The 54007-nt window shown below is 41.8% G+C and overlaps 2 protein-coding genes across 2 annotated transcripts; one reads left to right on the top strand and one right to left on the bottom strand.

Annotated features, from left to right (window-relative positions):
* Nucleotides 1–2505: 2505 nt before the first annotated feature.
* sestd1 (SEC14 and spectrin domains 1) lies at nucleotides 2506–25288 on the top strand. Its single transcript, XM_080498406.1, has 19 exons — nucleotides 2506–2715; nucleotides 4874–4991; nucleotides 5078–5186; nucleotides 8322–8412; nucleotides 8516–8629; nucleotides 10512–10625; nucleotides 10830–10924; nucleotides 11169–11224; nucleotides 14940–15017; nucleotides 15656–15813; nucleotides 18509–18631; nucleotides 19629–19823; nucleotides 20321–20435; nucleotides 20533–20695; nucleotides 21331–21412; nucleotides 21489–21611; nucleotides 21919–22110; nucleotides 22527–22630; nucleotides 22868–25288. The coding sequence occupies exons 2-19, from the start codon at nucleotides 4922–4924 to the stop codon at nucleotides 23193–23195; spliced, it is 2310 nt and encodes a 769-aa protein (XP_080354532.1). The 5' UTR covers nucleotides 2506–2715; nucleotides 4874–4921; the 3' UTR covers nucleotides 23196–25288.
* Nucleotides 25289–25809: 521 nt separating this feature from the next.
* On the bottom strand, nucleotides 25810–28899 carry dnajc15 (DnaJ (Hsp40) homolog, subfamily C, member 15). The gene is made up of 6 exons (XM_080497692.1): nucleotides 28779–28899; nucleotides 28395–28446; nucleotides 28037–28110; nucleotides 27765–27841; nucleotides 27615–27685; nucleotides 25810–27402 (listed from the first exon to the last, which is right to left on the bottom strand). The coding sequence occupies exons 1-6, from the start codon at nucleotides 28884–28886 to the stop codon at nucleotides 27332–27334; spliced, it is 453 nt and encodes a 150-aa protein (XP_080353818.1). The 5' UTR covers nucleotides 28887–28899; the 3' UTR covers nucleotides 25810–27331.
* Nucleotides 28900–54007: the final 25108 nt, after the last annotated feature.

Below are 54007 nucleotides of genomic sequence, written 5' to 3'. Positions count from 1 at the left end.
AAAGTTCTAACCCTCTCGCAGACTAACCAACCGTACATGATGAACAAGAGTCTGAATGCATCTGGTGATGGTGTAGTTATCTTATAACTTCCTGTTTTCACCTGATAGTAGAGTGTAGCTGCACTGCTGCCGCTCATTACCATCTTATCTATTGGAATCTATAGATAAGATAGAAGTGATATCACATGTCACTAACATTTGCTTCTCTCTCTCCTGTAGTCTGTCTCTCAACCTCCCTGCTGGATGTCTTACAATGGAGCTGAAGGATGTTTGAAGCCTCCTGTCCTGATCAGTCTTCACAGAGTGGATCTCTCTCTTATCTATCTGTTTGTCTGTCCTCTCTTCTGTCCTCTCACCCCAACCGCTCAGCAGAAAAGACGCCACTTCTAACTCTGGTTTCTGCAAAGGTTTCTTCCTGTTAGAGGGACTTTTTTCTTTCCAGTTTTCTCTATCAAAGTCACCTGTGCTTGTGTATAAAATAAAGGATAATGACATAATTCATGGATGGTTTGATTATTTTAAAGTTGTCAGAGGTACTTTTTGAAGGTTTGTCATGGACGTTTACTCCTTTCCTGCTGAAGTAACTGCAGTTTCTCTCCATTCTTGGAGTTTGTTTTGCTTAATGTACCACACATTGTCACTGCATGAATGAAGTAGGCAGATCAGTTTAGTAGCAGAACTCTACAGATGTGGTTCCAGCTGCAGTGTCTTGCTGAAATAGGTTCAGAGAGAGTTGGACAACTTGGTCAATCATGTACACAGCAAGTGTATACAGAATAAACATTTGCTACGTGGCTCAGCAACAATCTGGGATATAAAATAACAGGTACAGTGATGTGAAATGCAAATGTAACACAGTATATAGAATAGAGAAGAGTGGGGTTAGATGAGACACTATGTTGTCCTGAAGGTAAGGAACCATGACAAATAGAATGAAAGCTTATTCAGGATGTTTGAAATAATTCTGCCTCATTTCATTGTCAATAATCACCAGTAAGACATTATTGTCTCAAATAGCAACGTTTAATTTCTTTTCAGAAATGTTTGTAGTTATTCCATCTGAGCCTGGAGATCAGAGGCTGTTTTTATGATGATACATTGAAATGAATTGTTCAAAATTTGGTTAAATTTGTAACGTTTTCTTTATTTACGAGTATCAGATCATTTATCTAATTGAACAGTGATTCAGCATTAAGAATATGCATAGAGGTTGATAAAGAAACTCAAAACCTCCTTCATTATACTTTTTGTTCAAATCATTCTTCCCCATTCATCATGACTGATTTTCTTTCTAGGCTGTGTTTGTATAAATTGAATATGGAATACTTCTCACTCTTTGCTGAACGACCTTGCCGAGACACAATTCTGGGTGGTGCAGGGAAATGTCTGGAGCATGCAAGTTTATAAGAGTATTATGTTATTGTTGTTCATGATTGTTTGTTAGGTGACGTATGAAAGGAACATATTTTGGAAAAACAGAAACCTATGAAGAAAAGAGGGACAATGTTTCTTTTCCAGTGCTCTTAAGTCTCCATCCATCCATCCATCCATCCATCCATTCATCCATCCATCCATCCATCCATCCATATGCCTTCCATAATGGTTTGTCCAACTTAGGCCCTGTTTAAGCTTTTCTTGCATTTTGAGTGTCTGTTTAAATAACAACAGTGCTCTGAGCCACGGAATAAGGAAACATTTTGACTGTTTAGATAATGCCCAGACTTTTTGAAAATCCTCCGGCTCCATGTCGACAATGGAAATGCAGCTACAGCACATGTTCAGCATCAGCGTAGTTAATAGTTCTTGTGTGAGTAGATGGACAATAACAACAATGGTGGTCTCCAGGGTGCCATGACTCCCCTGACATCCTCCTGTGACTTGATAGTTTTATAGTTGAGTGTCGCCCATAATCACAACACAACTTGATTTGTCTGCGCATATAAATGTCTGTGTAGTCGCCATTGTTAATGTTTCTAACAAGAGGCGAATGGTTATTAGGGTGGGGCGTTACCTTGGCATTCAGTGGTGTCACGAGACCTGAAATAAAATCTTTCCCCTCCAAATATCTACTTATAGAAACAACACTGTTTATAGCATATGGTTCTCTGCAGGGTTTCACTACAAAGACAACCAACAGCCCCAACTCGTGGCCCTACATGAAAACTACATTGTTGTCAGTGTTTCTGCGAGACTTTATCAGAATACAAAATTTTAGTATGAATAAAAAAGTTAATGTTCCAAAATAGAAAAAAAAGCTGTTAAAAAAAAATCACGCTGTCAAGTATTTTAATATTCTGAAGTAGTGTATTTATTCCCATGACTTGACAAGAAGCAGCCGCTCCAGTGAGATGAAACGCTGGATGTTTCCTTTACTCTGAAGGTGACCGGAAGTGGAGCAGTTGGCTTTCAGAGCGTGCGCAGAGCAGTCCGCTTGCACCGGGAGAGAGCAGCTCCGCCTGCTCCCTGTGAGAGAGAGCGAGGGAGAGAGAGAGAAGGAGAGAGAGAACTCCTACTGTTGTTCTCCAGAGAACCGACAGCAAACTCGTTTCTTCACTGAATGGGAGTGAAGCTCCACATCTGGACCGGGAGCTCGAGAGTCTGGGAGGCGGACAGGGAGCGAGGGAGGAGGCGAGCAGGAGAAGAAGAATAAAGGAGGAGGACTGAGAAGGAGAGGAGAAAAAAAAGGGGAAAAAATGCTGCAGATTTGACTGAAAGGTAAGGAAAAAAGCCCCGGATCGATACTTCTTGCCCGCCGATGACTGAGTGGGTTGATGCTGCGGTTGCGGGGCCGCCGCCGCTTCAATGTAGGTCATTGTGTCTGTGGGCCGAGCCGAACCAAGCCGAAACTAGCCGAGCCGAGCCGAGCCGTCCTGCAGCCGCAGCAGCAGCCAGGCCGCAGGCTGAGGAAGAGGAGGAGGAAGGTGAAGCCATGCAGCGGGACAAACTAACTGCTGCTGCAGGAACCACATCATTAATCACCTCGCCAGTGAGGTTGCAGAGAAATAACCACGTGTGCAATGGACGGGTATTGTTTTAAAAAGCAAAGTTTGGCCTCAGGGGTGTGACGGTGAAGTGTTAAATTAAGGCCGCGACGTGACTTAAAAAAAACCCAAAACAACAACACTGATTAAGACAATAAAGACACTTTCCAGAGGAGAGAAAGCTGAGCTCCATCAGGACAGTGGGTGTGGTCTGGTCAAACCTCCAGCATGGACTGACAACATCACAAGTCCCACCACAGTTTACACACAACGATCAACACAAATCAGTGAGCAACTTCTCCCTCGTGACCATGAAAATGTTTTATGTTATTGTTCAGTTTTTTTTGTTCAGAGTCTGATGACAGGCTCACTGGGATGTTTTAGGGGTTTTCGTGCCTCTTGCCAAAAAAAAAAAACCAACCCCAAAACATGTGGCATCACTTAGGAATGATTTGACCACAGCACAATACAAAACTGCTCACTCCCAGGCAGATTAGAGCTCCCAGGACATTATATTTTTTCTTGATCTGCTCAGTGGATGTGATACAAAGTGGTGGGTAGATTTATGGTTCCTTGTGGCAAAGCATTTTATGTACCTTTTTGGAATAGCTGATTATGTTCCTTTTTTAGCGGTGCCACGTTTGTAAGGGAAATTACACTTGTGGGATGAACGGCAGAGTTGAGTGTGTGGGGCGCGGCCTTAAAAAACGTTTTCCAAATCTTCTCTGCCAGTGCCAAATGGCTTTTCATTGCTTTAGGGTTGCATTGATGGCCAAGAAGCATTGTTATGGCAAAGAAATAATCTACCAATCAACCCGTCCTTTACTTTTTGTGTGTTTAGTTCATACTACATTTGAAATAGTTGTATTAAAATAGTACTAAATCAAAACTTACATGGATAAGGGGGGGGGGGGTGCTTATGTGATAAACAAACCTCAGAAGATACCATGTAAAAGCAAAATAAAGGTCATTGTAGTAGCATGACTGTAACTGTGAGGCTGCCAGACGAAAGTCAGAACCTCCCGGGAAAGACTTGAGTTTACCTAAAGAGCAGGTTTATCAGGGGATGTTTATAAAACGGCGTCCAGCAATGATCAACACACGGAGTGACGGTGGAAACGACACAGATGTTCAACCAGGCCAGAGGGCTGAGAGAAACACAAACGGACCCGCATCCCTGGCTTGACGGCTTTCGACTGCAGTAACGGGCCGACGAGGCCGACGGTAAATCAAGCGGCTGAGCCAAAGAGCCTGAATCTGCTGGGAGGAATGCCAGCTGAGAGCAAATCCTGATGGAAAGTCTCTGCTGTCTCTGTCACACGGCCCCGTGGCGTTTGAGACGAGGTTTACAGGGTGGCTCTGCTGCTGTCGTCTCTACCCCCCCTGCGAGTGTGAATTTTACATTCCTGCATTGACACTTAGTCCGTTTGTCCTCTGAGCGGGGGGGGGGGGGGGGGGTTTGCGCTCTGTCCTGACGCCTGTCGACCTCTGTTGTCTTGTGTCTTCGTTTTGATTGGGGCCAATAGATCAGAGTCAAAGTTGCGAATCGGTGCCTCGGTCTTTCTAACCAGTTTCGTTATTGTAAGTCATCTCTGAGTCAGGGGGGCTGTTATCTAAGACCGTGGCCCAGTTTATGTGACGGTGGACTAGATTGTGACCCTGGGACAATGTCTTAGCTGAGGGACGAGTTCCTATTTGCTCGATTTGTGGAACACTCAGTGTATATTATGTTGACGAGTCGACCAAGCGAGGCCAGGATGTGCACTTTGTTCGCCTTCTTCGCCAACGAAGTCAGAATGGAGAAAAATAATGGATTATGACGCGTGAAACTCTGATGTGGCTTTAAAAGCACCTGTTTAAAAATCCCTTCTTCTTGCTTCTCGTCCTTGCAGGTGTGTGTGTGTGTGTGTGTGTGTGTGTGTGTGTGTGTTTGGTCACAGATGTCCAACGTAGCCATGGATGCGACCGCCATCCTCCCCGTGCTCAAAAAGAAACTGGCCTTTCTTTCAGGTAAAAACGCATGCATGCGCATTGGTTATTCTCGCAGATAATGTACGGGGTCGAGTAATCGGATTACTTCCTTCTGATGTTTCCAGGCGGCAAAGACCGGCGCAGTGGCCTGATCCTGACCATCCCTCTCAGCTCGGATCAGACCAGCATGGAGGAGCTCAGCGCCACGCTGGACTACCTGCTTAGCATCCCAAGGTACACACACACACACACACACACACACACACACACACACACACACACACACACACACACACACACACACACACACACACACACACACACACACACACACACACACACACACACACACACACACACACACACACACACACACACACACACACACACACACACACACACACACACACACACACACACACACACTCAGCTTTAACTTGTGGGTGAGGCGCTGCAGGATTGGATGCTTGTATTTTGGCTCCAGCGAGTTCAGAGAGTCCAGCAGAGCTTAAAGGATGAGTCCTCTGCATTGCAGCGGGGGGGTTTTACCGTACTGACCGTAACACGAGACCCCCCCCCCGCCCAGACCCTCCTCATTAAAGAGCATGAACGCATTACCGCTGTACAGCTCATCGTGGCATTCGCCAACTTGGCAGATGATTTGGCCTCTACGCCGTATTTGTATTAAATATGTTGGCGGGTGTTTTCCTACTGGCTATCGCTTTGGGGTATTTTGTTCATATTCCACAATAAATACTTGACGCAGCAGTGTTCTGGAAAAAACCAAAAACATTCCTCATTATTGTGTTTGTTTATTTCTGTTCTGAGAGAACTCTATTGACTCACGGCAATGGAAGAATACAGGATGAAACTGTTGAAGAGAGTAGATCCCAGCACTCTGTATTAATGTCAGTATATCTTTAATGATAATAAAGGAGTAAAACCATAGAGAATTAAAACTGACCAACAATGTTAATTAAAATTTCAGGTTAAATAATCAAGCTTGTGTTGAAGCAGCAACACAATTAAACCTGCAGTTAATGAGTTCAACTGATTGGCCATAAATAGTCATTGAATATAATAGTATACATTTTTAAGTGACAGTTTTGAATGAAAATGGACTGTACACCAAATACAGCAGTTTAGAAGTGTTTAGGCTTTATTTTGTCGCCCTTCCCGTCTCTACATCCTGTTCTGCTGTAATATTTGTGATTAAAGCCACCAAAGAAATGTGCTTTTTGTGAGCTCCAGCTTGAGAACTGCCCATGAATAAGTAGGTAAAATCATAAATGAGCTGTCGCCATGCAGCGGAGCTTCGTTCACTTTGCTTCCGTTTCAATTTCTATTGTTCCAATCAGATCATGGAACAAAGCTGCACTACTTACTCCAATCCTGATCTCTCTCCCGACAAGGATAATCTCATCAAATAGAACGTGTTGCTCTATGTGAGACCAGCACACGAGGAAGGATAGGTAACGGTAGAAAGAAGAAATTCCTTTTTCTTTTTTTTTTTGTTTTCGGGGAAGAAACTCCCATCTGCTGGGGCCTGCAGGGATTGGGGCTCTACTTGCTATGAGTGAGGAACCAAAATGGGTCGTGGACCAATTTCCTTTGGGTTGGCATATGGTTTTATTTTCTATTGATCCATCTTCTGTACCCCCGTTTTCCAGTTCAGGGTTAGGACAGGTTGCCAGCCCATCGCAGGGAAAACCCTTTATTCCCCTACGTTCAGGAATACCGAGCGCCCGTCTCACAATGATTTTTTTTCCCTCCCTCTCACTTTCTCACTCTCGCTCCTGTTGGAAATAAAAAAAACAAGAGGCCTCAGTGGGTAGTATTTGGCGGAGTGCTTGAGCGGCGAGAGTTTAAAACTAATGGCGGGGTTCAGCGGTTAATGGCAGTTTTGTTTTTCAGCTGCGGGTTTATATTGATTGTTAAAATGTCTCGTACGTCCCACACACCAAACCTGACTCATGGAATAAAGAGACTCATCTAAAATCCATGGTTTGTTTGTGTTTTCTAAGCTGGGAGTCGATGGAATACAGCGACGTTTGTTTTTGGCTCTCGGGAGTCCTCGCGTTACATTTTTTTGTGTTCAGCCTTGAGCTGAAAAAGTTTCAGAACTGCCGAGTGGTGAAAAGAGCTGGAGAGAGAGAACGAGCTGATGGGAAGGATGGGAACCACAGATCACAAGCTGTTAGTTCTACCAGCAGTGAAATCTACGAGGCGCTTATCCTGGCTCCGATGTTCTTGAGCCATTCATAACTTGTTAAGATGTCCAAAAAATATAGAACCCCACACACACATACATTTTTAAGTGTAACTTATTTAAGCTGGGCTTTAAAGAATGTGTAAGCCAGGGGTGTCACACATGAGGCCCGGGGACCAGAACCGGCCCGCCAGAGGATCTAGTCCGGCCCACCATGGGATTTTTTTTTTCTTTTTTAAGTATAAATATGAAAACTGACAGAGGCTGATCTAAAAACACTAGGTTGGCAAAAATGACATTCAAAACCACCCTTGGTCAGAATTTGACCCCCGACATTAATGCATCTGTGGAGGTCACATGACACAACACCTTTCACGATAAAACATTGAGTCCAATTTATGTGAATTGAAACTCAAAAAATTTTCCAGATGATGGCAAATTGTTTTAATCCTGAATAAAAAATACGATATCCAGATACAGGTGACTGAGGGTTGTTTTTTTTTGCAAATATAATAATATCTGATTAACTTTAATATGTATATTTCAGAATAGACTGGCAAATTCTTGCAGTTAGAAAAGGATCAAAAGAAGGAAAGACTTTGCATTTGTCCATATCTGCAGTTTAACATGTTACGTTTGACTTGTTCGGCCCCCCAGAGGTCAGATTAGGTTGGATGTGGCCCCTCAACTAAAATGAGTTTGACACCCCTGGTGTAAGCGATAGTGTATTCTCAGTGGGGAAAAGGGCAAGCTGTGTGCCCTCCCTGGGGTGAAGCTACTGAATTGGGGGAAACATTTTCATAACGGTATTATGTATCAGCATCGGCTGGTAGAAAATATTTTCCCATCGTGGAAATAATCACTTCAAGGAGACGTGTGTGTGTGTGTGTGTGTGTGTGTGTGTGTGTGTGTGTGTGTGTGTGTGTGTGTGTGTGTGTGTGTGTGTGTGTGTGTGTGTGTGTGTGTGTGTGTGTGTGTGTGTGTGTGTGTGTGTGTGTGTGTGTGTGTGTGTGTGTGTGTGCGCGTGCGCGTGCGTGCGTGCGTGCGTGCGTGTGTGCGTGCACTCTCGCTAAATGTTACTGCAGTTAGTCAGCCACGCTATAATCAACACTGTGTGTGTAACTGAGTTATACTAACTGCTCTCTCTCTCTCTCTCTTAGTGAGAAGTGTAAGGCCCGTGGTTTCACCGTTATCGTGGACGGGCGGAAGTCTCAGTGGAACATTGTGAAGACTGTGGTGCTCATGTTGCAGGTACACACACATTAACCCCCCCCCCCCCTCCCAAGGCCTCTAATGGCATTAGTCTGTCTGGCTCCCTAAAAGCCGAGCACTGATGGCGACGACGCTGTTTCAGAACGTGATCCCAGCTGAGGTGTCGCTGGTCTGCGTGGTGAAGCCAGATGAATTCTGGGACAAGAAGGTCACACACTTCTGCTTCTGGAAGGAAAAAGACCGTCTGGGATTTGAGGTGAGCGTCTGGGCTGCTGGGAAAGAGGTGGCGGAAATGTGGAAGGCAGACGTCTCTTTAGATTCCAGCTGTTCAGACACATGTTAAGTTACGTTTTTGTGACACACACACACACACACACACACACACACACACACACACACACACACACACACACACACACACACACACACACACACACACACACACACACACACACACACACACACACACACACACACACACACACACACACACACACACACACACACACACACACACACACCACACACGATTTGTCTTGTTACTTGATATCAAACAGAGAATGAGCCCGTCATTAACTCTACTGAGTGCTGCTGGAAACCTGATGCAGAATCAATGAGGTGTGTGTGTGTGTGTGCGTGTGTGTGTGTGTGTTCGGCCAGCCTCCTCCTCTATTACAACAGATGGTTTTACTGACAGATCAGTTGACGCTCTGACCCAGATTTCTGCAGCCATTGTTGGCTCTAATGCAGTTACCGTGGCAACGGGGGGAAAGTTGGATAAATTTGTAAGTCGCTGCAAAAAGCTAGTAAACCACGGTCCGTGTTAAGTTGACGTTATGTCGGTGGGTAAAAGGGGAGTTGCGGCTTTGTTTGCTCAGACCGTTCTAAAGACGCCCTGACGGTGCGTTCAAGGACACGCCGACATTTCACCAGTCGGGTTGCGAACTGCAACGGTTTAAATTTGACGAGTGACTTGAGTTGTTGTTTTTTTTTAAACTAATATGCTTATCTGATTACACACACACACACACACACACACACACACACACACACACACACACACACACACACACACACACACACACACACACACACACACACACACACACACACACACACACACACACACACACACACACACACACACACACACACACACACACACACACACACACACACACACACACACACACACACACACAGCTGTCGAAGGGAAGCTTCCAGTGACGGTGCCAAAATGTGACTCATCTCAACTATGGAGTGCGTTTGTGGATGACACAGCGGGGTGTGTGTCGTACAGCTGCTCCAAAGTCTGACCTGACATTTAAATAAACACAAACTCACACTGAGTTTCTGGGGCAGCATCTGCTGCAGCGACAACTGGAAGACACACACCCCACCAGCTGTTGCCCCCCCCCCCCCCCCCCCCCCACCGTGTTTATCTGTCGAGCCACTTTCCATATGAAAGCAGTTTAAAGGTCTTCATGGTGGGTTACTTCACGAATTATGAGACATTTACACAATAAGTTGCCTTTTTGTTAAAAACTCCCATCAGCTCGTGACCTGTTGGAACACAGAGCACATTCTCTCCATATTTAGAAGCCGAAGTTATGTGTGTGTGAAGCATTTTTCTAAACTTGTTTCTTCGCTCCCTGCTTGAAATAGTGGGGTGGGAAATAAACTTTCCCGAACATTTATTTCCCTTATATCAGGCCTGTCCGAGGATGTACATAATAGGAATGTTCAAGTACATCTCCAAACACTGGAATATCATCAACTTTGTTGGTTATTTCTCCTCTTATCATAAACTAAAAGGTTTCAGTCATTTTAAAACTTCAAAAGAATAATCGTGGCATCTGGTTAAAGCTATAGATTGATTATTGAAATGATTTGTATGCAAAATTATGAAGGAAAACACAATAAAAGGCTCAAATTTGTGTAGTTTTTCCCCATTAATCCCATTTTGGGAGTAATTGACTTAAACCAACTCACAGTTTCTATGCGAGTGTCGCTTCTATTACTGAAATGCCAAAACCACAATGGAACATTTTGAAGTGTAAAAGCTGTAACTGGTGTGACGCGAGAGACTAAATCTCTTAACTGTACTGGTGTGTTTCACTGTGACTCCTGCTTCTCAGGTGATCCTGGTCTCAGCCAATAAGCTCACCCGCTACATCGAACCCTGTCAGCTGACCGACGACTTTGGAGGAAGTCTGGACTACGATCACAGCGACTGGCTTAACAAGAGACTGGTAGCTTGTTTGTGATAAAGAAATGGATCGTTGTCAATGTTTTCACGATGGACACAAAACTGACAAGTGGCTGTTTTTCTTTCTTTCGTGTGTGTGTGTGTGTGTGTGTGTGTGTGTGTGTGTGTGTGTGTGTGTGTGTGTGTGTGTGTGTGTGTGTGTGTGTGTGTGTGTGTGTGTGTGTGTGCGTGTGCGTGTGTGTTGCAGGTTTTTGAGAAGTTCACAAAGGAGTCAACGTCGCTGCTGGATGAGCTGTCGATTATCAATGACGGGGACAAGAGCAACTCCATGGACAAGGAAAAGTAAGCACACACACACACACACACACACACACACACACACACACACACACACACACACACACACACACACACACACACACACACACACACACACACACACACACACACACACACACACACACACACACACACACACACACACACACACACACACACACACACGTAAACATGCGCACACACACAGCTGCAGCGTTAAAATGTATTGCCGGCCGACAGCTGAGCTGTTTGTTTCTGTCTCCTGCAGGTCAGCAGACTGTGCCCTCTTACCGTCCTTTGACCCGGAGACTGTCCTCCAGACAGGTAATTCAAGTTTTCTCACATTTGAACTCTTGCGGTCCCACAAGTCGTAGACTTGTTTTATTTTGGGTCTTTTCACTCCTTCACTCCAAATACTGTTTGAACAAAATGGCGTTATAAACACATTTGTGCTATTTCTTTTGCCATATTGGTGCAAAAATATAACAAATTAGATTTCATAGTGGGGAGAAACTGTTTTTATTAATTAAATATAAACATTTATTTGTGTTTTGTTTTGTTTTGGATTATTATGGAAACTTGTGGCGCCTTTCTTAAGAGACAGACGCATCTCATTACTGACAACTATTGCATCTGTTTGACATCATTACTCTAAGATTTGTAGTTTCACCCGAGATATAAATGTGGCAGTAAAAAGCTGGTTGAACCATTCTCGATTATTTATATTTTTTAGTTTTGATAATAGTCACAATGCTTTGAGGAAAAGTTGTGTTGACACGGAGAGCGGTGCTTTTGGAAAACATTCTTCTGGAGGCGGTTTTTAGTGTCACTGCCTTGTTGCCGGCACAGAGTACATTTTTACTGAAGTCAGATGTTTTCTGGTTACAAACAGTTTTATATAAAGTGTCAATTCTCACTGACCTCGGTCTGTTTCTTGCGCTGATCCCACATACACATAGTTTTAAACGAAAGCTTTCAGAGAAAGTACAGAGGATTAAAAAAACGGACCGCTGGACAAGCAGATTTTAAAAGGCGCAATCTGAGACACTAGTGAATAGATTTTAATTTAAATGTCGTGGGCAGGCTGGTGTGATGAGGCATTCAGGTTTTTAAAATCCTGTTTAAATGCTCCAGTGTTTATTGTGCACAGCGGTGGAAAACTCCTGCTGACCTGAGGAGTGATTTGCAATTAAGCATTGAACATATTTCAAATTTAATTAAAGATGTAAGATTGAAAGGATTATTTTGGGCAACGTTTCTGAGTGACATTTGCTATTTTCTATTCATATTGAGGACTAATTTATTTCATTTGTATATTTAAAAAAAAAGGGGGGGGGGGGGGGGGGGGGTGGTGGTTTATCTTCCTTGCAACGAATCGCAGCAATAAACTGCGATGAGTTTTTGGGTCGAGCGAGCAGCAAGATAAAGGACATCTCCATAATGAAGCCCAGACAGGATGGTTGACTGAACAATTGTTTCCTCGTCCTCAAGACAGAAACATTCTGATGCAAGGGAAATTAATAGAGCATGTGTAAAACCATCGAACGTTGACTCCAGCACGCAGGATAAGCACAAATCACAAGTGCGATAGTGGAGATCAGTTACTGCCGGAGGAAGGAGAGAAAATAGGACACTTTCTCCATTCCTTAAATATCCCTGGTGAGGGTTTCATGGGCGAGAACCGATCAATACGGACACAGAACAGAGCGACTCACACCTCCAGACTCCAGTTATTTGCAACAATTGTGGAATGACGCCACCCCCCCCCCAAACATCCATCTTCAATATCAATATGTCTAATGTTTCCAGGTCGCGGTGGCTGGAGCCATTCCCGGCCCACTATGGACACACACACATGTAAACTCCACACAGAGGAAGTCAACCAAACATGGCTCGGTGTCTTTCTTACCACTAATCCACTGTGCCTCCAATAAAATGACCAATTAGTCCAGAGGTGTCAAACATGCGGCCCGGGGGCCAGAAGCGGCCCCGCCATGTGATTTATTTATAAAAAATTTTTAAATATAAATATGAAAACGGACAGAGGCTGATCCAAAAACACTAGATTGGCAAAAATGACATTCAAAACCACCCCTTGGTCAGAATTAATTAATGCATCTGTGGAGGTCACACAACGCAACACCTTTCACAATAAAGGTGTCCAATTTATGTGAAATGATACTTTAGACACATAAACTAAGAAAAATGTCCAGATGATGACAAATTGTTTTAATCCTGAATAAAAATACGATATCCAGATACAGGTGACTGAGGGTTGTTTTTTTTTTGCAAATATAATAATATCTGATTAACTTTAATATGTATATTTCAGAATAGACTGGCAAATGCTTGCAGTTACAAAAGGATCAAAAGAAGGAAAGACTTTGACATTTGTCCATATCTGCAGTTTAATGCTACGTTTGACTTGTTGGGCCCTCCAGAGGTCAGATTAGGTGGGTGTGGCCCCTCAACTAAAATGAGTTTGACACCCCTGAATTAGTCAATCATTGATTCGATTCTTCAATGTGCAAGATAAAGGCAGAGCTTCTGTGAACCCTCCAAAAAAAGAAAGTTTTATGCCTTTCATTCCTAAATCAATCACGGTGAGTTTCAGTCTGACAGCTGAACAAAAGTCTGTTTCTCACACGGCCCCAGTAAATTTCCGTACGTTCTAGTTAAAGTCTTTGGCCTCGAGCACGGAGCCAAACCACAGACCTGCTGATCTTCAGTACAACTCATCCTTCTGTCTCATGTTGCCTGGATAAGTTGCACATGCATGGAAAATCTGTGTTCCTTCACTCTTTAAGCTATTCTGTGATCTTTTCTCGGCCTGTTGCCGTTTTCCCAGTGTAATGCGGAGTTACACCTCCTTAATTCACATGTTCGTCGGAGCAGCATGAATCTTATTGTCCGCCAGACATTTGATAGTTTGCTGATATTTGTGTTTCACTTGAACAATCATCGATCCAACGACCTAACTTGGTTTTCCTGTTTGTCTCCTTGTGAGCGGAAAGGGCTGGATAGTGGTTATTACTTTATATCATCTGTACAAATACATTCCCGGCCAATCAATGGTCTACATTAATTATTCATTGTGCGTATTATGTGTGAGGGCGTGTGTGTTTTCATGCAGAGATGGAGACAAACGTTCTCATCTAGTTTCCTCAATTAAATACATTTGCACGTTTTGTTTTTTTTGTTTTTTTTACATTTGGAGGAAGACTGAGTTCTGGCTTCAGGCCTAAAGCACGTCTTGATTGTTTAAAATCAATTGTATGTTAGATATTTACAGGCTTGAATGTATATTTGGACGCTTTGTGTGCACACCCATACCTATGCGACACTCAAAGGTTTTAGTTGAGAGTGTCGTGAAAGACGAACTCTCAGAAATGGATATGTGAAAAGTCAATTTTCATACCCTGCAATGCAAAGTGTATCATTACAAGAGACGTCTGTGTTTAAGTGTGACCACCCGCTGCAGAATCAATTCTTCTTGGGATCAACCTGAACGTGGGTTTTTGTCTAAAACAGCTTTTCACACCATGATGCTGACATCAGGAATATGTCAGGACCTTATCGTTACTTCCAGCGCTCCTAATTCATCTTCACACTTTAGGACTCTACTCAATGTTACTGACTGCAGGATTTCTGCAGAGTTTCCGTGTTCGTGTCACATGAAGGCCTCAAGCTTTACGCCTGCACATACGTCGTAGAAAATGTACGTTTGTCAGTAGCTGATGCATTTTTCCGTCTGCGCTGCGTTGAAAGGTGACGCATCAAATGTATATCTGTTGGATGTGAATAGACCGCAGTGGTTGACGTTTGATGGGTGGTTGGACGCGTCGACCGCACTGAGCAGCCTGTTGTCAGCGTGCTGGGCGGAGGTGAAAGGCGCCTTTGTCTGGCGGTGCCACCCTCCTCTCTCCTCCAGCTCTCTTCATACTGCTGCGAACGTGTACACAAACAGCGACGCGTTGTTATTCTTCTCTTCTGGAAGCCTTTCTCCACTCAAACTGCCCCTCTCTGTCTGCGTCCGCAGGTCATGAGCTGCTGTCGGAGCTGCAGCAGCGTCGCTTCAACGGCTCGGAGGGCGGAGGAGGGGGAGGAGGGCCGGGAGGTGAGGAAGCAGCTCCGGCACCAACGAATGATGATTTTTTTTTATACACTGTTTTCTGCGTCGTTTTTGATCTTAACGCTCGTTTCTTGGAGTTGGGATAGTTGAATGCGTCATTTTAGCCTTTCCAGAGGATAGTGGAGACAGACGAAGTATGTAGATGAGAAAGAAATAAAATATATCAATGCAACTATGAGCCTCACAGACGATTTAATAAGTAAAGGCACTGAAGCAGCCCTGCATAAGTTGTGATCAATAAATGGAAGTGAGATAAAATACACAAAAAACTAATAAATGTTTATCAAGAAAAGGTTCAAAGTCAAATAGAAGAAGAAAATATCAAATGAATGGTAGAACTTGATATAAACTAATAAAACATCCACCTACACTTTTTTTTTTTTTTTTTGAATACGTGTTTTTGTAGTTTCGTGGTGAAACAGAAAATGCGTTCGAATGAAGACAAATGTCTCGAAGCCCAAACTCCAACAGGAAATATTCTCGCCGGGAGAGTACTCTCCTCATTAAAAATAGACATTCAGGGACAAGATGCAGTCTCTGTTCTTGCAATAATAAAAGAATGTGTTGTCGTACATGCAAGCGGCACTGTAGCCTTCCTCTGCACTGACCTTTCTGCCCCACAGGTCCCGCCTGGTGCCCCATGGAGGAGGAGCTGCTGGCTCAGCCTCAGGTGATGAAGCTGCTGGACTCCCTCAGAGAGCAATACACCAAATACCAGGAGCTGTGCAGGCAGAGAAACAAACGCTCCCAACTGGATGAAATCCACACCAAGGTCATGCAGGTAGTAGCATTGTTGTGAATTGATTTCCCACGGCCTTATTTAAATCCCAACCATCACGACTGCGTCCCTCGTTTTATCTTCAAGTCTCTCCGTCACCACAGCCTGAAGAAATTGTGTCGTCTAAATATTTATGGACTTAAGTGTATGTGCATTATACACAAGGTGGTGTACTGTGAGTCCTACTGTCTGTATTGATGGCAAAGTCTTTGGTATCTGGTGATATCAGATTTAACATCTAATCAATCCTGAATGAAATTACCTTTTTTTTTTTTTCCTAAACGTTTGATGTTTGGCCACATGAACGAGTCAAACTGTCTGCATATAATAACTCAATTTACAACAAGGAAGTCTCGTCTTTGTCTGAGAATAGGTGGTAACAAATATTTCCAAATGTCAGTCGGTGTCAGAAAAGCAACTCTGATGTGGCCAATAAAAAATGCAAAGTGTCATCCCAATTTGCAGTTCCTACACTTCTCAAATATGATATTTTTTTTCCTGACCGTATCTCGGGACTGTTCAGATGTTTTTCATTTCACTATAAATGAATAGAGTCATATTGTTGCTGGTGTCTCTGGCTACAGATTGTCTGTTCACCTCCTTTCTGCTATTCTCAGCGAAAGTGCTTCAGGGAGAGTTCACTCTTCTTTGAAGGAATCTTCACATCTCTCCAGACCGTCGATCCTGCTCCTGAAGGCAGCACAGACATATAAACACATCCTTCACACACTCACAGTTCACTGCGTCTCGGCATCGGCCCTCTTTAGCCTATTCAGCATCTTTGACCTTTTGACCCCCAGACAGCGATTCAGGGAGCTCCAGTGAACAAGCCCGCCTCGCTTGGTTATTAGAGTTCACACAGCCGCAGGGGCTGATGGGTAACACACCACCGTCTTGGAGATGAGCCGGGGGGTTGCCATGGTAACCGGACCATGTCAGTCGCTAGCCTGGAGGATTTAAGGTGGGGGGGGGGGTGGCCTAGATCTGGATCGAACTGTGAGTGTGTGTGTTTGTGATCTTTAAGGCATCAGTGACCTGATAAATACAATGAGGCCATGATACACACACACACACACACACACACACACACACACACACACACACACACACACACACACACACACACACACACACACACACACACAGCTTCAGAGAATGCCTAACCCTCTGTGTACATAATCACAAAATAAAAACAAGATTCTTCTGCGTGATTTAATTGTTAAACATCTGCTAAACATCGAGTCACGGCTCGGGTATTTAAATGAGCTGTAACTGACGTTAAAATGTTTATTAGATGAATCTATGAATCTATTATTGCTTCGTCAAATTTGGAGCTGCAGACTTTTCCTGCTAAAACTGCACAAAACACACAGCAATTGAATTAAGTTCAATTACACTCTGAAGTAAAATCGTAAAATTGCCATAAAATGTTGTCCTTCTCCCTTTGTGACGTTTCTGAGGGTCATCTTGGATTACACTTGAGACTCCTCTTCGGGAACAGGCAGCCTTTGTTACTGAATAGGGATGTGGAGTTTGAAAGCTGTGGGCTTCACCACACAGAGATCGATTGTGGAGGGACATGCAGAATTGCATCATGGGAAATGGAGTGCTCACTGTTCTTGGCATTTCAGCCAACTCATATACGCCCTTCTTTTCTTTGATTGCTACACTCATTTTTATTTTTAAATCTCGTTTCTTTCTGCGTCGTCAGGAAACTTGTACTATAAGTAAAAAAAAAAAAGTATGGAAATAAATGCTGTACTTTATTGCTACTCTACTTCACTTCTTGTAAATCTATGTCCCTTTTGCTTCCTGTTCATGTTAATTTTCCAACTTAAGCATTTATTAGCCAAAGGTGAGGCCTTTGTTGGATTTTAGAGAATTATTCTTTCAATGAGAGAATGTAGAGCATGAGAGCCTCCTGCTGGTCTCTCTGCTCCACCGCAGGCTGGAGAGAAATATTAATCTTGTGAAATTGCTCCTGATTTTCAGATTAACATGTAACAAGAGGAAAACGGGAGTATTTGATATTAAACAGTGACTTACGAATGAACTGGAAAGAGGTCTCGGATGTTGAGGGTGCTTTAGCTCAAAGTAGGCAGGAATTGTCTCCATCTCTGATTTTTAGCTGGCGTAAGTTGTGTTAAACATTCATTTATGTTTTCCAACAAAATGCAGGTCTTCTTGTTGTCGTATCCATTCGTCAACTCTGGGTTTGCATCAGCAAATACAACTTGTGCTCAGTCAAACTTGGTCGCCTGTGGAAGGAGATCACCGTCACTATGTGTACCAATTTTTTTATTTTTCACAATTATGCAAGTCCTGTTTTGCAGTCCATCTACATCTGAAAGTTAATCTTCTCCCTCCACAAAAAGGCCACTGAAGAAGTTGTCACTGATAAACTAAGACTGACCAAATGTTTTTATTTTTTGTTTTTTTTTCTTTCACTTTTTAACTTTTTTGGCATTTTCAACTTTGGGCAAAAAGCTGTGAGCAAATATCCTGCTGGACAATGATTGTTAACTTAAATTGTCAAATCACCAGTTTGGTACATAAATGATGACGTTCCGCAAACGTTCAGCCCCTCTGAAACCCCGACTCCTCATTTGTTCGTTTTTATGTCATCAGTTGACGAGGCGTGGACACAAATTAAATCTGTTATTTCTCTCCCTTTTCCCTCCTTTTTCCTTTTCCCCAGGTCGTCACCTGGCTGCAGGGTCCAGGTTCAGAGCTACTAAAAACCCATCAAGCAATCGGAGACTCGATGCGAGCGGCGCAGGCCTTGCAGCAGAAACACGAGGAGATCGAGAGTCAGCACAGTGTAATGAAACACACACACACACACACACACACACCTCGTGACTCACCGGCAAATCAGATTTGGAGTTAAAAGCACATTTGAGTGAAGTCTGACCTTTGGCGCGTCCACTCTGCTGTCTGCTGAACTGTGAAGAGGCTGCAGGAACAAATTCAGCCGTGACGCTGTTTCACATGAGGCTTTGAGTCGTGATGAGTCTGTCAGGGCCGTCACACGAAACTCTGCGTCCACGACAAGCAGCATCACAAGTACATGGTGATTACGGGGGGAAAATAAACTTGAGAGGCTTGTGTCACAGCCAGAACAAGAAAATGATTGGTCGACTTGTCTGGCTCTCAGGATTGAATGGATTGAAGGTTTGTGTCGTCCTGATCAGGCTGTACTGCAGGCAATAGTTGAATCAGGTTATCAAGTTATGTCATGAATCACTCAGATGATTGAGCGCGTCGTCTTCGATGTTGTTGTTTCTATGGATGGCTGCAGAATATGTACAATACTGATCTCACAAAACAAGTGAGAAGCACAAAAATGAAGGAAGAATAATTGCTTCACTCATGTGATGGAAGAAAAAACAAATTCAGACAAAGCCTAGTCACTGCTATTTGAGTAAACGAAACAGAACAATATTATCATATTGACAAATGTTGCTATATATTGCAAATTACTTTATCACATACTTAACAATATTACCGTGTGTCACACGTTTAAGTGATATTGTGCAGTAGTAGTTTTATTCCCCTTTTCATCCCGTATATGTGTCAAAACACTAAACCTCAAATGATGTATTTGCGGTGGCGGTTTCAGTCCCACGTCTTGGAAGCCTTTCTATGTGCAGCACGGGTGGATCAGCTCAAGTTTTATAAATTAGTGATGGTTTCCATGAAACACGTGTTTCCTATTGCATTTCTCTGTCCATCCATCTCATATATCAAGTTAAAGTTTGTCTGGGTATTTGGGCCAATCGAGTGTAAACGTGAGTTTCCCCTCTGTGCACGCGCAGGAGTGGTTCGCAGTCTACGTGGAGCTGAACCAGCAGATCGCCGCCTTGCTCAGCGCCGGGGAGGAGGAGGAAGTGGTGGAGCTGAAGGCGCTGCAGCAGCAGCTGAGCGACGTCTGCTACAGACAGGCGGCTCAGCTGGAGGGACGCCAGAATGTCCTGCAGGTGGCGCAGGGCTTCCACAGCACAACGCAGGAGGTAGAGCACACACGCTATTTCACAGATAGGAATTGTTTTGCTTTTGATGATTCACTACCATTGCACAAGATTTTATTTTGTTTTATATTCGTAAAAATGTTTAAATACAGGAAATGATCACACGGTTCTTTCAGACTACATCTTCACCATCGTTGGAGATATTGGAGATATGCATGGTTTTCCTTTGTTTCCTTAAACAGAGGGAAATCTATGTATGGGAAAACTGCCTGTTAAACTGCATTCTTTTGGTACTTCCCAAATTAAATTAGATTTCTAAGATAAATCATAGAAAAATGAGACGCACAAGGGCATGAATTGCATTAAAAAGGCCATACCATGTGATTAAAAGAATAAAGATGTTTATTGCTCAGTGCAGGCAAGGCAATATTAAATCATCAAAAAAGGGGAATAAACACGATAAACTCATAAAAACATCTTCACTCAGGCACACATCCCTGCTGTTTGCGGTTTTCATTACGCCATCTTTGTGTCTGCAGTTGTCTCAGCAGCTGGACGGATTACTGGGCATGCTCTGTGCCGACGTGGCTCCAGCCGATGGAGCGTCCATTCAGCAAAATCTCAAACTGCTGGAGGAGAAGCTGCAGGCCGTCGGTACGTGCGCACGCCGATTAAAACCGTTTCCGTACAGTAACGGCGAGTTGAGTGGGAATCCACCGGTGACACTAACCGGCCCGGCGGCGCTTTACAGAAGCCGGACTCGGCTCCTTGCGTCAGAAGGGGACGCTGCTGCTGGAGCAGATGTGCAGCCAGCCGTGGACTCCGGAGGAAACGGAGAGTTTACCCGGTGATCAGCAGGACAATGTTCAGCAGATTCAGTCTGTGATGGAGGAGATGCAGCTGCGCAAGCAGAGGTACCTTCATGTTTGTTTCTCTGCAGGTCAAACTGAGGTCAAGCAGGGTTTTTTTGTTTTTTTTTTGGTGCTAAAAATGATGGTTGCAGTGAAATTGTTGCATTGCGACACACTAAATCCCAGCAACAGAAGAGTTACTTAGCTTTTATCCACAGCTAAAGATAACAGGAGATTATTTATTTTCCTCTTATCTCACAATGACATGATTGTTTAGATCAATGTAATCAAAACTGGTATTCTTTAATAGAAGTTACTGATGTTGATTCACTGGGCATTACAGTATTTTATTCAAATTAGCAGTTGCAGTCAGTGAGCCCATTGGCCTGAATGTGATAACTGGGAGTAATCGCATAATATTCTGGTTATAATAATTGGACCTGACACTTTTGAAATGTGATGACTGACCCTGGTTCACGCGTTTCTTTTAGAGTAAATACCTACGTCGTCACAAGACTTTCAATTTCCCCATCATCTGTAAATGTTATTGCACTGCTAAATTAAATGGTCCTGTTCACTCTGGATATAAATCGAGTTCCACGTGGCCTCATATGAATTTTCTCTGCTGTGATGAGAAATGCAGTATAAAAACAATCAGCTGTGAGAATCAACCCTTTAACTGTGTTTGCGTGCTGCAGGTGTGAAGACATGGTGGACGTCAGGAGGCTGAAGATGCTGCAAATGGTCCAACTGTTCAAATGTGAAGAAGATGCTTTACAGGTCAGACAAACACACACACACGCACACACATGCAGACACATCATGTCCACACTGTACTGACAGTCTGTGTGTTCAGTCGGTGGAGTGGCTCGGCGAGCTGCTGGATGCCCTGCTGAAGACTCACGTCAGACTGGGTGACGACTCTCAGGAGACCAGGACCATGTTGGACAAGCACAGGAAGTTTGTCGACGTGGCTCAGGTGAGACCCTTTAATTTCTTGTTGATTATTACATGGAAAAAAACAAAACAAGTACGGCTGGATTTGATTGTGGAAGGAATCCAGTAGGTCAATGAATTAAAAAACAAAACAAAACAGGCATTTTCCTTTGAAAAGTGTAACATGTTGGAATTCAGTCAGCTTCATCATCTATCTGACACACGCCTGCGTTTTCCAAGAGAGACTTGACATATCAATGCGAAACTGCTATTATAGTATTAAAGTGGCCAACATCTGCATCCCCGGCGTCAACACTGACCTGGAAATAAGTGTGTGTCCTTCCCCACAGAGCACGTACGATTATGGCCGCCAGCTGCTGCAGGCCACCGTGGTGCTCTGCCAGTCTCTGCGCTGCACGACCCGCTCGTCTGGAGACACCCTGCCGAGACTCAACCGAGTGTGGAAGCAGTTCAGCGTCAGCGCCGAGGAGCGGCAGCAGAGGCTGGAGCTCGCCCTGAACTTCCACAGCTGCGCCGAGAGGGTGAGGCGGGCCGGGGGAGAGACGAGCCGCTCCGCTCTCTGTTCGCTCGCGGCGGCAGAGTGCGGAATGCTGGTCGGAAACCGAAAGTAGCTTTTGTCCAACAAGAAGAATGACCGGTCATTAGACGTCACAGTCGTGGCCTCTGAGATCGTACCGCAGCCTTGTAGTCGACGGCAGCGTGCATTTGTTTTCAGTTCATGAATCATCAAGGAGTTTAAAAACGCCACTTAAATATTTGAAGCGGCAAATCGGCGTCAATTCCTGCTGAAGACGAGACATTGCAGTGCACATCCAGCTGAAACTCTCAAATCAGATGTACACAGCCACTTTAAACAGGCAGACTTTATGAGTAAATGTGTGGTGTATTTTTGTTTTGTTTTTTTAAATCCCATGACCATGTTTCCGCTGTGCTCCAGGTGTTGCAGCAGGAATGTGTGGAGGCGGAGTCTCTGGATGAAGTGGACTCTTCAGGGAAAACTCTCCTGGACAGACTGACCATGCCCATTCTCTTCCCTGATGGGTACAAACATTCACTCATATATTCCACGCCTGGTTTGTCGCAAACAAGTTATAACCCATATTTTAGGTACCACAGGGTCAACGAGTAGTAAGCAGTGTTATGTATTCCTCTCTCCATAGTAATGTTAACGATAAACATGTCAAAGCGATACAGCACTCAGGAGGAGCCCAGGAAGTATTAAGCAGAAGCAAATGTATTCTCTCAGTTTTCCTGAATCTTCTGTTTGTTTGTTGTCAGGACTGAGCAGTACTTCGGGAGTCCCAGCGACACAGCCGCGGCAGCAGAGGGAGTCAGAGAGCGCCTCCTGCTGGTTGAGGAGCGACGGCTGCAGCTGCAGGAGGCGAGGCTTCACCATGACGACGACGAAGAGGAGGAGGAGGAGGAGGAGGAGGAGGAGGAGGAGGTGGAAAGAGTGCTCAACGGGCAGGACGGGCGGCTGGATGTAATCGGAGAGGAACTGAGTGAGAAAGAGGAGCCGGATGAAGGAGAGGAAGAGGAGGAGGATGAAGAGGAGGGGGCAGAACGGCAGGATGAAGACTTGGAGAGGGCGACGCAAGACCGCTAGTGCGTGGCAGGCGTCATTAAACCGAGCGGCCTTAATGAAGCTCGACAGCGAAGGGCTGCTGATTCTTTTCCACCGCGGCTCCGATACTGCTGACGAGGAGCAGCTTTCCCTTGTTACTGCCAGCGTTTCTTTACAAAACAAAACGAAAAAGGGCGACGCGTCTCTTCGGCCTCGGCGCTCAACTTCTCCCTGCTCGAGGACGTTGGATGGGGTTTGAGTAAAATCTGTTGAAGGCTTTGGGATCGTCGACGCCCTCCCTCCATCGACGCTTCCTTCTCTCAGTGGTCCAAATGTAAAGTACTGGAATGCTTAACTTGTGTCTCCGCTCAGAGCTATTGATCACTATCGGCAGTAAACTGAACTGTTTTGGTTATGAACGGTCCTAATGTGCATCTTAAACCTCCTCCTCCTCCTCCTCCTCCTCCTCCTCCGTCTCCGTGCAGAGCTTTTCATGGTGCTTTCCTCAAAACCTCTTCATCCTGTTCCCCGCATCAACAGTCCCGCATATTTTCTACTGAAGAATACCGACTTTTAACATTCAGCTTTGCAACTCTGGGATGTTTGACGTGAACGAGCTGAAACGATCCTGTCATGAAGCTCCAACTCCCAGGAATCGTCAGGAAACGTCACTCAGGCAGCTTCAGGTCAAACACTCTTTTGTTCTTTGATGGTATGTTTTTGTTCATTCGTGTTCAGTATTGAACACGGGAACTCCCGGTACTTCTAAATGCTCTCTAATGCATTATTCATGTTTACAAGACAGGGCAGCAATTTTTTTAAAATTTGAGTTTCAAAGTTTTTAACTCGCACAAGAACTTTGACATTAAAAATCGAGGACATTAGGTTTTGCCTCAGAAAAACAACCAAACACTTGATTTTAAAGAAGCAGGTTAGAGATTAAACCATATAAGCTAGCACATGTTAAAGTTACAATGCAGTTCAAGATATTTGCTTATTAAAAGAGCAAACGAGAAGGTCCTCTGTATTTTAGTGAATTATATGAAATGCAGCTCATCTTCTTGTTCTTCAGCTGCGACTGACTGAAGCTCACTGTGACTAAAGTGGTATAGACGTGGATGAATTTCCACTATTGTCACAGAAACACGATCGCCATTCACACAAAATGAAAGGAATTGTCGCTGCAGGTATGAGAAGAGCTTGAAAACGTCACGGAGAAATTGCCTTCGGGACGAGAGTGTAAACACAACCGAGTTCCTCCCTCAGGAGTCTCTGTGATCCTTTTCAAACTCCCGTCTTCTGCACAAAATCTGAGGGCTAGACATTCAGGACATGTTCACTGGTAGTGTGAATGAAGAAGATGATCTGTTCAACTGCTTCTATTCACGGCGGTCGCACACAGCAAGTCATTAAAACTTGCAACCAAAGATTTGGTGATTTTTTAATTTTTTCTGCTCCGTGTGATTCTGACTTGTGCATCCCGGCACTCGAGATGAATACCAAACCTAATATTCAACTGGGAATATAATCACACAATTGTATTCAAATTGTGGCTTTGTATTGAATCGGTTGAAGATTTGATTGAGAGGGAAAAAAAATTATTTACACGAGTGAAGAATCAAACTAAGAGTAACCAAAATAGATTTTTGTTTTTTGTTTTTATTAAAGCAAATTAACTTTTGTTTCAGTTTGATTGAAAGCTGTTCTGAGTGGATGTTTCCTGTTGAGTTATGTCTTTGGTGCTTCTGGTCCGCTCTGTTCTAATGACTGAAACATCTTTCAAAGCTCCGACCATGAAGAAACTTCTCTCTCTCTCTCTCTGTCTGTCTCTCTCGACCACCAACCACAGGACCTGAACTAAATGCGTCTCACTTCAGTGTCCAAAGCAGAAGAACTGAGACTTTTGACTTTCATGGACACAGTGATATCAGAGTAAAACGGCTTCTTTTTCTATTTATTTTTTACCTTTTATTCAAGCAAACCTTTGTGTAATTGTTTATTTTGACCATTAACTGCTGCTGTAAGTGACACTGCTAAAGTGCTACATCATTGCCTTCTGTCCTCTCCCATCCAATGACCTGTACCGTTACATAGTGAGCTGCCATTCTCCAAAATAAAGGAGCATTTGAAGTTGCTGTCTTGGACTCTTTCCTTTAACTTTTTAGGATCATGTGTAGCAAATTGGATAATTTATCCCTGTGAAATTCAAATAGATACCTGAAACAAAAGGATTATATTTAGGTTATTTGGTTTAATAGAAAGTCACGGTTCAAATACTACAGTCTAAAAACATGCACGTGATGTTAATTGGTCGTCAGAGTGTTTTGCCCTGTGGTGGACTGGATTAAAATTGATGTCTCATGTAACCTAGCTTCACCATTCCTCTTGGAAAATTACCTTTCTGCTTTTCTTTCTCGGTGAAAAGTAAGAAGAGAGCTTTGGGAATTGATTTTCAGTGGCAGTCGGGAGACGACTGGAACGGCTGCAGTCGAGGGCGGAACCTTCCAGCACTGTCGTGAGCACGGCAGGGCCCTTTAGCTGCGCGCACCACCGCCGACGTTTAATGAGTTCACAGGTTTTACAGGACAAACCTAAATAACCACCGATCACACGTAAAATATGACATCAGAGCTCTTCAATGAGTTATGTTTTTTTATTTAACGGTTTAGTTGACAAGATTCATAAACCTCGCTAACTTTATTCATGATGTGCAATATGTTCAGTCACTACAGTCATAGTGTTACAACAACAAAACACTTTATAAGCTCAAGCTGAAGTTGTTTTTTTGTGTTGAAGAATAGTTTATTTCTGGTCAGATTTCATCACATAAAATACAAACACTTGTAACTGACCAAGAAAATAAATAGGCATAATCCATTGAATCAAGCATATTTAATACATTGTATGGAATCATGGCAAAGCCATCTAAAAACAAAAGCCTTGAAAAGCTAAATACCACAACATCAGAATGACGATTACTGACACTGTTTTTCTCATCAATATAAACTGTTACCCAAAATTCCAAAATAAACAATCCTCTTAAAAGGATTTACCTTCTCTTAACTTAGAAACAAAAAACTGTTGAGTACAAACTGGACGGATTTTATTCTCAACCTGATATAATTCAGATGTTTTTAAATACACATGAAAGTTTCAAAGTGCCCCAAAGTCTGAATAATTTATTCACAGAATCAAATTAACCAGAATTATACTCATTTTGTTTCTCTCTTTCTAGTATTTTGTCTTGTTCTGTATCTGTCCACTTTGTGTTTTATTATAAAATAATAAATGATTGACTCAAAAAATAACCAGCATTATTTACAACTTTAATACATCTTTCTTTGTAGTTTGATCAATTAATCTTGGTTTTATACGCATTTAGCCGAATCTCACCACACTAAGACATTCAGGAATTCAATGATATCGTCCACTAGTATGTTTGATCCACACAAAAAAATAAAATGTAATGACTTTTAAAATCTTTTGGGTTTTTTTTAAGTCACCAACCAAACCAGTGGACAGATTCAAACAAGACAGAGGTGCCCTTCGCTAGCCAGTGGTCTTCTGGGTTCACCAACTCTCACATCATGGACACTTGAATCATTGTTCAGTTTGACCTACCGGTAATCTGATGCCAAAATGCAGCCTGAGTTTTTTGTAAATGACGAACATCTAAATCAGTTCATGAGTTTACAAAGCAGACTGAAGTTGTTGGTTAGATTTCTGACGTACATGAACTTGCTGGCCTCTTTCGATTATTAATCTCTGCTGTCAATGAGCCACATCTTTTCTTAAACAGATATTTTAAAATAAGACTGAAAGTCTGTCCTCGGCCACTCTAAGGTGACAAGCGGAGAAACTTAAAAGCCTTCTGGTTCAATATCGATTTGTGATTAGAGTACTTGGAGACTCCCACACACAGAACAGAAACTGTTTACTTCAGCCTTGAGATACAGGAACTGGACTTGAAGTTCATAGGACTTTGGGTAACAGGCACTAACATTTTCAGTGATGCAAAATATCTATTTGGTCTCTCATCTGAAGGAAAATCGTGTTCCAGGGTTCTGAATAGAGGCCTCGATGTGGCGGTGGACCTGTGCTGAGAGTCTGATGGCAGTCTTAAAACAAACAAACAAACAAACAAACAAACAAACAAACAAAGCCGCCAACAACGCAGGTCACCGACGCATCTCTTTGTCCAGAAGGTCTTTGGCCTCATTGATCTTGGCAGCGAGGAACGGTGATCCACCTGAACACAAAACACACAGGTTGACGTCTGATTCTGTGATCAACAAACCTGCAAACGTGTTTTACGACCTCATTTCGCACCAATAGTGAAATACAGGGGAGATGATATTAAAGCGTTTTAAAAGCAACATTCAGTAAAGGGTCATTATTTGTCTTGACGCTAAACGTACTAAACATACAACAGTGCCAAACCAGAATACAGTTGAAACGTACCTTTATCTGGATGATTCAGGACCATGATCCGCCTGTGGGCCTCACGTACCTTGGCTTTCGTGCTGACGGGGCTGCGCATAGAACACAAAAATAAATGAATTAAAACTTGTGTGGCAATCAAAGAAAGTGCAATGCGACACGTTTTGCTACCTGATGCCCAGGATGAGGCTGGCCTCTCGTTTGCACATCTTCTGCTCAAAACCGCCTTTGTAATAAGCTGAAAATGCCTGAGGAGGCAGAGATTAAAGGAAAGATAAATATTATGAGTTCTTCTTCTTTTATATCACTCTCAGTCATTCGTAACCTACTTTCAGAAATTCACGTTATATATTTATAACGGAGTTACTTTGCAAACACACGTGCAGGATATGACTGGATATAAACACCATAGCAGGTGTACAGGAGTTTCATTGTTTACTCACTGATGTGGGCATCTTCTTGACAGTTTCAGAGAAGACTTGTCCCAGAGGTTTCCACAGCTGGAATGCGTACCGTCCTGCACACCAAACACAAGCACATGAAACCGGCAAAAAAACACGAGCTCCAAAAATTGTTGAATAGTTCAGTACAGGATCCGGTTACCAGTGAATGAAAATGTGAGTGTCGGGCCAACAAGTGGCTCGAATTCTGATTTTCATCCATTTTAAATGAGACCCTGCTTGTCATTTCACTCCACTTTGCTTCGCTCATGTCTTTGCTGAATGACATTGGAATTACCACTGAGTGACTCCAGTCCAGATATTAACTAATATATTTAAGGATCACGTATCAAATCCTTACCTGCAAAACCTGCAGCAGCAACACCGAGACCAACAGCAATCAGAGCCCCTCCCTGTTTAAAAGATAAATAAATACAAATCCAAAACTCCAAGTTAGGATACAATACAGTAATGTGAAACACTTCAATAGATTTCTTCTCTGACTAAATGCAAATGCATGCAAAAATCTAAATTTTGCAGAAAGGATTTGTTCAAATATCATTCGTTTATACGAGGAGAGGTAACATTTATATCCTTATTAACAATTTGGCCGCTTCCTGAAGCAGCGTGATGCAACACACTGCCTCCATTAGCGGTCATTGGCGTGAGCAAACACGCGCTTCTTCCTCTCAGTTCTTTTTTGACAACCTTCACAAATGTCCCCCGAGTCACACCCGATACTTACAAATCTTTTGTCAATCTCTGCGTCGCCGCGAACATTTGTTTTCGGAGAATATTCAGAGTATCGCATTATTTCTCCTCCATCCACGGTCACTCCACCGGCGTTCGCCATGTTTTCTGTGACGTCACCACGGCGGATGCTGGCAGGTTTTTCTTCTTCCTCTTCTTCTTCTTATTTACGTGAGGAAGACGCAACACTAGTGCGTTGCTGCCATCTGCTGGTTAAATGACACTTTCATCGCGAGTCCTCTATATATTCTACTGTACAGCCCCGTGGATCTGCGAAAGTCCAGAAGTATTTCTAGATTTGTCCGCTCCTCCATGCTCAGTCATGAGGAAATACTGAAAACAGTAACTCCAGCCACTCCAAGGTCTCTGTTCAGGATCCTCTGTTGGTCTGAGTAACACTTGAGATTCACAGTCTCTGATTCACTGCACTCTCAGTCCCCATCCTTGTGTTTCTCTATGAAAGCCAGTCCACTGTTCAGTCTGCAGGGTCCCAGTCTTAGTCGGTTAAAACTACCTCTTGTCTTGAGGCTTTTGAGAGCTTTCTTACTCTCTCCACCTTATGTTGAGGAGCAAAGTAAGTCTATCCCTTCTTTTCTCATTCCCAAGCTTTCTGCCATATTTGGTTTGACAATTTACGATTGAGTTATAGTCTGACAGTCTGTAGGGACAGGGGCGTTTCTAGACACCCTGGGGGCCCGAGGCGAGAAGGACTATGGGTTCTCGAGAATAAAGATTGAAGTCCAGGACGACAGATCAATAAACACATACTATATTAAATCATTAACATAGAAGATAATATGAATATATTCAGCCGCTTCTTGCCAGCATCGCCAGGTCCAACAGCAACCATTTGGCCAATGAACATTGTGTGTCTGACCTGAGCAATAAGGACCAGGCCTCGGCACAATCTGTCTTTCAACAACTGTCAGAGTCTGTCAACAGGTATTTGTCAAAACTTTCTCTCTCTGATTTTGAGTCTTTTTAAAGAAACAGACCAATACAATAGATGCTAAGTGTGTAAAAATATTCAACATCATTGCAAGCTGTTGAGTGTAATGATCGTTAATCTTCTAAAGTGAAATTTTTCAGCAAACACATGGTGGAGTGCAATAGTTGCAGCTCTTATGAATATGAAAAGATTCAGCTGCTTCTTGCCAGCATCACCAGGTCCAACAGCAACTATTTGGCCAATAAACATTTTTTGTCTGACCTCAGCAAAAAGGACCAGGCCTCAGCACAAGATGCCTTACAACAACTTCCAGGCTCTGTCAACAGGTATTTGTCATAACTTTATCACTCTGAGGAGTTTTAGTATTTTCAGAAAAAAGACTAACTAAACTGAAACTAACAATTTTCCTTCTTGCTTATTAAAGATCACCACACTAAAATGAAGAGGTGACAAAATGCACGACTTCTGTTGTTTTACACAACAAATGTAATTTGGTTTTTCAGATTTGGGATCTGGAAAATACCATTTGAGCAGAAGACAACAGAAAAAAGCAAAGAAACAGAAAAAGACTTTCAATCCTCACTGTATAAATAAATACAAAATGCCAAAAACATCCAAATACTGCTGCATGATGATGAGTCTTGTTAGAGTCCAATATGTGACAACGACCCAAAATGTGACAACGACCTGAATTGTGATAAAATATACAGTAATAAAACTGATGATACTGATGATTGGAGAAATAGACTACAGACGATAGAGGATAGAAAACTATAAATGACTTGGGCACCAGCAATCATACATACATACCATAAACTATATAGATCAGTGACGTGCAGTCAGAGTAGTCAGGGTCAGTAGTGACTACTCAAGGCTGAATTGAAATGAATGAAAAATCTATTTGATTATTTTTTTTAATTATAATAATTCTAATTTATTTTTCAATTTCCAGTAGTCCACAGTATGTATAGGTTTGGAAGTATCAGCATTTAGTGTTTTTCATAGCCCAAATGATTCAACACCACTATTTACTGGTATGGCAGTCTTATTGTGAAGGCCACACCCTCTCCTGAAGGAGGTTTGAATGTGTGAGTCAAGGTGACCATGGCGCCTCTGAGTATATTAGATTTGATTAACATGGAACAAACCATGTTTCCTTTATGGGTGCCGATGATTTGATATGACTCTCCTGCTTTTATTGGAGTTATTTAATTTATCCATATTGTTTAATTTACTTTTCTTTTTCCATTTATTGGCTCTTGTTCATTTTGGGAAAAATAATATTTAAGTAAAGTGTTATTGATTCAATTCAGGTCCTGCCCCAGCAAACAACTACATTTAGAATTCACTTCTTTAATTGATGTTAAAACTGCTGCCGAATCAGTACATATAAATGACTTGGGCAGTTTATTATCCATCACCCCCCAAAGGATCCCCATGAGGCACGTCGACTGTCAAAATAATATTATTGTTTAAAAGAAAATAACAAAGGTGTCACACACACACACACACACACACACACACACACACACACACACACACACACACGCACACACACACACACGCACGCACGCACGCACGCACGCGCGCACGCACACACACACACACACACACACACACACACACACACATTCACATCTATGGTCACAATAAACTTGAAGAATATATGGCTTAAACATCAATTAATCATAAAAATCAGATCAGATATAACAGCAGCAGAATAATCGGCTAAAAGTAGAACAGTATTGCAACAGCCTTCGACAGGAAACAGGTGTGGGGCGACGCCTAAAAAAGTGCAAGTTGAAGATGAGGTCAATACCAGACGGCGTTACAGTAGAAACCAGCTGTGGCCAGCAAGCTAAAAGTGCAAGTGGTCCGCATAGCAACAGTGATGTAGAGAGCGCTGGTATATTCAATTTGTATCCTATTGCTTTATTACAATAAATTCTGTTTGAGAATATAACTTTGCCTTTACTTCTCTTGGATCAAGAACGGAACTCATGGTGGTATAGAGATGAATTCCTTTAACTGCACATGCAGGTTTTCACGCTAGTGGAGAAAACTCGAGAAAACCCACTCAACCCGAGTGAGAAGATACAAACTCCACACAGAAATAAACCCCAGACATTCTCACTATGAGGCAGAGGTGCTTCCTACTACACCACTGTGAAATTACTGTAAATAAAGGAACCAAATTACACATGACACAATGTTTTTAGAAAATACACCATTGACTTTACCCGTAGTCCACTAGGAGGAACTCCAATGACTCTAAGAGGGCTAAAACAATATAAAACTTGATTTATTCAAATGCTTCATGACTATGATCAAAGACTACACAATAACAAGAAAACTAACTTTACTTGTTTATGGGGCATTCATTGAACTTTTTGCACATGTAGCATTAACACAGGTTTTTTTGAAATGTTTTTTAAAGAATATTTTCCATTTGTGAACTTTGTAGGGTCAGTCTTCGCAACACAAGTTCATTTCAAATATAATAATAATAAAAGATGCTTGGGCAAGTGTAAGACTGACCAAAAGTGATTCACAACTTACAGTTCACTTAAAGTATCTCACTAAATATAAATTCTGACAGGATGTCAGAGGAGTGATAGTGGTTAGTCATCCCTCTTCCAGTCTCATAAAGAGGTAATACTCTGTAATGCATATTAATACTCTTTTAACACCTTGAATGACCTTTCAAGAATCCTTTTGCTATTTCAAAATAAAAGTTGTTCTGCTTGAAGAAGTTCAGACTTTTTCTAACAGTTTAGACATTCTTATTAAAATGCTTCATCACAATTAACAAACAAAGCATGTGATACAGTATTTATGTAACTTTTTTTTTTTTAACTTATGTGTTTTTCTGCGTAATATAATGAAGAAGTGACGACGCACTTTTCTTGTCTCTACATCTGTGGTTTGTGAACCCAGTTTTTTTTGCAGCGGCTCTCTATCATGATAACAGAATGTAGAAGTGCGTCCAACAACACCTGCTTGATGTTCTATTTCCTTTCGATGGGGAATAAATAATTTATTGAGAAACTGATCACAGAGACAGATAGCTTTATTTAATCTGTGTCGCCATGCAGCAGTTTGAGTGCAGTTTCACAGACGTCGCACAACAACACTCACAAAAATACAAATGAGCAATTGGAGATGTGTGCATAATGAAAATGAAAATATAAAATTCTGTACAGCCTGTTGTCATAATAAACTTTCCCCTTCACTTAACAAAAAAAAAAACTGACTTACAGTAACACAAGCTATTTTAGTCCTTGATGCCTTCACTCCAATCTGTGTGTGTGTGTGTGTGTGTGTGTGTGTGTGTGTGTGTGTGTGTGTGTGTGTGTGTGTGTGTGTGTGTGTGTGTGTGTGTGTGCGTGTGTGTGTGTGTCATAGGGAAACATACTGGTTCACCACAGTCCATTTGTTATTTTATAGTTTTAGTAATAGTGATGTGGCAGGACGAAGGATGAGGCAGAGCTGAATCTTGGAACACGTCTTTATTGCAGAGAACACAGAACTGGACTGGAACAGCCCACAAAAGCCCCAGCGCGGGAGAGCCCGCGGCGATCAGGGCGTCCATGAGGAGGCGAAATCACAGGGGGTCTTGAAGGAGGACGACCACGACGGGGAACCTGGGCCGGACACATGACCTCATCGGCCATCACAAAAGCGGGCTTCAGCCTGTCTAATGAAATGCACTCCCTAAACCCCACCCATATCCAGCACAAAAACCATAGGACCCCTCTCCTGGACCCTAAAGGGGCCATCATACGGGGGTTGTAAGGGCGAGCGGTGAGCGTCATGTCGTACGAAAACGAAACGGGCCGAATTAAGCTCCGCCGGAACAAATGACCGTGGAAAACAGTGGTGAATTGGGTCCGGAGCCAAAAAACCGCTGGAGGAAAATGGACCGACGTCTGACCGGGGTCGTGGCGCAGAACTCACAGGCAAAAATTCCCCAGGAACACGAAGCGGCTGACAAAGCACGAGCTCGGCAGGCGACGCATTTAGATCCTCCTTAGGAGCCGAACGTAACCCCAGCATTACCCAAGGCAAACGATCTACCCAGTCACCATCAGACAATGCGGCACGCAGCGCTGCTTTAAGGGACCGGTGGAAACGCTCACACAAGCCATTTGCCTGAGGGTGATATGCAGTGGTACGATGTACCTGCACACCCAGAGACGCCGCCATCATAGACCAAAGCTCTGACACACACGCGCCACATCTGCGCCACATCTGCGGAAGTCATGGAGGACAGAGGAACCGCCTCTGGCCACCTGGTGGTTCGATCCACCATTGTAAGCAGGTGGGTAAAACCTTGCGAAGGAGGCAAAGGACCCACCAAATCCACATGCACGTGATCAAAACGTCTCGCCGGAATGGGGAACGATTCCAGGGGTGCCTTAGTGTGCTGGTGGACCTTAGCACGTTGACACGCGACACACGCAGCCATCCACTCTTTAACATCACGTCGGGGTCACCAATGTGGCAGGACAAAGGATGAGGCAGAGCTGAATCTTGGAGCACGTCTTTATTGCAGAGAACACAGAACTGGACTGGAACAGCCCACAAAAGCCCCAATGCGGGAGAGCCCAAACCCCGCCCCTTTACCCACAGTTCCTTTGGGTGAGAGGCCTGGATCCTAGTAACCGCCACAGTGACATCAATAACAAGGGGCTATTAAATTATTAGTATTTGTTTGCAGCCATTTGCATTAATAATGTGACTTCTTTGAAAATAGGCAAACTGCATATTTGTGTGTCTCAAACTTGTGTGAAAGGCTGAAGCGTCTAATTTTCCTTGATCGGTCTTCAAAACGTGAAGGAAATGTCACGGGTGCCGAGCGACGATCGAAGCTAAAAACTGCAAAACACTCACAGGGGTTTCATTGCTTTTGTTTCACAGATCCACAATTCAGAACTTCTACATGACAAATCATTCCACATAGACTTTTCGGCAGTGTGTACACAGTCCTCATTTCCCTTCCAGTCATCAGGTTGATTCTTCGCCCAGAACCTGGCAGATCAGTGAAGCAACACGACGTAAACACTGGATGTTAGACAGCCATGATGGGAACTTACATTCTGAAGATTGAAGTGACTTCTTGTGAATTGAATTCCAATGTCGAACATACTAAGAATTACCAGTCCAATATGTGTAGTAACATTTGGTAGAAAGAAGCCGGTTTATTGTTTTCCATCACATCATGTTTATGATAAAATGTTGTGTTCACAGCTGTTGCCTCACAACAAAAAGCTAAAAGCTGAATTCTATTACAGGACCTGTTATTGTAGTTTGTTTTTACACCCCACCAAAAAAATCACAAAATACCTGAACTAAGTTTTAACTGAAATGCAAACTGAATTCAGTACTTGTGGCTGTGTAACAATCAGTTACTAACTTATTACTGCCCAAAATATCAGGGTACTGTAACAAGTGTAATACATCATTTAAGGCGCCGATAAGCAGAAAACAAAATGAAGACTTACGTAAAATTCAGCGGAGCTCCATTGACCCATTTCCAGCTGCCCTCCAGTTCTATGTCATTTAAACCAATCCAAGCATATTGTTTGGTGACCTTCGCGACAGAGTCCTGTTTAAAGTGAATTAAAACACTACATGAAATAAAGTTTCTTGACCATCGTGATTAAGATAGACAACCACACACGTGGAATTCTGAGATTCTGCCACTATGAACACTGTGAAAGCTCAATTGAGTCACGTAAAAACGTTTCTTTTTTTTTCCTTTCAAATATGGAGAAATGTAACAAGAAATAAAAATTCAGGGAATGTGAGTTTTAAAATAGATTTTGCAAACATTGGTGATGTACCTGTTCCTCGGAACTTTCAATCACCACCAGATCTGCTCCTCTTTGTTTGCAATCATCTCTGCCTTCATTCCAGGAGCCTTTCTGAGCAGAGAGTAAATAACAGGAACCTCCAAACTTATGCCATCCTGCAGGACACACATCTGGGACAAGAGCTAAAACAAGAGACCACACTGAGTATTGATACATGAGACAGAACAGATTCCAGGTATTTGTCAAACTGTCAATGTCGACTTGCCGGATGTAACATAGTTAGAAAATTGAGAAATGCATTAGTTTCATACACTTCTTTAAACGGTGCATGGTGTCAGACAATATGTATACAGTGTAGGATAATGTGTACACAGTATAGGTTCACAATCTAAAATAATATATGTGGAATACAGCATAAGACGATATATGAACAACATAGGATTATAATCATTTAAATGATGAAGGACTCACACTGAAGTCTGGCGTTGTCTTCAGACATTTTGGTGATGTTGAATTTCAGCCTGTTTCTCTCCTCAGTCAAGGAGGAAATCTGGAGATGACTGATCTCCAGACGTTCAGTCAGGTTCTGTCTGGTTTCAACTTGATCTACCGGGTCATGGTCCAAATAAAAGAAAGATCCATGTGGGAAAAACACAAATGATCATTTACACCAATGGAAAGGCATCTACGATATCCGATTGCCTCAAAAAATTTCAACTTCAAATTTCAACGAGGGCCAAAATGTGATGAATGGGGGGGAAATAAAACAAACAAAGTAATAAATAACTATGTCTCAAAAGCTGCATTTAATCTACATGAATGTAGAACCAAGAAGAAGAAGGAGGAGAAAGAGTTGAAGTTGTTCTTGAGCTATTTCCTTATGCTTATTGTATCGTTCACTTTTTAAATAAGAAAGAAGTGATGCTTCGGGTGATGTAACTGTGTCTTCTCCAGCGTTCAAATGCTTGATACATGTTACTTTTAGAAACTAGACTCACTGAGAACGCATTTGAGGACGAGTCCAGTCAGCAGCGAAACGCTCAGCAGACCCAGAGAAGCAAACGCCCAAATAAGCCAGCACTTCACGGAACGCTTTGAGCCTGAACAGAAAGAGGAAAAAGAAATCAATGATAACACTGAATCGAAAGATTTCCTACGCTGATCCCTCAATGTTACTTGTCTTAGTCGGTGTAAATTCTAAACTTACTGTTCTGCCTGTTCGGTGAAAGCTGGGTCACTCGCGTCACGCCCTCTGAATAATGACAATAAAGATATTCAAATCAATACTAGATTACATTAAACATCTTGTTCTATAGCTTGTTTGATAACAAGGTTCACAGTTTGACTTGACTTCCACATATAGAAGCCTGGAGATGTAAATGTGTTTGTTATCTGCAAATGGGTGGAAAAAAAGTGTTAGCAATTCAAACCTGGCCAAGTCTATTAATACAGATTTAATCATTTCAAAAATAACTGTTGGTTACAAGGAACTCTATTAGAGTTTGACAATATGTGTTTAACTGGAGACACAACATTTGTCTTGAAGATTTGTCAGAACAAAAACATGCAATGACAGCTGGTCTAAAACGTGCGTCCGCTCGTCAGGCCATGCTTACCCTTCTGCTTCAGTGTATCCACGTTGACATATATTTCCTCCATAGCTTTCAAGGACGTTGTGTTGATCAGCTCGGCTGCTGTTGCGCGTAAAAAGTCACAGGAAGTCACAAGTGTCTGATATATTTATATTGTCGAACACCAGTAATCCCCCTCCCTTTGGTTTCCGCTGTGTAAAGTCACAGATTATATCAAACAGATACAGAAATGGGAAATCCCAATGTGTCCTTAGCTGCTTTTTGCTTTTTGATGAAGTTGATTGTAGATTAAAATGTTCCTTTTTGCTTTACAGCCGCTTTTTTGTTAAGTTTCCTGCAGAACATTAACAAAATAATAAAAATAAATAAATAAACCAAGCCTAGAGGAAAGAACTACTGGTAACAGAAAAAAGTACCATGAACAGTATTTGCTTTACACTGTAATGAGGCTTTAAGAGCAGCAGGAGAAGCAGCAAGGTAGAGCTGTGATCCACATTCTTCCGTGTGTGTGTGTGTGTGTGTGTGTGTGTGTGTGTGTGTGTGTGTGTGTGTGTGTTAAAGTGTGGGAGTACTATCCAGAAGTTTCTCATGGAGAGTCAATAGATACATACAACGAACATTTTTTTAGTATTATCATTTCAAATAGTACTTCTGTTTTTCAATGAATCCATACATATGAGACAGGAGAGCCAATGGCTCCTTTTCGAGCAAGAAGGGCCACAGATGATCACACAGGGAACTAGATTTGGCCAGCGGATCTTGAATTTAACACATGTTGCAGGTTATCTGGAAATTTCCCAATATTGGCAAGACGAAAGAGTGAATACTGCCACATGTTGTAGAGGTGACAATATGAGTTTAACAATATATGAAATCGTATTGTGGATATTTCCAGGAACAAACACAATAATACAATTAACTGGCATGTAAATATACAAACGTTTCATGTGTGATCAGAAGCAGTGTGTGTCGTCAGGTGACGTGTTTGAACAAAGTAACCTCACACATGTAATTGTTGTAACAGTTTCCTATTCAGAACTGACTGCAATGATGCCTGCTGTCAGTTATTTTAATACCTTGGTTATAACAATGTGAGTTACTGTTGGCATTCCATCACGTCACTCCAGTTAAAGAGTTGTATCATAGAGCTGGTCAACACTTTCTGCAGTTTCGTTATGTTGGTCAATATTTGCTGATAAACCAGCGGTTCTGCGTCGAGGCTCCAGGAACTGGTGAAGATTTCACCCTGTTTCCTCTACTACGCCTTTGATTTCACCTATATTATACCTACGATGCTATCTGTATTCTACATCTAATTATGTCTCAGTTAAGTCTATGATTCTACCTTCACTATATCTATGATTTACCTGGAGTGTGTGTGTGCATCAAATTCTACCTGTTTTATGGCTATGACTCAACCTGCATTATGTCAATGTTTCTACCTGTATTATTTCAGATTTTATCTCTTCAATCCATCTAATTGTAAATCTAATGTAATCAAAGTCTCTCCAACTTATTGGAACCACTCAGAGAGACTTGAGCACAACCTGGGAGGAACAAGTCGCTGGACAAACAACAAGAGTCATCGGCGACCCAGACCATGCTCTGTCTCAGGAATTTTCTCTGATGCCTTCAGGCTTCGTTTGTGTGACATTCTGTCCGTTACTGATGCCAGAAATGTTCGGAAAAGTGATTGAGTTGAAAAATTGTTCTTTGAAATGAATCAGGGTTATTTTTTGAAGTGATGCAGTAAAACATTTCCACCGCTCTTGTAGAAATGAAGTATTTCTATTTTGGATGCGTCGAGTGAGTCCGTTGTTTGGGAAGGCGCCCTGTTCTCTGACAAGAGGACGTAATATTTGTGGGTAAATATGGGAAAAGCACAGAGTAAAGCTGATCCAATGAGAAGGACGAGTGTATGAGAGAGAATGAAAGTTAAAATGGGATGAATACTGAGAGTTGAAAATAGAAAACAATATAAATTATTAGGATGAGGCTGGCCTCTCGTTTGCACATTTTCTGCTCAAAACCGCCTTTGTAATAAGCTGAAAATGCCTGAGGAGGCAGAGATTAAAGGCCAGATAAATATTATGAGTTCTTCTTCTTTTATATCACTCTCATAGTCATTCCTAACCTACTTTCAGAAATTCAAGTTATATATTCACTTTGCAAACACACGTGCAGGATATGACTGGATATAAACACCATAGCAGGTGTACAGGAGTTTCATTGTTTACTCACTGATGTGGGCATCTTCTTGACAGTTTCAGAGAAGACTTGTCCCAGAGGTTTCCACAGCTGGAATGCGTACCGTCCTGCACACCAAACACAAGCACATGAAACCGGCAAAAAAACATGAGCTCCAAAAATTGTTGAATAGTTCAGTACAGGATCCGGTTACCAGTGAATGAAAATGTGAGTGTCTGGCCAACAAGTGGCTCGAATTCTGATTTTCATCCATTTTAAATGAGACCCTGCTTGTCATTTCACTCCACTTTGCTTCGCTCATGTCTTTGCTGAATGACATTGGAATTACCACTGAGTGACTCCAGTCCAGATATTAACTAATATATTTAAGGATCACGTATCAAATCCTTACCTGCAAAACCTGCAGCAGCAACACCGAGACCAACAGCAATCAGAGCCCCTCCCTGTTTAAAAGATAAATAAATACAAATCCAAAACTCTAAGTTAGGATACAATACAGTAATGTGAAACACTTCAATAGATTTCTTCTCTGACTAAATGCAAATGCATGCAAACAATCAAAATTTTGCAGAAAGGATTTGTTCAAATATCATTCGTTTATACGAGGAGAGGTAACATTTATATCCTTATTAACAATTTGGCCGCTTCCTGAAGCAGCGTGATGCAACACACTGCCTCCATTAGCGGTCATTGGCGTGAGCAAACACGCGCTTCTTCCTCTCAGTTCTTTATTGACAACCTTCACAAATGTCCCCAGAGTATCGCATTATTTCTCGTCCATCCACGGTCACTCCACCGGCGTTCGCCATGTTTCCTGTGACGTCACCACGGCGGATGCTGGCAGGTTTTTCTTCTTATTACAGTTTTTGTCAATCACTTTGAGACTAGTTTCAGAACCTTGATGTCATTTTTCACAACTCTAGATACAAAACTCAAAACAGTCAGCACTTGTATCATAGACTGTCCAATGTTCAAAACATTGCATTGTTTATTCGTATCTTTAAAGAAAGCTTGCACTCACAGACTCACTGTTTAGTCGTTCGTACAACCATTAAATATTGTAGTACAAAATATGTGATACATGTTTTATCCTATGCTTCACGTAATGTCATTGTACGTAAAATGACTAGTAGAGAGAATACCACAGATAGTGGAATCACAGTTTTAGTTGAACAAAGGTGACATTTATTGATGAATACAAACTCAATGACAACACAAGTTGAATGAAAGTAACAATTACTGCAACAAAAAAAAGTCCTGCAAAACAAACTGATGTGTTCCACACCTGGATACTGTACAATAAGAAAAAAATGCTAAACAAAGGAACAATCACTCGTCATCCCCATCAACCCTGTCTTGTGGTTTGGGCCACAGGTTCTCATTGATTGATTGTTACTTTATTGTCATTGTACAGGTACAGGTACAGGTACAACGAAATTGCATTCACATAGAAAGTTTTGGGGAAAGAAGGACACATGAGGTGAGGAGAGGAGAGAAAAAGGCAGATTAAAGACTGTGTTCTGAGGAGCACAGTCTGTAATTGGGAAAAAAAACCACCTCGGGCACATTTAGCATCAACACAGACAGGTTACAACATTTCTCGAGACAGCATTTGGGATACATGAAGGGTAGTTCTGCAGTCCGCCACTAGGAGAAGGTTTTTTCAGGCGCGACGCCTTCACCAGGCACGCAGCCGCCCTCTCCAGTGGCCTCTGCTGGTGGTTGGGGGTAGGGGCACAGCGAAAGTGGTGAATGTCCTGGGAATTCCAGAGGCAAGAATGTCCGGGGAGGGAGGGTGGGAGGAGGGGTAGTAAGGGGTGAGGGGGTGGGGGCAGAGCCTTGATTCACACGCGCATCCAGGAGATATGAAGACAAAACACAGCTTTGGCAGCTGTGTGTCTGGGAGCCAAATCTTGATTATCTTTGTTTTCGTTCAGGCGCGTCAGCTTTATCCGTCGACCTTGAGTGTCTCTGGTCTCACACTGCTGCTCCAATTGTGGCAGAATAATGATGATTAGCTTCCCTCCGAGCTCGAATATCCTCCAAGATCGATCCAATTTCACGTAAACGTTCAAGAATCGTGGCCTGCACGCGCTTGAGTTCGTTTAACATCTGAGTCTGAGTGTTCAAAGCTCGGCCCAGTCCTTCATTGACGATAGGAAGCACTCCCAATGCGGCGGCCCGCGTCTTCTCAACTTTTCGATAGATCAGAAAGCTGCCAGCTCCAATCAGCAGCATACCTGCTATCATGAATCCCAATATGTAGAGGTCCTCCACATCCTCGATGGAAAGAATGGCCAAACACAGTTGCCTCCAGGAACCCCAGGAATCCAGCATGTATCCGGCTGCAAACGTCCCATCGGGACATGCGGGCTCTCCTTTGCCCGATCGTCGTGTCGTAAAAATTTGGTCGATCGCATTGAGAGACCAGCTGATCAATTCCATGGTTCCAGTTAGGTTCGGATGCGGGTCTGAAGATATTCTCTTGATAGATCAGACACAGGACAGTACAGTACAGGACGAAGCTGCAAGCGGGGAGGGCAAGTGGGAGAGGAGAGGAGAAAAAAGCGTCCGCCTTCGCTGAGAGCCGGAAGAAGAAGATGTTGTCGTTTGCCAAACATCTTGGAAAGAACCTACGTGCATGGTGAATCCAGGCCTGAACCTGGGCTGCTGTTATGTCATTACATTGTCCATGGCCTGAAGAAGGGTCGCTTGTTGATGCGGATGCCGATCATATACTTTGCACCTCCATGTGGAGAAAAACTCCTCAATGGGGTTACAGTAAGGAAAAAGGAGTATAGGGACAAGTACACAGTGAGGAACTGTGGATGGGCCTGAAACCATGCCTGCACCAGATGAGCATGGTGGAACCTGACATTGTCCCACACAATGACATTAAGCACATCAACAGCTCTGCAGACTAGAGTTACTGTAGCCCATCAAGAAATGGAACAAGTGGTACGGTGGCCCGCTGGCCAATTACTGTAAATTTCTCCCTCTCCTCCTTGTCTTGGCCAGGTTGAAGCCTGCCTCATCCACAAACACAGATTTGTGATCATTTTCATCTGCATCCAGGACGTCACCCTCTATGTACAAGAAGACATGTTGGAAAGAGGATTACAGTACAGTGTTGACTACAGTACAATGATGGGAAATGTTTCACAAACAAGCATCATGAAACTGAACATACCTGAACATACTCAGTCCTCATGCTTCACTCTGTCTGCATTTCTTTCAAAAGGCACATGGTACAACTGTTTGAGGGACACCTGCTGCCTTTTCAGAACACCTGCAAAGGTGTGCAAACTTATGTCTTCCACATTCCTGAAGAGATCTTCATCGTCCAGGATGTTCTGCCTGATTTCTCTCAGCCTAATGTCATTTCTGGCCCGGACCATGTTGACCACAGCGTTCCTGTTCCTCAGTGAGGAGTTTGCCTCCACTATTGGGTCTTGTCTCAGTTGTGTAGGGAATATGACAGGAAAAACATGTCATCATACTGTAGAACACATTTTACAGTAATAGTCACATTTCCTACTCTGTGCTGCACATTGCATGCAGTGTACAATAACTTGACAATTACAGTAAGAGGAGCCTACAGTACTATACTGTAAAGTTTACTGTAGTGCAGCTGAACACTCACCGGTTCTCATTGTGGAAAGTTCTCATGATTGAGGCCACGGTTGATCTTCTAAAGTTTGGTTGTATCATTCTTGCTGCCTCAATCATTGTCATGCCATGATTGATGACATGATCAACAACCATTGCTATAATCTCATTGGAGACCCTTTGCATTGCCGCCTTGGTCCTTGTCCTCAACCCCGTCCCCCCCACACCTCTCTACGGGGCCCATGGACACCTCTCAAACTGGGTGCTTGTCCTCTGCCATTCCTTTGACCACGTCTTCCTCCTCTTCCTCTTCTTCCTCTTCTTCCTCCTCTTCTTTCTCCTACTTGACCTCTATGGTGCCCACCTGCCTGCTCCATGTTGTATCACTACATATGTTGTTGTGGATGTCACTTCCTTACTGCCATCCGACAAGGTCAGATCAATCATCAGTAACGAATTGGTGTCACAGGTCGTGTCAATCATTGTCATCATCCTGAAAATGTCATGATCTGAACATGCTCATCCTCAGTTTCCAAGACTATGCTTTAAAATGCAACAGTTACTTGTCATTTTGAGTAGTTGTATCAATTGATAGTTAGAATATCGTAATGAAATGAATAGACATAGACATCATTAGAAATGTAATATGTGAATGGCATTTTGAAATGATTGTACTGTGATGGTAAGATGTGTCATTTAGAACCGGTGATTAAAGTTCAATGGACAAATGATCTTTGGTCTATGTGCATTGTATCCAAGTGAGTGAAAAAAAGTGTTAGAGTTTTGAAAAAAAGTGCATTTTGGTCATTGGTTGTGAGTTTTGTATCTAGAGTTGCGATAAATGACATCAAGGTTCTGAAACTAGTCTCAAAGTGATTGACAAAAACTGTATTATTATTATTCACGTGAGGAAGACGCAACACCAGTGCGTTGCTGCCATCTGCTGGTTAAATGACACTTTCATCGCGAGTCCTCTATATATTCTACTGTACAGCCCCGTGGATCTGCGAAAGTCCAGAGGTATTTTTAGATTTGTCCGCATCTCCATGCTCAGTCATGAGGAAATACTGAAAACAGTAACTCCAAGGCCTCTGTTCAGGATCCTCTGTTGGTCTGAGTAACACTTGAGATTCACAGTCTCTGATTCACTTCACTCTCAGTCCCCATCCTTGTGTTTCTCTATGAAAGCCAGTCCACTGTTCAGTCTGCAGGGTCCCAGTCTTAGTCGGTTAAAACTACCTATTGTCTTGAGGCTTTTGAGAGCTTTGTTGAAGACCAAAGTAAGTCCATCCCTTCTTTTCTGATCCCCAAGCTTTCTGCCATATTTCTTTGGTTTGACAATTTACGATTGAGTTATAGTCTGACAGTCTGTAGGGACAGGGGCGTTTCTAGACACCCTGGGGGCCCGAGGCAAGAAGGACTATGGGTTCTCCCGGCCCAAGAATAATATTGAATGAAGTCCAGGACAACAGATCAGTAAAGAAATACTTTATTAAATAATTAACATATAAGATAATATGAATATATTCAGCCGCTTCTTGCCAGCATCGCCAGGTCCAACAGCAACCATTTGGCCAATGAGCATTGTGTGTCTGACCTCAGCAAAAAGGACCAGGCCTCGGCACAATCTGTCTTTCAACAACTTCCAGGCTCTGTCAACAGGTATTTGTCATAACTTTATCACTCTGAGGAGTTTTAGTATTTCAGTAAAAAAGACTAATTAAACTGAAACTAACAATTTTCTTTCCTGCTTATTAAAGATAACCACATTAAAATGAAGAGACGATAAAGTGCACGACTTCTGACCGCTCCTCCCGCCGAAGGAAACAAAACAAACTAAAAATAACCAAAGTAAGCAAATCAATCACAAGACAAGTTGTTATTCATAATTGATAAATGATTCGGGGGCAAACTTTCAATCCCCACTGTATAAATAAATAAAAAAAGTCAAAAACATCCAAATACTGTTGCATGATAATGAGTCTTGTTAGAGTCCAATATGTGACAACAACCCAAAACGTGACAATGACCTGAATTGTGATAAAATATACAGTAATAAAACTGATGATACTGATGATTGGAGAAATAGATTACAGACTATAGGGCAGTGTTTTTCAACCTTTTTTGAGCCAAGGCACACTTTTTTCTTTGGAAAAATCTCGTGGCACACCACCAACCGAAAATGTTAAAATTTGAAACTCTGTAGCCTCTATTATCAATATAAAGTCATTCTAATCAATGCTTTATCAACAGGAATCAAATAAATACAGAAAAAAGTATTTCCCAATTTCTTTCTCACTCAGTGTGAAACCTGGACCTGATGGATGAACACAGAGCTGATATCCTGGTTAGTTTCTTCCTTTTCAAAAACTTCTCCATCACTGTCACTGACACAGTACTTTGATACGAGATGGGAGCAGCAGGTGGTGGAGATTAACGAGACTGAGGTCTGTTAAGTTTTGATTTCACCGGCAACGTTCTGTGCTGCCATCTAGTGGCGAAGAGTATTGTAGTGATCACGGAGTTGGTCGCTGCAGGGCACGATGGGAGTTCAGGTTATGTGTTGCCGGAGGTTATTGAGGGTTATTGTTGGGGTTGTTGTGTGTGTTGATTTGTGCTTGTGTTGTGTTTTTGTTCCTATGTTCACATAGTTAATTATTTCGTCTAGTTTGGTTTGGTTTGTTGGATGTTGGTGTGCAGCCATGAGTGAGAAATGTGTTGTGTGGAGTCTCATCCTGTTATGAAGTTCTGATCACGTGGGTTTAAGTCAAAGTAAAAGCCTCTGGTGTTCAGCTGGCAGAATAGAATTTCAAATCAGAGCAATTCTTCTGCAGCGCTTGACACAGATACACGTCTTTATCTAGCTTTGGTTAAGTTTAAAGAAGGCAGTGGCTTTCTCGAACAGATGTGCCATGTTGCGCTAGCAATGGAAGGCTTCATCAAAAACCTAACCTCTTCTGGACTAGTTGGAGTAAAAATTGGGTTTTACACTTTCGTCATTACGCAACAACGTGGTACGAAAGCAGTTTAAAGCCTTAAAAAAAGAACTGAATTTCTCTATTGGGGGCAAAAAACTATGTCGCCCGTACTGGGATCAACCCCACGACCTTGTACTTATTAGCACCACATTCTATCCAACTGAGCTAAAGGGTCATTTTTCAGGTGTGGAAAAAAAAAGAGTTTTTATTTTCTCTTGTCTTCGGTCTCGGACAGGCATTGGTGGGTTGTTTATATTACGAGTTGTATTGGATTTATTTCGTCTAGTTTGGTTTGTTGGATGTTGGTGTGCAACCATGAGTGAGAAATGTGTTGTGTGGAGTGTCATCCTGTTATGAAGTTCCAGTTACATGTGTTCATGTCAAAATAAAAGTCTCTGGTGTTCAGCTGGCAGAGTAGAATATCAACTCAGAGCAATTCTTCAGCGATGCTCGCCACAGTATTCATACACGATTACTCTGCACACTGCTCTCACAGCTGACAGCGGCTGTGAGAGTAAATGTTTTTTTTAGAAAAAATTAGAATTTGTATAATTTCCCACAGTACACCTGACTATATCCCGCGGCGATAGAGGATAGAAAACTATAAATGACTTGGGCACCAGCAATCATACATACATACCATAAACTATATAGATCAGTGACGTGCAGTCAGAGTAGTCAGGGTCAGTAGTGACTACTCAAGGCTGAATTGAAATGAATGAAAAATTGATTTTGATTATTTGTTTGAATTGTAATAATTATTATTTATTTTTCAATTTCGAGTAGTCCACAGTATGTATAGGTTTGAAAGTATCAGCATTTTGTGCTTTTCATAGCCCAAGTGATTCAACACCACTATTTACTGGTATGGCAGTCTTATTGTGAAGGCCACACCCTCTACTGAAGGAGGTTTGAATGTGTGAGTCTAGGTGACCATGGCGCCTCTGAGTATATTAGATTTTATTAACATGGAACAAACCATGTTTCCTTTATGGGTGCCGATGATTTGATATAATTTATCCATGTTGTTTAATTTACTTTTCTTTTTCCATTTATTGGCTCTTGTTCATTTTGGGAAAAATAATATTTAAGTAAAGTGTCATTGATTGAATTCAGGTCCTGCCCCAGCATACAACTACACCCCCTCTATTTATTAGCTACCTAGCGCTGGGATTAGAAACGTGAAAACCATGTCATTACAAAATGTCCTTTATTTTGAAAACCAAGAGTGGCTCACTTCACCAAACAAACAAGAAACGGCTTTGACAGTAGGGAAGATCAAATTCAACGGGTTCGCCGATGGTTGCTTGTTTTAGTCAAACCATCTGCTTTGCCATTGCCCTCAACATCCATATGTGCTGGAACCCAAATAAACCCCACCTCACCCCCTGCTTTATGAATGTGAAACAGTGCTTGAAATATTTCTTATTGAATATAAGGTCTGGATTAAAATTCACTTCTTTAATTGATGTTAAAACTGCTGCCGAATCAGTACATATAAATGACTTGGGCAGTTTATTATCCATCACCCCCCAAAGGATCCCCATGAGGCACGTCGACTGTCAAAATAATATTATTGTTTAAAAGAAAATAACAAAGGTGTCACACACAATAAACTTAAAGAATATATAGCTTAAATATCAATTAATCATAAAAAGCAGATATCATAACAGCAGCAGAATAATCGGCTAAAAGTAGAACAGTATTGCAACAGCCTTCGACAGGAAACAGGTGTGGGGCGACGCCTAAAAAAGTGAAAGTTGAAGATGAGGTCAATACCAGACGGCGTTACAGTAGATACCAGCTGTGGCCAGCAAGCTAAAAGTGCAAGTGGTCCGCATAGCAACAGTGATGTAGAGAGCGCTGGCATATTTAATTTGTATCCTATTGCTTTATTACAATAAATTCTGTTTGAGAATATAACTTTGCCTTTACTTCTCTTGGATCAAGAACGGAACTCATGGTGGTATAGAGACGAATTCCTTTAACTGCACATGCAGGTTTTCACGCTAGTGGAGAAAACAGGACCCAGAGAAAACCCACTCAACCCGAGTGAGAAGATACAAACTCCACACAGAAATAAACCCCAGACATTCTCACTATGAGGCAGAGGTGCTTCCTACTACACCACTGTGAAATTACTGTAAATAAAGGAACCAAATTACACATGACACAATGTTTTTAGAAAATACACCATTGACTTTACCCGTAGTCCACTAGGAGGAACTCCAAGGACTCTAAGAGGGCTAAAACAATATAAAACTTGATTTATTCAAATGCTTCATGAATATGATCAAAAACTACACGATAACAAGAAAACTAACTTTACTTGTTTATGGGGCATTCATTGAACTTTTTGCACATGTAGCATTAACACAGGTTTTTTTTTTAATGTTTTTTAAAGAATATTTTCCGTTTGTGAACTTTGTAGGTTCAGTCTTCGCAACACAAGTTCATTTCAAATATAATAATTATAAAAGATGCTTGGGCAAGTGTATGACTGACCAAAAGTGATTCACAACTTACAGTTCAAGTATCTCACTAAATATAAATTCTGACAGGATGTCAGAGGAGTGATAGTGGTTAGTCATCCCTCTTCCAGTCTCATAAAGAGGTAATACTCTGTAATGCATATTAATACTCTTTTCACACCTTGAATGACCTTTCAAGAATCCTTTTGCTATTTCAAAATAAAAGTTGTTCTGCTTGAAGAAGTTCAGACTTTTTCTAACAATTAAGACATTCTTATTAAAAAGCTTAATCACAATTAACAAACAAAGCATGTGATACAGTATTTATGTAACTTTTTTTTTTTAACATGTGTTTTTCTGCGTAATATAATGAAGAAGTGACGACACACTTTTCTTGTCTCTACATCTGTGGTTTGGGAAGCCAGTTTTTTGCAGCGGCTCTCTATCATGATAACAGAATGTAGAAGTGCGTCCAACAACACCTGCTTGATGTTCTATTTCCTTTCGATGGGGAATAAATAATTTATTGAGAAACTGATCACAGAGACAGATAGCTTTATTTAATCTGTGTCGCCATGCAGCAGTTTGAGTGCAGTTTCACAGACGTCGCACAACAACACTCACAAAAATACAAATGAGCAATTGGAGATGTGTGCATAATGAAAATGAAAATATAAAATTCTGTACAGCCTGTTGTCATAATAAACTTTCCCCTTTACTTAACCAAAAAAAACTGACTTCATTGAGAAAACAAGATTTGTTATTTGAAACGTAATCGACTTATTATTTCTGTGTAATATCAAAAGGTGGGCTGAAAAATAAATTGAAGGGATAAACAAAAGGAATTCCATTCATTTAGATATAAAGAAGAACATTTGTGGATCAGATGTTTAACTTCACACTTTGTTCACTTTCATTTATAGTTTTATGCTGTCATGTTTACGTGTTGTCATTTTTCAATATTGATATCTTTTTTTATTTACATATTTTATCTTCAGTTCATCTTCATGTTGAATCATGTATCATTTTAATTTTAATTTTATTTTATCAACACAAGCTATTTTAGACCTTGATGCCTTCACTCCAATCTCTCTTTGTGTGTGTGTGTGTATGTGTGTGTGTATGTGTGGATATTAATAGTGACATCAATAACAAGGGGCTATTAAATTATTAGTATTTGTTTGCATCCCAGGGGCATTTGCATTAATAATGTGACTTCTTTGAAAATAGGCAAACTGCAAATTTGTGTGTCTCAAACTTGCGTGAAAGGCTGAAGCGTCTAATTTTCCTTGATCGGTCTTCAAAACGTGAAGGAAATGTCACGGGTGCCGAGCGACGATCGAAGCTAAAAACTGCAAAACACTCACAGGGGTTTCATTGCTTTTGTTTCACAGATCCACAATTGAGAACTTCTACATGACACATCATTCCACACAGACTTTTGGTGAATCTGTACACAGTCCTCATTTCCCTTCCAGTCATCAGGTTGATTCGTCGCCCAGAACCTGGCAGATCAGTGAAGCAACACGACATAAACACTGGATGTTAGACAGCCATGATGGGAACTTACATTCTGAAGATTGAAGTGACTTCTTGTGAATTGAATTCCGATGTCGAACATACTAAGAATTACCAGTCCAATATGTGTAGTAACATTTGGTAGAAAGAAGCCGGTTTATTGTTTTCCATCACATCATATTTATGATAAAATGTTGTTTTCACAACTGTTGCCTCACAACAAATAGCTAAAAGCTGAATTCTATTACAGGACCTGTTATTGTAGTTTGTTTTTACACCCCACCAAAAAAAATCACAAAATACCTGAACTAAGTTTTAACTGAAATGCAAACTGAATTCAGTACTTGTGGCTGTGTAACAATCAGTTACTAACTTATTACTGCCCAAAATATCAGGGTACTGTAACAAGTGTAATACATCATTTAAGGCGCCGATAAGCAGAAAACAAAATGAAGACTTACGTAAAATTCAGCGGAGCTCCATTGACCCATTTCCAGCTGCCCTCCAGTTCTATGTCATTTAAACCAATCCAAGCATATTGTTTGGTGACCTTCGCGACAGAGTCCTGTTTAAAGTGAATTAAAACACTACATGAAATAAAGTTTCTTGACCATCGTGATTAAGATAGACAACCACACACGTGGAATTCTGAGATTCTGCCACTATGAACACTGTGAAAGCTCAATTGAGTCACGTAAAAACGTCTCGTTTTTTTTTCTTTCAAATATGGAGAAATGTAACAAGAAATAAACATTCAGTGAATGTGAGTTTTAAAATAGATTTAGCAAACATTGGTGATGTACCTGTTCCTCAGAACTTTCAATCACCACCAGATCTGCTCCTCTTTGTTTGCAATCATCTCTGCCTTCATTCCAGGAGCCTTTCTGAGCAGAGAGTAAATAACAGGAACCTCCAAACTTATGCCATCCTGCAGGACACACATCTGGGACAAGAGCTAAAACAAGAGACCACACTGAGTATTGATACATGAGACGGAACAGATTCCAGGTATTTGTCAAACTGTCAATGTCGACTTGCTGGATGTAACATAGTTAGAAAATTGAGAAATGCATTAGTTTCATACACTTCTTTAAACGGTGCATGGTGTCAGACAATATGTATACAGTGTAGGATAATGTGTACACAGTATAGGTTCACAATCTAAAATAATATATGTGGAATACAGCATAAGACGATATATGAGCAACATAGGATTATAATCATTTAAATTATTATTATCATAAAATATATAATTATATTATACATACATACATACATACATACATACACACACAAAATAAAATGGTATGAACACCAAAATAACAAATGGACTGTGGTGAACCAGTATGTTTCCCTATGACACACACACACACACACACACACACACACACACACACACACACACACACACACACACACACACACACACACACACACACACACACACACACACACACACACACACACACACACACACACACACACACACACAGACAATGACTACAGTTAACGGCATGATGAAGGACTCACTCTGAAGTCTGGCGTTGTCTTCAGACATTTTGGTGATGTTGAATTTCAGCCTGTTTCTCTCCTCAGTCAAGGAGGAAATCTGGAGATGACTGATCTCCAGACGTTCAGTCAGGTTCTGTCTGGTTTCAACTTGATCTACCGGGTCATTGTCCAAATTAAAGAAAGATCCATGTGGGAAAAACACGAATGATCATTTACACCAATGGAAAGGCATCTACGATATCTGATGGCCTCAGAAAATTTCAACTTCAAATTTCAACGAGGGCCAAAATGTGATGAATGGGGGGAAATAAAACAAACAAAGTAATAAATAACTATGTCTCAAAAGCTGCATTTAATCTACATGAATGTAGAACCAAGAAGAAGAAGGAGGAGAAAGAGTTGAAGTTGTTCTTGAGCTATTTCCTTATGCTTATTGTATCGTTCACTTTATAAATAAGAATGAAGTGATGCTTCGGGTGATGTAACTGTCTTCTCCAGCGTTCAAATGCTTGATACATGTTACTTTTAGAAACTAGACTCACTGAGAACGCATTTGAGGACGAGTCCAGTCAGCAGCGAAACGCTCAGCAGACCCAGAGAAGCAAACGCCCAAATAAGCCAGCACTTCACGGAACGCTTTGAGCCTGAACAGAAAGAGGAAAAAGAAATCAATGATAACACTGAATCGAAAGATTTCCTACGTGTTGAGTATTTGTTTTCTGTTCTTCAGTGATGGCCGGAGGTTCGGAAAGATGAAACTGAGACTCAAGGCTTAAGATGCTTAGAATGGAACTTATTCAGACATAAAGCCGGAGCGCTCCCACACCTGACAGACAAAGACACATTCCCCAAACCATCCTCTCACACACACAGGCATGCACAATCTGACCCCCCCCGACAAACTCTTCCCCCTTGTATATAAAGTCGTTTCCCTGTAATCTCATCCTTCGAGGCCAGTTGCTGGCGCCACCAGTAAAACAACGTTGATTAAGGGGCTCAAATCTAACAACAACGTAACCGGCCTGGGGTGGCAGTGACCTGGCAGATGGCATAAATATCAGTGAATACGTAGGCCCGAAATCAAACAGATCTTAGATATTCTACAACACTACGCTGATCCCTCAATGTTACTTGTCTTAGTCGGTGTAAATTCTAAACTTACTGTTCTGCCTGTTCGGTGAAAGCTGGGTCACTCGCGTCACGCCCTCTGAATAATGACAATAAAGATATTCAAATCAATACTAGATTACATTAAACATCTTGTTCTATAGCTTGTTTGATAACGAGATTCGCAGTTTGACTTGACTTCCACAAATAGAAACCTGGAGATGTAAATGTGTTTGTTATCTGCAAATGGGTGGAAAAAAAGTGTTAGCAATTCAAACCTGGCCAAGTCTATTAATACATATTTAATCATTTTAATAATAACTGTTGGTTACAAGGAACTCTATTAGAGTTTGACAATATGTGTTTAACTGGAGACACAACATTTGTCTTGAAGATTTGTCAGAACAAAAACATGCAATGACAGCTGGTTTAAAACGTGCGTCCGCTCGTCAGGCCATGCTTACCCTTCTGCTTCTGTTTATCCACGTTGACATATATTTCCTCCATAGCTTTCAAGGACGTTGTGTTGATCAGCTCGGCTGCTGTTGCGCGTAAAAAGTCAGAAGAAGTCACAAGTGTCTGATATAATTATATTGTCGAACACCAGTAATCCCCCTCCCTTTGGTTTCCGCTGTGTAAAGTCACAGATTATATCAAACAGATACAGAAATGGGAAATCCCAATGTGTCCTTAGCTGCTTTTTGCTTTGTGATGAAGTTTATTGTAGATTAAAATGTTTCTTTTTGCTTTACAGCCATTTTTTTGTTAAGTTTCCTGCAGAACATTAACAAAATAATCAAAATAAATAAATAAATCAAGCCTAGAGGAAAGAACTACTGGTAACAGAAAAAAGTACCATGAACAGTATTTGTTTTATACAGTTTTTGTCAATCACTTTGAGACTAGTTTCAGAACCTTGATGTCATTTTTCACAACTCTAGATACATAACTCAAAACAGTCAGCACTTGTATCACAGACTGTCCAATGTTCAAAACATTGCATTGTTTATTCATATCTTTAAAGAACGCATAGACTCACACAATAATTGGTTCAAACAACTAATTTATCATGAAATACCATAGAGACATTTCTTTAAATCACACACACACAACATACATACAGTTTCACTGTTTAGTCGTTCGTACAACCATTCAATATTGTAGTACAAAATATGTGATACATGTTTCATCGTGTGCTTCACGTAATGTCATTGTAAAATGATTAGTAGAGAGAATACCACAAACACAGTGGAATCATTGAACAAAGCTGAAATGCATTGATGAATACTCTTGTAGAAATGAAGTATTTCTATTTTGGATGCGTCGAGTGAGTCCGTTGTTTGGGAAGGCTCCCTGTTCTCTGACGAGAGGACGTAATATTTGTGGGTAAATATGGGAAAAGCGCAGAGTAAAGCTGATCCAATGAAAAGGACGAGTGTATGAGAGAGAATGAAAGTTCAAATG

The sequence above is a fragment of the Blennius ocellaris genome, assembly GCF_963422515.1.
Source record: "Blennius ocellaris genome assembly, chromosome: 6".
In the NCBI taxonomy this organism is placed as follows: Eukaryota; Metazoa; Chordata; class Actinopteri; order Blenniiformes; family Blenniidae; genus Blennius; species Blennius ocellaris.
Note: the sequence above shows the minus strand (reverse complement) of the source record. Positions and strands in the feature narration are given on the sequence as shown.

What these genes read in the sequence shown, in the direction of transcription:
- sestd1 (XM_080498406.1), top strand. Translation starts at nt 4,922, where the DNA reads ATGTCCAACGTAGCCATGGATGCGACCGCCATCCTCCCCGTGCTCAAA. An exon ending in ATGCAGCTGCGCAAGCAGAG is followed by an intron (nt 20,696 to 21,330) that starts GTACCTTCATGT and finishes TGCGTGCTGCAG; the next exon opens with GTGTGAAGACATGGTGGACG. An exon ending in GTGAAGAAGATGCTTTACAG is followed by an intron (nt 21,413 to 21,488) that starts GTCAGACAAACA and finishes CTGTGTGTTCAG; the next exon opens with TCGGTGGAGTGGCTCGGCGA.
- dnajc15 (XM_080497692.1), bottom strand. Translation starts at nt 28,886, where the DNA reads ATGGCGAACGCCGGTGGAGTGACCGTGGATGGAGGAGAAATAATGCGA. An exon ending in CAGAGATTGACAAAAGATTT is followed by an intron (nt 28,447 to 28,778) that starts GTAAGTATCGGG and finishes TCTTTTAAACAG; the next exon opens with GGAGGGGCTCTGATTGCTGT. An exon ending in CCTGAATCATCCAGATAAAG is followed by an intron (nt 27,403 to 27,614) that starts GTACGTTTCAAC and finishes TTTTGTGTTCAG; the next exon opens with GTGGATCACCGTTCCTCGCT.